The 72,089-nt window shown below is 38.7% G+C and overlaps 3 protein-coding genes and 1 long non-coding RNA gene across 5 annotated transcripts; 3 read left to right on the forward strand and 1 right to left on the reverse strand.

Annotated features, from left to right (window-relative positions):
• Positions 1-2,163: 2,163 nt before the first annotated feature.
• agr1 (anterior gradient 1) lies at positions 2,164-9,616 on the reverse strand. Its single transcript, XM_056243694.1, has 8 exons — positions 9,507-9,616; positions 8,772-8,890; positions 8,595-8,658; positions 8,446-8,498; positions 3,659-3,735; positions 3,497-3,560; positions 3,048-3,131; positions 2,164-2,802 (listed from the first exon to the last, which is right to left on the reverse strand). Exons 1-8 carry the CDS (start codon positions 9,551-9,553, stop codon positions 2,735-2,737), a joined length of 576 nt encoding a protein of 191 aa, XP_056099669.1. The 5' UTR covers positions 9,554-9,616; the 3' UTR covers positions 2,164-2,734.
• A 1,843-nt stretch (positions 9,617-11,459) lies between these two features.
• Positions 11,460-44,277, forward strand: traf3ip1 (TNF receptor-associated factor 3 interacting protein 1). Its single transcript, XM_056243690.1, has 17 exons — positions 11,460-11,734; positions 15,436-15,504; positions 21,146-21,307; positions 22,782-22,910; positions 23,194-23,595; positions 23,975-24,052; positions 24,201-24,221; positions 27,211-27,234; positions 27,419-27,504; positions 27,774-27,796; positions 29,493-29,577; positions 30,123-30,209; positions 32,491-32,623; positions 32,720-32,756; positions 32,888-32,961; positions 42,667-42,890; positions 43,451-44,277. The coding sequence occupies exons 1-17, from the start codon at positions 11,612-11,614 to the stop codon at positions 43,614-43,616; spliced, it is 1,923 nt and encodes a 640-aa protein (XP_056099665.1). The 5' UTR covers positions 11,460-11,611; the 3' UTR covers positions 43,617-44,277.
• A 4,110-nt stretch (positions 44,278-48,387) lies between these two features.
• Positions 48,388-54,982, forward strand: asb1 (ankyrin repeat and SOCS box containing 1). Its single transcript, XM_056243691.1, has 5 exons — positions 48,388-48,554; positions 51,160-51,301; positions 52,350-52,652; positions 53,165-53,547; positions 54,359-54,982. The coding sequence occupies exons 1-5, from the start codon at positions 48,512-48,514 to the stop codon at positions 54,487-54,489; spliced, it is 1,002 nt and encodes a 333-aa protein (XP_056099666.1). The 5' UTR covers positions 48,388-48,511; the 3' UTR covers positions 54,490-54,982.
• A 2,158-nt stretch (positions 54,983-57,140) lies between these two features.
• Positions 57,141-66,750, forward strand: LOC130078173 (uncharacterized). 2 transcript variants are annotated; one of them, XR_008805896.1, is made up of 4 exons: positions 57,141-57,610; positions 57,793-58,024; positions 64,041-64,181; positions 66,209-66,750. It is a non-coding gene; the product is annotated as an uncharacterized LOC130078173 (long non-coding RNA). The 2 variants fall into 2 exon arrangements; XR_008805895.1 differs by having other exon boundaries at positions 57,141-58,024.
• Positions 66,751-72,089: the final 5,339 nt, after the last annotated feature.

Below are 72,089 nucleotides of genomic sequence, written 5' to 3' on the forward strand. Positions count from 1 at the left end.
TATTCTTGTACTTATTCTTTGACTGTTTTGTTTAAAGGAGGGAGGATTGTATTGAGAGCACTGAAGTGTCAGTTGTGACTGTGGCAATGGCAAATGGTTTACATAGCTCACGACATCACAGGTCAGGTAGAGGGCCCTTTAGCAGAATTAGGCTTAGGGCCCGAGGAGGAGGTCAGGATCGGCACTGGGTTTAGCAGTCGATTCTGTTCCCTACCGGTATTCCTGTTCCCTTTACGCAATCATATTACAAATCATGCGTAGTTGCCCAGATTAGCAAAAAGCACAATTTAATGTACGGGAAGCCAAAAGGTTAAAAAGGATTGTATTTTTTCCGAAATCTAAGCGTTTTTTTTTTTTTTTTTATTAGAAGCGAGTTTTTCCCCATCTGTCAATTCAATCCAGATTATTTATTTAAAAAATAATAATAATAATAATAATTAAAAAACAATAAACAATAATATGAGGAACTCTTTTTCTCATGTGTATTTTGGTGACATTTAACATATTGTTAATACATTTTGTATACTGTTTACAAAGTTGTATATCATAAACCTGTCATCTTTGACGTTTGCAATCTTAATAAATAATAATAAGACCATAATATGAGGCATTGCGTCGTTTGGACATAAACACGATCAGATAAGGCAATTTGTATGGGCAAAATTCAACTGAATATATTCCTTCATATAGCCCGTGAGTTTTGGGGGTAGTGCCCTTTTTTCAGGTCAGAGCAACTGCCCCACAAAATTCCTGTGCACGTCCCTGCTGCTCCGCTCCATTACTCTCTGTGACCCTGGGCCGGAGGAGGATTAAAGTCTGTCACAGTGTAGTGTCACCTCCCCTTCATTCAGCACACTCAGCAACTCCTGGCTCATAGTCATAAAGCTGCTTTTTCAAATCCTGTTGATATTTTTTCAGACTTCAGGCCCACCTCTTGCGCAAAATTACCACACTTATCTAACACGACTTGCATTTTATTAATTCATGCATTCACTGATAATCAAACCCATGATCCTGGCATTGCTAACACCATGATATACGGTTTAAGGTGCTAATAAATAGTTACATTTACATACGTATATCCTAACCCTATGTCTCATTGCCAGACTTTTGAACCACCTGTTTGGACACCGTGACCCATGTAAAGTGCCCAACTACAGTTTGTTTGTGCTGTTGACACTGTAAAAACACTTTTTCAAAGTGATTGTGTAGCCTTAAAATTTTAAGTTCAGTCAACTTGAAGAGTGAAGTTGTATTAACTGACAACTTGAATATTTGAGTTATTGCAACACGATAAATCCTGGAAAGTTATTTTAAAGAATTGTTTTAAGCTGTGCTAGCTAACTACAACAATCATTTGTTAGGGTTATTTGTAATAATTAATCAATAAGGAAAAAAAAAGTCATTTATTTTTATTTTCCCCATTGTAGTGATACTTTTTTAGTTACAGACCGAGCTTTGAGGTTAAGTGTTGAAATTCCTTCTCTTGTTCCGGGATCAACAAAAGTGTTGATCCAGGAACATGTTGTACTTGGTGAAATCATGTTGATCATATGGGTGACATTATTTTTCATTTTTATTTACTTTCTTGCTTTTGTTCTTTCTAGCTTTCTTGTTTTTTTTTTTTTAAGTTGTGTTTCATGGAGAGAAGAATCAGTTGCTTTAGTTTAACCTGGAAAAGGCAAATGCCACACAAACGCACATACTCCCACTCCCATAAAGCATTGCGAAGGTCTCTTTCCCCTCTTTTAAACAATTTATATATCTCTATTTGAATATTGTGGCAATGCACTTCAAATGTGGTATCTTATAAAATCATGACTTAAAGTGAATTGCATCATTGTTTATGATTCAGTTGCATTATGCATAATGCTTTTATGAGTATTTTACCTTTGTCTTTTTCTTTCTTATTTATTTAACTGATTGTTTTGCTTTTTTTTATTTGTTTACCTACATATTTATTTATTTACTTACTTATAACATACTTTTTGTGTATCAGTTTTGCTATTTGAATTTTGTCTGTCAAAAAGTGATTATTTCACAAGACCTCAAAAAGCAAAGTGGTGCTTTAGACATCTTTGGATGATCGCTAATAACCCACCACATATGTTTATATGCAAAATTGGACATCGACATGTTTGGCAGTCATTTAATATTCATATGTTAAATCCACCTTTTAATTAATTATAATTAATATTTATGACTAAATTAACACATTGATATTGTATTAGTAATTTACTTAGAGCTTAAGCTTATTTGCTTATAGCATAAAATGAATGATTTTGACACTGGCTTACTTCTGTACTTAGTGTGCTCTGCCATCTAGTGTATACTCTGTGTCATTACATACTGCTAGATGCTTGAATTTATCCTCATTGTGACTCACATGATGACTCTTATTCTGCAAATCACAGACAAGTCATGTCTCTTTATCCTTATATAATGGAGGACGTCTTTGCCTTGCTTACTAGTTAATGGAATTAGTATTTCAACCAACTGTTTATTCCTGGTGATCTTTGTCAAGTAGAGCACTTTGTGTTGGCTAATAGGTCAAGTGAACCCAGAGACTGTTTCTTATATTCCTCCTCTTTAATACATTTACATTATTTATTGCTGTAAAAGGTGAATGAACACAGAAACATTGTTAACACTAACAAACTCAAAGTTGAATATTGCTAGTTGCACAAAGAAACCTGTGTGCAAGTCTTGGAAGAGGTAAGCTGTTATCTATCCATCACAGATCAACATGTCCCTCGTGGTCACTCTTAAGCAGGATCTTGGCTTTCATCATGTTCTCTGCCACTGTGCACAAAGAAAGATATAGGAAGGGGAAAATGATTAATGCATGCTTAAGTAATGACTGGTAAATCAAATATTAACTATCAACATTAGCACATTCCGTAGCATAAAGTAGCAGAGAATGTGTCACGATGGATGAGCGTGAATAAACAAATGAACAGCTCGGTTCTGCTGTTGGGAGCTTCAGAGAGTCTCTGAAGAGCTCCTGCCTCTCAGTGGAGCTCATTAGACAGCAGAAACACACTCACAGAAGTCCATGTCTTCTGACTCGTACGTGTACATCCGGTTGGCGTACTTTCCAGTGATATCAGCTCGCACAGTCATTGAGGGATCTAGGTGGAGGAGAAGAGAAGATGGAAAAGATTGATTCTCATGACAACTTAACCTAAACACCCCAAAATCAAATCCTTTTACATAAAGAAAATGAAAAGGCAGTGAAACAACTACTACTATGTGTAAATACTTTAAAATTTCAATATTAGAAAATAATATAATAAATAATATAATTGCACAATATGTTCCTTATCACAATAATATTAGTTACTTTGTACCAGAGACTGTGCAGTGACCTAATGACACAATATCTGTTGCTTCTCGAAATCCCATTGATGACAGAGTTAAGATTATACAATATTATCAGGTAATCTTACCAGGTAAACTGAATAAGTCACTGTTTAGGAAATGTGTGAAAACTCACCAACAAACATGATCCTGGGGACATAGAAGCCGTCAGGGGCCAAGTTTTTATCGGTGGTTTCATGCTGAAAATCACAATCACTAGGTCAAGAACATTCTTACTGTATTAAATGCATGTCTTACTCCAGTGTCTGTTGAATATTTCACAATATTTGTACTGTACCACTAAATTGAGCATGATGAAATCTGATTTGGCCAGCCTTTGAATAGTTGAATGTTCAGAAAAGGCCTTTTTCAGAGCTAAAAGTGAATAGAGTGGAAGAAGAGATTAATAAATTGATATGCAAAAGCATTTTCTGCATACTGAAAGCAAATACTTATTATTCTCTGATTATCATTTAAAGCAGGGGTTTTCAACCTGGGGTTCGAAAAACGGTATAAAACAAATAAATATAAGATATACTGTAAATAAATAAAATAATAATTTGATTAAAATATAAAAAAATTATTAAATTAGATAATAATACAAATATTCGAATAAATAATAGTGGTGCTATAGCGCAGAAATAAATGTAATAATGTACCATAATACAAATTTTCCAAATAATTTCCACATTCATAATGTTAGTTATTTTCTACATTATAAATTGGGCGAATATAACTATAAAGGGTTCCCATTCAGTCAGTCACGTTTGATTTTACGTCGCCTAGGAGCCCAATTGCCTCCAAGTGGTAACTAAATGAGCCAATGAACATTGGCCAGTGAGATTTGCATGCCGAGTCACACCCACCCGGACATACGGGTATAAATATGACCGGCATTACTCACTTCATTCATATTTTCCATTCACCTTTCAAGAGAAAGAGTACATTTCTGAAACAGCAATTAAAATTGATGTCTGCTCTTTCTAACAAGGAGACCTTCTGCAAAAACAGCCATTTTAATTGCTCTGCTTTGCAGCTCGTCGTGGGATCTCTCTGCTGGGGTGAAGGCGCATCCAGTGGTGTCTCGCATTCAAGTTGCTGTGCACGGAGAGAGTGCAGCGTTTCATTCAGAGCAGTTTCCATAAAAGAGCAAGCACGGGCGGTCAGTGTCTTTTTCAAGATGTCTTTCCGTCTGTGTGTTTCTGGATGCAGTCGTTTCCTGACTTCATTTGACGGCCATGATCGCTGTCTCTCATGCCTAGTCAAACAGCATTCTGAGAGAGCGTATATGGATGGTGCATGCTCTCACTGGGAGAGCATCTCCATGTTGGCATTGCGGTTGTGACTCTCCTTCTTTAATACAGAGGCACAAGTCCCCTCTGCTGCTACACAGCCCCCCGCCGCTTCTCATATTAGAGCCGTGGGTCTGGTTAGCACTTTGGGATATCTAAGTTATACAATGGGAGCTTCTCTGTCGGGCCAGCCCCCACAGCGCGGGTCACCTTTACCCCGTTTCCACCAAAAAAAGAACTGGTTCGGAACTGGTGCTGGTTCAAAGTTGGTTCAACTTGCGAACCTTCTCAGAACCTGTTTGTTTTTCCACTGACTAGAGAGCCCAGCGAACGACGTCATTACGTCACTGTGTATGTCGCCATACGTCTTAGCTTTCCCATTCCCGTCGTGTTGTTGTTCACAGTAACCCGCCCCCAGCCCCCGACGTAAGCATGACGTGGTAAAAGAACGGTTCTAGTACAGCAAAGAATTGGTGCCGCTTTGGAACCAATTTTCCTGGTCGAGAACCGGTTCTTTGGCTGTCGAAACTCAAAGAACTGGTTCGCGAGTAGGCACCGGCTCCGAACCGGCTCTCAAAATGCTTTGGTGGAAAAGGGGCACTTGTTAGGCACCTTGTGTCTCATTCGGCACTCCGGATGAGGATCGAATGTTGATTTGGGGAGTGGGCTTTTGTCCTCTGGAGAGGATGAGGAGGCTGAGCTGCCCCCCCTCCAGATTCAGAGTTGAAGGCCATGCTTTCTTGGGCCACCAAGGGCATCGGGCTCAAGTGGTCCCTCATCTGTGTCCAAATCGCTCGCGGTTGGATGATTGGTTCCTGGGTGCCAGTGTCTTTCTTCCCGGAGTTGCATGATGAGGTTCAGAACTCATGTAAAGCACCTTTTACTGCCCGAAGCCGCTCTTCTGCCTCCTCCACTCTCACTACCTCTACAGAGAGCTCCCTTCAAGCCGCAGGAGTCATTCTTTAAAGACAGTGCTCCTGACTGTGCTCGCTTCTCTTAAGAGGGTGGGGGAACTGCAGACATTTTCGGTCAGCGAATCGTGCCTTGAATTCGGGCCGGCCCTGTCTCACATCATCCTGAGACCCCAGCCCGGATACGTGTCCAAAGTTCCCACCACTCCCTTTAGGAACTAGGTGGTGAACTTGCAAGCGCTGCCCCCGGAGGCGGCAGACCCAGCCCTCGCGTTGCTATGTCCTGTTCGAGCATCGCGTGTGTATGTGGACCGCAGGCAGACCTTTAGAAGCTCACAGCAGCTCTTTGTCTGCTTTGGAGACCAGTAGAAGGGAAAGGCTGTCTCCAAACAGAGGTTGGCCCACTGGATAGTGGATGTCATCGCCTTGGCGTACCAGTCCCCGTTGGCGCACGGTGCCTCTGGCAGACATCTGTAGAGCTGCGGACTGGGCGACACCTAACACATTCGCGAGATTCTACATTCGCGAGATTCTACAATCTCTGAGTGGTGACGTCTCTTCATATGTGTTTGGTACAAACAGGTTATGTTTAAAGGCTGGCTCGGTGTCTCGCTTACAGTGCCATTCCCCCGTAAAGGGGGATACGAGCGCCTGCTTGCTCTTCAGGTGAGTTCCCTGCTTGGCAAACCCTGAATCGAGTTCATCCAGCATCCTTCGGCAGTCAGATGCGGCGGAGGAGTCTGACACCAGGCCCAGTACTTGTGTGCATGCTCTGCCGGTCAGCCCTTGTACTGGACTAGATGATGTGATTACCCCCTCGGTAATCCCATATATGTATTTTCCACGATACGGTTTCCCTGTCGGTAACCCTTGTCTTTCCCTGGACAGTTCTGCTATGCCCATCTCTCCCTGGTTAGGTAGGACCTATACCGCAGAGATCTTCCATATGTAGCACTGCCCCGTGGGTTAAAGGAACAGCAGCTACTATTGCCCACAGAGTAAGTCCTGTCCCTTCCATCCCATTTGGTATGGAGGACTACCCCGCGGGCTTACTTGGGGCGCTGGGTAGGTTATGACATTGTGGGAGCAGTTGCCAAAAGGGCACGCTGTAGCTTGCCATCCAGCATCTGCATCTCCAACACTCGTAACACAGTTCAGTGTCTATGGCATTTTCCATTGGGAACCCATGACGTCAGTCTGACGTAACATTGAACGTGACTGACTGAATGGGAATGTCTAGGTTACTGATGTAACCCCCGTTCCCTGAAGGAGGGAAAGGAGACGTTACGTCCCCCCTGCCACAGCCCTGAACCATCGCTGAATGGCCTGGATACTGTTTTGGCTCCCCAGCAAACATGAATGAAGTGAGTAATGCCGGTCCTATTTATACCCGTATGTCCAGGTCGGTGTAACTCGGCATGCAAATCTCACTGGCCAATGTTCATTGGCTCGTTTAATTACCACTTGGAGGTGATTGGGCTCCCAGGCGAGACCCCATGATGTCAGTCCGACGTAACGTCTCTATTCCCTCCTTCAGGGAATGGGGGTTACATTAGTAACCTAGATGTTCTTTCGGGCGCTTCATATATAGAACCTTTTAAGGGTTCCCATTATGGGATCATTTTATGATTTAGTTTTAATTAATTATTATTGTAATAATTTTTTTTTTTTATTACATTATTAATTAAACAGCTCGTAAACATACTTTACCACTAGATAAAACTGAAATAACCCATTAAACATCCAAGTATTATGTAATCATTTAAGACATTTCTCCTTATGTAGAACCTTTTTGGCATAAAGGGTGCTTTGAATTCGAGTCAATTTCCACTGAACCTTTCTAAGAATGTATATAGCAGCCTTTTAAGTTTTGCATAGGGGTCCCTCGCACAAGCATGATGATATTTGGATGGTTCATGGCAACTAAAAAATGAAAACCCCTGATTTAAAGAAACAGTGCACATTACTTTATTGTAAGAATTTGGAATTTAATTTTTTGGGAGAAATATTCCTTTAAAGGGATAGTTCACCCCAAAATGAAAATTCTGTCAGTAATTACTCACCCTCATGTTGTTCCAACCCCGTAAGACTTTCGTTCATCTTCGGAACACAAATTAAGATATTTTTGATTAAATCTGAGAGCTGGATCATTCCTCCATAGGCTTCTAAAGGGATCGAAACTGGCCGGCTCAGAAAAGTTAAAGACATCGTTAAAATAGTCCAAGTGACTACAGTGGCTCAATCTTAAGTTTATCAAGCGACGAGAATACTTTTTGTGCGCAAAAAAACAAACAAAAATAACGACTTCCATTTCCTTCTCTGTGGGCCGTGAGATTTCACGTAGTTTAACAGTGCAAAGCTTCTGTGTTGCACGTCACATGCATCACACACATGACCAGCGTCGTTTAATAGTGAGCCTGCGTGTGACGTGCAACACAGAAGCTTTGCGCAGTTTCACTACGTGAAATCTCACGGCCCACAGAGAAGGAAATGAAAGTTATTTTTGTTTGTTTTTTTGCGCACAAAAAGTATTCTCGTCGCTTGATAAACTTAAGATTGAGCCACTGTAGTCACTTGGACTATTTTAACGATGTCTTTAACTTTTCTGAGCCGGCCTGTTTCGATCCCTTTAGAAGCCTATGGAGGAGTGATCCAGCTCTCAGATTTAATCAAAAATATCTTAATTTGTGTTCCGAAGATGAACGAAAGTCTTACGGGGTTGGAACAACATGAGGGTGAGTAATTACTGACAGAATTTTCATTTTGGGGTGAACTATCCCTTTAAGCACACTTACATGTATACGGCACAAGGAAATAATCTATGTTTTTTATTTAATTACAGATAATGTAGACAGTTTAAAAAAAGATGCAAATATGCAAACCTTTACTGTACTGACAATCCTCCAAATGATGAATGATCATCAGTGGCTTCTTACTACGGTAAAACAGATTCATTGTGGTTTAAAAATCTGATTATTCATAACATACAAGTGAGAGTGGAGTTTAATGTGATTGCATAATCTTTAGGTACCTCACATGCGCTTTATTCAGTCCCTCCTCATACGTCTGAACCCAGGTGATGTCACCGCCCCAGCCTGAAAGAAACAAACCACTTTGAATTGGATGTTATTTTATGATCGATTTGCCATAGTATAAGAACAAATTTGACTTATTTGGTTCTGTTTGTGAATATGTAATTAATTGATACCTCTTGAAAGAGTTTGGACTGTCTTTTTTTTCCTTTGTGTAGAGACGTCACAGAACACAAAGAATAAAAATAAGACACAGAACATCCAGTGCTGCATGATTATGGTGTGTACTGATGCGCTGAGAGAAGAAAAAGGAAGTCAAAGGTGACTAATGCTCTGAATATTAGTTCGTTTTTAAGGTTGGGCCCACCGACATTGCATGGCATAATGTTAAATAGTCGACAAGAGCTGTTGAACTGGACAAACGTGCTTCTGAAACTTTGTTCTAATGAGAGACACATGTTTACTTGAATATAATACAGCATTTTCATTTAAGAAACTATCAGTTTTATAATTTAACTTGACAATATTCATAAGACCTAATTTATATTTTAAACAACAAATTTGCCCTAAAATATAAAATTTGTAAAAAATAAAATGCTTTTACGAATTGAAAGTAAACTTCTTTTCATAAAGATTTCCCTTGACATTTGAATTGTAACTACAGTTTTGTATTCTCTAAAACAACATGGTTTTAATACTGGCAATTTTGGAGGGAAATAAAACAGAAATTCAAGCATTTCAAATGAGTATTATGTGAAACTAATAAGGTACATAGCAGTGCTCCAACAAACAACCCAGCCTTTATATATGTGGATAATACATTTAGATTAAGCTTAATTCTGTCTTATAGCACACAATAAATAATTTCAAGAAATTAAGAAAATAGTATTTGCAAGTAAAAGAGAACCTACCGGGAGTGAAACAGGTGAACCAGAGCTACTGCCCTTTCTCCAAGCATGTTGCATGTCAAGCATTTTATAGTCTCACTTCGTGCAACCTCCCAAACAGGTTTTTCATACAGGAAAAATACAGGATTCCTCTCATGTTTATTTAGCCAATCACAGAAACTCAATATACATCTTTATATTGTGTAGTATCTGTAAACAGTTCTTTTTCACCCAAAGATCTCTGTGCTTTCTTGTCAATTCATTAGAGAAAATATTCTTTCACTCATTCCTATAATGTTCTTTTCCAGGTATGAGGTTTGAATATAGTTATGCAACAATCTCAGAAACCTGTCAGTTTTAGGTGGAGCCTATGTGCTTAATAATTATCCTGTATTTGTATTGACATGATTTGAGGCCTTTTTTTGATCTCATCTTTCTATCTAAAGATTACCCAGCTGAAAAACACAGCTTAAGATGGTTTCTAGCTGGTCCAGATTGGTCATTTGCTGGTTGATTTTCAAAAACACCACATTCCAAAACATATCCACCAACTTAAGCTGGATTTTTCAATTCACACTGCCCCAACAAATGCCAAAAAACAGTAACATCCAACGGTTGGTCATTTGAACCCTTTCACGCATAGAGGTCATTACAGTGGACAGCTATTCAAAAAGCATTTTCTTGCGAATGAATGGGTTTTGATGGCATTGCACATCGACCTCTATAGTGGACTCTAGTGCATCGTCCTATAAGACCTTATGCACCAGAGAAACAAGGGCGCAGCCAGCTTTAGAATATTGTCTTTGAACTTCCGTTTTCGCGGTCGCTCTGTGCATTGCTGTCCAGGAGTAATTAGCTTTTTAAAGTGGATTTACTTAATGTAAAGTTGACAAAAGATATCATGAGGATTGTAATGTTTAAAGCAGATGTCTTCAACAAATGTCAGTCGACCGGGAAGATTTTAAAACGAGCCGTTCATTCATAAATATGCAAGATCGCTGTGAAAATAGAGACCGGAAGTCAAAAGACAACGAGCGCAGCGCTTAAAAGGGGCGGGGCTACATAAATTCCATATCCACCAAGTGGCAAGCATAGGGTGGCAAGCATAGGCAAGCTGTTATATGTGGGATTTTTTTTTCTTCTCCAAACCAAGGCCAATCAGAAATGCCAAATTGCTCCGGAATATCAATTCATTCCTTCTACCCCAGGAGACTCTTGCAGGTAAAAAAAAAAAGTTGTAGCATTAAGTAACAACTAAGGAGTCATATCATTGTTAAATTATCCGTATTGATTTAATATTGGGAGGGGAAAAATAGGGGGAAAAAATCTTGACTGTGTTTATTATCATAATTCATGCATGAAGGGGTTAAATACCAGCACACTGATCAAATTAAAAATAGCAAGTCAGAAAAGTGTTGATTTTTTAAATTAATGTTTTTGTTTTTAAGTTATTATCATTATTATTCATAAATAATTTAATTGTATTTATTTAAGTTATTTAATTATTATTATTTTTTTTTTCATTAAGTAGATTTACTATTAAATTAATCTTTTTACAGGCTATAATTCATTTGTTTATCTAATGTATTTATAAATAATACATTAGTTAAAAATAACAACATCTGTATATCTGTGTTTATTGTAATTTAGTTAATGAATTATCAGGTATTTATTTATTTTCCATCTGGTCTGTTTGTGACACTTAACCATGCACTTAACACTGATATTTGTTTCAGTTTTGGTCTGGAGCAAGAAGAGAGACCTGCCAAAAAAAATATATAATATAATATAATATAATATAATATAATATAATATAATATAATATAATATAATATAATATAATATAATATAATATAATATAACAATAAATGTGGACAGCTACAGTTACTTGTTACAATAGTAGACAGCTACTGTTGTTTGTTGTTGTCATGGACACCTGTAGCCTTTGACGACTGCCTAGGTTCCGCGCAAGCGCAGGATCAGCACAGTGGAGGATTGTGGGATAGAAAGCTATCGCCACGGCAACAGCAGAGTTTAGCGAGCAGAAATCTGCTGCTAGCAGAACAGTAACGGCGATTAATTACTAAAGAAACCTCGTTCACACAAAAATACTGGTTTAGTTTGTGGCCATGAACGAATCAGTAGCCAAAAAGACCCAGGAGGCTCTGGGAAAAGTGATCAAAAAGCCTCCTCTGACAGAAAAACTGCTCAGCAAACCGCCGTTTCGATACCTGCACGACATCTTCAGTGAGGTGAGTTGCTAAAAACATTATTATTATGACATAAGTGCTGTTTTAGTTCCCTCGCTATCTACATATTCACATTTACACGGTTCAAATCCTGGATATAGATCTCAACGTGCTAGCCTGCTAATGTAGCCTGCGCATAGTCTTCACAGATAAATCATAGTAACGTTAGATCAGAATGAAGGTGTAAACATCTCATATTAGCTTTGATATTTGAACGCCCAGAGCTTTGCATTAGTCTTTATTAGATTATTTTTGTGTTTTGATGGTGGTGAGCAAGCTAATAGATTATTAATACCAATAACTGTTTAAAACAATGTCAGCAATATCATCTTTCTTTTAAAATCAGTTTTGGTTTACTGTTATTACATACTCAGCTCTGGTTGAGCTGATTATCTTGTTACTAGGCATTGCTCTGTCCACATGGTTATGCAAACAAAACTCAAGGGTCCACACAACATCATGAATGCAGATGATCTTGACATATTCATGAGATATCATAACACAGAGATGTACTTCTAAATCTTATGGCAGAATATCTGGAACCAATTGTGGTGATGATTTTGTAATTAGGAGTATATACCACATTTAGTTAATGAAATGATATGCCCCCAATAAATGGCAGCAATTGCCAACAAACACCATCATCCAAAGGTTGTTCATTTGAAGTAAACCAGAGTGCCCTGTTACATGCCATGCACACTGAATTAAAATAGCAAATCAGAAATATGTGCATTTTTAAAATAATTCAATTGTATTTAGAAGTTATTTAATTGTCATGTCATTTTATTTATTCTTGTTTGGTTTAGTTTTATTTAATACATGTACTATTAAATGAATATATTTGAATGTCTATTTATAATAAATAGATGTCACATTTAGTTGATCAAATTATATACAGAAAATATAAGTAAGCTACTTCACCTGTGAGTACAATTGTTTCCTGATGTACCGACAGTGGTACCGACAGGGTATGCGCTTGACGTCACCGTCGGCCGGAGTGACTGCGGTTACACCCACTGAGTGGCAAAAAGACTAAATGGCAGCATTGGTTTTCAGCGTGAATGATGCGAAAAACACACAAAACACATCTAAAACGGGAAAGAGCTTTGAGATTGACTGGATAAATAGATTTGACAAGAAATCAGAGGTATATTTTTACAGACTGCCAAAAGCTACATAACAGAGAAGCAAATGGATCACTGCAATTCATAGAAACAATTCTTGGACAACAGGCAGCGAAACGTGGATTTGCAGTTGTCATTTTGTGTCAATATGCTGAATTGGGTAAAATCATACCCTCTTTATTGTATTGTTATTGTATCGACAACTCAACAATTAAATATTTACCATTGTATATATTTAGCATAATTGGATGTTTTTAAATAAACACTAAGAACAAGTTTTATGGCTGGACGATATGACGATATGCAGTTTATACCACACCCTCTTTAGTATCGCTGAGTGCTGTTCTGTAGAGACACACTAAATTGGTCAAATAAAATGTTGGTCAATCTCTACTGACGCACCTACTTATTTTTATTACAGCTGTTTTTCAATTTTTAGAATGATAGTAAAGTGGTAAACTATAAAATAACATACATTATTTAGTGACCAAAATATGGTAAACAAATCAATCTATCTTATATTTGATCTTCAGCTCTACACACTCTGTTCATTCTATCAAGTAACTTCATGAGGTGCATTCTAGGGCCCTGTTTTCACCTGGTATTAAGATTCGTTTTGGTTGATCGGATCACAAGTAGACGAGGGAGACACATTCCCATTTACACTAGGGGCCCTATCTTGCACTCGGCGCAAATGACTTTGTACACTGACGCATGTATCATTCCTATTTTGCACCCGCGCAAAGCGGGCTTTTCCCTCCACAGACACACGTCGGTTAACTAAGAAATACACTTGCGCTCCCCGGGGCGGTTCAGCGCAAAGAGGAGGCGTGTTCCGGCGCAAACTTTCCCTCATGCTATTTTGCTGTTCTATAAAACAAATGCGCCACTGACCAGAAAAAAACTAGTCTAAAGTCAGTGGCGCGTTGCGCGTTGTTCATTATGCTATTTTAAGGGCGCATGCTTGACCATAATCAATGTAGCATGTGCACAACGCGCATACACTTTGATTCTCTCATCTAAGCAGCAGTTTTCATTTTTGCAAATCATACATTATTACGATAGATAAGATAGATAGACAATTTATTATAAAAGCATACATGTAGCTTACACATTTACCCAAATTATCATACGCCTGTTTAACAGAAGTTAATTTGGGTGGGTTTCTCCATCCCCAATGTCACTTCTCTGTGTTTTACGGCCCTGACGAGAACGTTGCTCTCCTCGGCTGTGAACCGCTCCTGGCGCGCGCCTGGCAAATCCGCCGTTATAATAGGAATCCGCTTTAAAACAAGCGCGCCTGCTCTTAAAGGGAATGTGAGATGACGCTCTGATTGGTTTATTTCACGTTACGCCCAAACCACACCTATGAATAATGAAGCTACTTCAGACCAACCCCTTTTAGATTTGCGCCAGGCGCAAGAGGCATTTATCCCGCCGGGAAAATAGCAACAGCGCCGGGATCCGCCCACAAAGTTACTTGCGCTTTGCGCTTTGACACTTGCGTTTCAGATCGTTAAAATAGGGCCCCTGGTGTTTTAATCCATCTTTTTTGTCCACTTTCAACCCCTTCTGTCCTGATTTCTTCGAGGGGAGGGTCTATGTATGGGCTTTTCAGATCTTTCGATCTAATGGACAAAATAAGCTCATGCAATTTACATATGAACACGACCAGAGAAAACATTTGTTTCTGCTCTGACAGCCGCAAGACCATGCCAAACACGGTGAGTGAGTGTTAGAAACCAGGAATGGTGAGAGAACATTGTACTTGGTACGTTTTTCGTCTTCAAATCAAACTTGGGTCTCCAGCCAACAAAGTTTAAATCCCGTCTGGCTATTGTGCTTTCCATAATGTTTACGCATTAGGTCAGTAGGCGTCGAGTAGGCAGTGTTTTGCGGCTGTTCAATCACATTTGATCACATGAGCGCCGTCTACACTACTAAAGCAATTTGGTCGAATGCGTTTTCGACTACTTCTGGAAGTGGACAAGCGCAAAACGTTTTAAACCCTATTTACACCTGTATCTAGACGGTATTAGGTAAAGGAAGAGGACAGTTAAGGATGAAGTTGGTGTATTTGTAGCCTGTGGGTTGTAAGCTCAGCTAAAATTAGCTATACAGAGAGAATCACCCTAAAGGTCACACCGTCTGTCTACTGTATGCATCAGGGTTGCCAGGTCTGCACAACAAAACCCGCCCAATCACTTCAACCTGCGAACTACAAAACTACCTGTGGCAACAGTGTAAAAGTAGCCCAATTGGTATGCATACTCTCCTCATATGAGTCATGCCATTGCTTGTCATAGTACAATGTATTTGTAAATCGTTTCTCCATCATTATGTTTTCATTAATGTGAACAATTTACAAAGGTAATGATAACTTTCTTCCTAAACCTAGTGAGCTGCCTGTGTAGCGCTTTGAGTTGCTGTCTACGTAGAGTGTTCCAAATCAATGACTTATGAGGTTCTATTTCAGACAGTAGACAATAACAGCAGCTTACTAGGTTTTGAAACAGTGTATGTCTTTAGATTTTTGAATTATGAAGCTGGATTTAATATTTTGTTTACCCATTTGTTTAGGTAATACGTACCACAGGCTTTATGAAAGGACTTTATGGAGAAGCAGAGATGAAGTCAGACAATGTGAAGGTAAAACACCAGTAAGAATGTGTCCACTTTTAAAGGAATGTTTAGGTGCACAGTTTTCGTAAGTTATATTTGGTTGGATCGTCTTTGTCCCAGTGGTGTTGTGTTTGACAGACTACCATTCAAAAGTTTGAGGTGATTTTGTTTTTTGAATGAAATAAATGCTTTTATTCAGCAAGGATGCATTACATTGATCAAAAGTGACTTTTATACAAGACATAATGTTACAGAAGACACAGTGTCACAGTTTCCACAAAAATATTAAGGTGCACAAGCACAACTGTTTTAAACATTGATAATAATAAGATTTTTTTTCTTGAGCATCATATAGGCATATACTATAAAAACAATATAGGCATTAGGGGTGGGAATCTCTAGGCACCTCACGATTCGATTCGATTACGATTCAGAGGGCTGCGATTCGATGCTAAATCGATTATCAGAATCTTTTTTTTGTGTGTGTGTGACTATAAATACTTTGCTTTAAAAGTACAAAGTAATGACCCATAAAGAATTAACGTACAATATATTTTATTAACATTGCAAAGAACCAACAGGAAAATACATGTGTGTCTGAACTAGCAGCAGCATATTTGTAGTAAATTAATAATATAACAACGACCGGTAACGTTACAGCCGAGTGTTTTTCCTCCTCTGGCTGGAAACGTGTCATATGGCTTCTCATAAGTGTCTTGTTTCCGAAATATTTTAGTTTTACTCTACAAAGCTTACAACTAGTGTGGCTCTTGTCCAGCTCCTTTCCCCCTTCAACTTCAGAAGCCAAAATATTTCCACACGTCAGCTTTTAACGAGGAGGGTGTTTGGATTTGGCGCTCAGCCATCGCGTCCGCGTCTGTTATGTGCACGCCACAGACGGTCCGGCCACTGCACTTCCGCGCTTCAGAGTTCCGTCTTTCGCGTTCCGTCAATATTACGTTATTATAAATATATATCTAAATTTTTTTTTTTTTTTTTGAAAATCGATTTTTGACAATTGTGAATCGATTCAGAATCGTCCACATCCGCATCGCGATGCATCTAAGAATCGATTTTTCCCCCCACCCCTAATAGGCATATATGATAATGATTTCTAAAGGTGACACTAAAGACTGGAGTAATGGCTGTTTAAAATTCTGTTTTGTCATCACAGGATTAAATTACATTTTATAATATATTAAAATATATAAATTGTAATAATACTTTACAATATTGTTTCTGTATTTTTGATAAAATAAATGTACCCTTGGTGAGCATAAAATACTCTTAACCAAGATCTTACCAACTTTTTAACAGTAACTTGAATCATATTTGTCAAATCCTAATGTTAAATCCAACACCTTTAAAAGCCAATTCACACCGCATCAAGAGACGGCGACAGACGTACGTCACTTCTCAGACATGCCACGACCCGACAAACAGCGATTGAACATGTCCATTCAGCTAAAACGAGCGTGACAAAAAAACTCCAACAGATGTCGACACACTGATCAGATGACAAAACCCGAGAGTGTCCATTGCTGTCTGTCGGTGCAGTGTGAATTGGCCTTAAGAGGAATTTTAGGCTTTATATGTGTGTGTATGTACGTATATGTGCAAACCAGACACTTATTCTTGCTCATTCCAGTACTTCTTTAAATCATATGATATGACAGTTTTATGTTCCTCGAAGTCGCCAATTAATCCACCTACTCAGCAGTGTTACAACTGACCTGTCTCTCTCTATCTGTCTGATCTCCTGCCTCATTAAGTGTTCTTGGATTCTATAGCCGCAGTATCTCAGACTGTGTTTTTTTTGCTGTTCAGGTGTTGACATTGATCAGATAACTGAGTGTAACTCAAGACTCTCCATTTAATTAGCGTGCCAAAGTTCCACGTCGTGGTGATCCATGAGGTGTGATAAATCTACCTGTTAAAAGCTTTGTGTCTTTACAGGGCTCAACATAAAAAAAAATCCCCACTGGCCCCCAGGGCCAGTAGATCAGAGTTTTGCTGGCCCCTTCTATATTTTTACTGGCCCTGAAAGAAATAGAATGAAAAGCACTTTTACATTAAACTGTATTTATTGTATACATTAGGATTAATTTTTCTTGGCCCCTCACAATGACAGTAAACTAATTATTACATTACATGAGTGATGAGTTACATAGGCTATATTTTCACTTCAAAATGGCGAAATTAGACAAAAGTATATTAGTTTGCCTGATTATTTTTGTCATACGTTTAACATTTATGACCTAAAAAACTGTCAATGAAGAAAAAATGAAGAACGCGCTGAATCTGATTATAACAAGACTGAAGCGAACACAAATTTGTGTATAGCTTACACTTAATCACACATTTTTAGGGCGGCTATAGGCAGAAGTTTAGGGGGGAATTTGATTACACTATTTTTAGATAGCCCGTCAGCACTCGGCAGGCCGGTTATGCATTTTGCATTTTGGTCGGCTTTTGTTGTAAATTTCCGGCAAACGAAACAGTACATGCCCTCATTCGCCTTTCTCCACCCAGGTGTACTGCGTTTTCCATGACACTAGGAATTAGGACTGGGCGATATGGCCAAAAAAATCATATCTCGGTATTTTTTGGTTAAATGGCGATGTACGATATATATCTCGGTACTTTCTACGTTTTTCTATTTGGATAAAGAAAATCTGTATTTATTTAAAAACAAATATTTCACATCCTGCTTAATGATATCCAAACAATGTTGATATTGAAGGATATGGAAACAAATATAGTGAATGTAATGTAGGCTATGCAATATATTACGTGCAAAAAGGTTAAAATCACATTACATTCTAACATTACAATCTAAAAACAAAAATAATGCTTTTGTTTTTAAAATGACTAAGGCTAAACTAAAAATGAAAATAAAAACAAAAGCACAACTAATTATAGCCTGCATTTGATTACCCCGTTATAATGCTCACTTTCATAAAAACATAGGCCTACTTGTAGGTTTACAATTCCACATATGGCACATTTATTGTCTCCAACAACAAATATTTTAGCAAGATGTATATTTTAGTCAGAATTATTGCGCTACTCTTTATTGTGCTCGTCTGTTAGGCGCGCGTGCTCGCGGCGGCGCTCATTCACGGAAGCTTGAATATTAGCGGAGATTCACTTGCAGAAGCTCGTCCTCTCCTGACAGTGAAATGGACATATTTGTTTGACTTTCTAACATTTACAGATGGAGAATATACCTCTAAAATGTAAGTTAAGCACTGAGGAAAGCACCACGTCTCAAACGCATTAAACAGCGCCAGTATTTATCTGTCAGTCAGCAACAGTATCTGTCAGAGCATCTGACAGGGCAAGCTGCTTTAAACTTGTTAACTATATCTTACCAGTTATTTTGAAGTGCTTAATATAAGCTTGTGTCATGTTTAGGACAAATTGTACTATGTTTTTCACTGCAGGAGCTCACACTGCGTAGGCTATACTCCGCTATTTTTCAGATGTGCTCGTATCAAACTACTGTATCGACATCAGTATTGCCTCATTCCATATCGTTTAAAAAAAGTCGATATATTGTACAAACTCGATTTACCACCCAGCCCTATAGGAATGTCCTCTTTCTCGTATCAGACTCGTAGTTCTTTGACATTTTAACACGTTATTACCTGAAGTAACATTGACACTCTTCGCGCCACTGTATATGACGTTTGCTGTTTGTTTTGCTGATGGCCATTCACTGGCCCGCGCGGGCCAGTGACTGGCCAATCAACTAGCCCGACATACTCTTTTACTGGCCCCGGGCCATCGGGCCATTGCTTATGTCGAGCCCTGGTCTTTAACTAGCTTTACTTGATCAGTATCACTGTGACCCTGTTAGAGAGGCAGGTGACTAGCCTACCACATCACTCTGTGTGCAAAGTGAGGAGTTCACGTCTGATCCTTCTCCAAATGCTGGTCAGTCTAAATGACCTTTGATGTCCCAGCATGCATAATAAATGATCTCCCCACACCTGTGTGAAGCAGTCCAGCCCTACGGGATACCATGACATTATAATGTTTTGAGAGCGCCACAGTTTTAACACTTTTCAGGGGAATCTACTGACATATAGCAACTTCTAGCTGTCTATTAACTGGGATAGAAGAAAGCATTTTAACTCGGGGAAAAAATTACACAGAAAATAAAACACATTTTTTCCTTCGCCTTGTGATATTTTCATGACAATTTGTGAATATATATATATATATATATATAAATATATAACATGAACTGAAAAAAATAAATATATAACATGTATGAAATATATATATATATATATATATATATATATATATATAACATGAACTGAAAATATTACAATATATATGTGTGATTTAAATTAAATAAAAAAAATCATTGTATAATGTTAATGAGAAGCAAATAAGTGTCACCATTGAGAATAATGGGAATTCTCAAAATATTCAGTATCTGAACCAAATGAAAATCTGAAGGTAAAACTTGCTTAATGTCATTAGGTTTAATGCCATAATGCACAAAATCTTAATGGTCCTGAAACAGGCTTTGTTTTATGCTAAATATATTTCTTTATTTTGTCTTGAAATGTATATGGCATAACCATGTTTTCATGAAATTCGCCCTGTTCACTGATTAGCCTTGTGAAACATTTTGATCGCATGGATATTGTGTAGCCAGTAGTTGGATATTAAATGCTGCTGAATGTGTAAAATCATAACAGATTACATCAGCATACAGGTTGTTCTGCCGCTGGGGCCTCATTAGAAACTTCATGATGTATGAAATAATTAAATGGCAATACGGACAGTTGCACTTCATCATAACCAGCAAAGCAGAAATACAGTAAAAGAGTGTTTAATGGAGTAGTCGGACGCATTATCAAGCTGTCGGTGATGATGTATGTACTGTTTTGTTTTTAAAGCATCAGAATAACTTTAGGTTATTTGTGTACAGTGCAATTAAGTCTAAGCCTAAAGTAACTAAGCTAAAATTTTCATTTCATTGAATTAGAAAAAAAAGTGTTATTATTTTCTTGACATATTTGCAACATTTAATCAGGGATCCTATACCAATATCTGTCAGAAAGTGTGGCACGCATGTTTTATGAAATGTTTACTGAATGAGACTGACACCACAGATGATTTACATGATAAGATAAAGTTACAGATCAATTTTTGATTTTCAATCTCAAATCTTTCAAAATGGTCTTCTAAATGTTTAAGATTATTTACATTTATTTGAATAAGTTTATATGGTCCAATTATGATCGGCATTAAAGAATGTTTATTAGTGCTATTAATTAATGCTATTAATGAAAGTAAATTATTGTTTTTCTATTGAGTGTCCCTGGATTGGCTAGTTATTTGGCTAGGCTATCTAGTTTCTATAGGTGACCATGGGTCTGTAAAGGCTGAAAACACAACCTCTAAAGATCTGTCCAATGTGTATTCTCTGCACCATTGGTTGCCCCAAACAAATTGCAATCTGTTTGTTGAATTGCCCCAACTGTGCTAGCAATGACAACCTTGGCTTATCTAACCTTACCAGTGGAGTGTGTGTTTTGGAACTACATGTTTAAACAATAGAAGACTGGGGCTGTGTTTAAAAACAGACAAACATTATGCTTGCAGTTCTGTTTCACCTTCTCAGTTCTCTTCATGTACCCTGCAGGACAAAGACTCAAAAATTGCGTTCCTCCAGAAGGCCATCGATGTGGTGATGCTAGTCAGTGGAGAGCCCTTAGCTGCCAAACCTGCTCGGATCGTAGCCGGACATGAACCAGAGAAAACCAACGAGCTGCTGCAGGTCATTGCTAAATGCTGTCTCAACAAGGTCAGTCCTGCGATTAAAGACCACTCAGCTACTGTACTTCTGTCCTGCAGGATTCGCTCAAAGCCATTTAACTAGTGAATGACTCAAGACTAATATGTCCAAGCAGGGGGTAATTTATACATGTATTCATTTAATTGCACCCTAGAGCTTTTCTGAAGGTTAAGGAGCGATGGAACATTGCCATCAGCATTATCAGGGGAACCCACTGATGCCTGCAGGGCGAAGAGTAGGTGTGAACAATGGGCTAAATGACAGTTCTTCTGCTCCACAGCACACTGGCATATTTTATACATGTCTTTGAGCTAAACATTTGACCTCATGTTGCTCCAGGATGATTGTAGGTAACTTTGAATGGAAACTTCAGTTGAAATTGGTGATCATCATTTAGCTACTAATTTCTTTTTTCTGTGGAACCCCAAAGGATGTATTTTGGGTAAAATGTTTATCTATGTAATGACATGGGGCTGACAAGCTCCAAGAGGGGGGGAAAAAAACCCATACAATTATCATATAGTAGTCCTGTGTGTAACTGTGTGCTATATTTAAAGTCTGGGATACTTATTTTAGCTTTCTGTGAGAAACGAACTGAAAGTTATTCTTTCCTTTCCTTTCCTTCTGTCAAGTTTGTGTACATTCAACTTCTTTTATGGCAATTTTGTTTATTAACCCTTAAATATAGGTATCAAACTTCACTGTGTAACTCATACCACATTCTCTGTGCTATGTATGGACATAAATGATACCCAAACTGTGCGGTTTGTTGAGGAGATCTGCTGTTCATTTTCAATTACACAGTTTTTCAGCAGGTGGATAATAAAGTTAAATAATTTCTGCAAAATAAATAATCCCATAGACTTGCGTTGAAGAAGCGACCTGAGGGCTCTTTTGACTTTTCACTATTTAGCATCCAGAATACACTAGTAACCACCTCGCACCTACCCCAAACACCTAAACAACTGTAAATCAACACAATCAGAGCAACATCAGTATATTTATATTGTTTAATTGAAATAAAACTGAAATAAATAAATCAAATCTAAATAGAAATATTTAAAAAATGCATAAAAAAGACAAAATTATTAAAACTAAAATAAAATGAAAGATGAGAATATGAATAAATATAATATTAATATAACACAATGAGTAAATAATACTGTACAACACTTTGATCACCCACAATACTAGTTTTGTAGTAAACACATGTTTCTTAAGAATTGTTTGTCAATTACTCACCCTCATGTTGTTTCAAATATGTATGAGTTTCTTTCTTCTGTTGAACACAAAATAAGTTATTTTAAAGAATGTTGGTAGCCAGTTGACGGTAGCCATTGACTTCCATAGTAGGAAAAAAATACTATGGAAGTCAATGGCTACCGTCAAATGAAATTGGTTTAAGAGCATGCAGAGTGTTGCTTGGGACTTGTGTTCATTATGTCAAGTTGTTGTTAAACAGCGTATCCTGTCCTTGTTCTAGCTCTCCAGTGACGAGGCTGTAAAGCGGGTGTTAGCAGGAGACAAGCTGGATCAGAAGGGGAAGCCCAGCACCTCCAGATCCCAGGACAAGGAGAACAGAGAGGGCAGGGAGCGCCACCGAGACCGAGAGGTGAGACCCGCTTGACGCTTTGACCCAGTGACATTTTCAGCCAAAACAGAATTTTCTGTTGTCTTCAATCACAATTCATTCATCCTCAACTTGGGCGTTTCTGTTATGTCTTTTTCTTTCACTCGTTAATTCTGGAATTATAATAACATTTTGCATTTGGGTCCTGATGAAGCTGTAAGGGTTATTTTAGCATTAATGACCAGTTTCCTATACATTATCCCTTACTTGTTTTGTTTATTGCTATGAAAGTGAAAATCTAATGTTGTCTCTGGCTGTTGTTCAGGAGAGGAATGGCATTAAGGAGAGCAGTAGAAGCAGAGAGCAGAAAGATCCAGATCAACCGAAAGATCCCGAGAGCAAGAGGGACGACAAGGACCGCCGACAAGATGCAGAGAGGTCTGACAAGGGGCGCGAAAGAGACCGGACAAAAGACAGAGACAAGGACAAGAGCCGGGATCGGGAGAAAGACAAGACCAGAGAGAAGGAACGTGAGCGAGAGAAGGAGAAGGACCGCAACAAGGAGAAGGAGAAGGAGCGAGATAAAGAAAGGGATAAGAAAAGAGAACGGGAATCTCACAAAGACAGAGATAGAGAACGAGACAAGGAGAGAGATCGCGAGCGTGAGAAACGAAGGGAGAGAGAAAAAGACAAAGAGGAGAAGCTGAAGGATAGAGCCGATAGAAAGGTTTGCTCACCAGATTTTATGACTCTGTAGCTTTGTTTGTACACCAGCAACAGTGGCAGATGAATGACCAATTTTACCAGCCTTTTTTTTTTTTGTCTAATTCAGATAAAGAAACTCTTGCTCTTAAATTCCCATTTAAACCTAGAAGTGCAGTTTTAGGATTATGAAAATTTTAACAAAGAAAAGTGACGAAATATTTACATCTAATATATATATATATATATATATATATTAGATTTATTTTATTATATTATATATATATTATATATTATTATATTTAAATATTTCTAGACCTCAAAGCAAATTTCTGTGCTTTTACACTTGTGAAGAAGTCTTTCTCTGCTTTTAATACACTATAATAATTTGACTTTTTCCATAGATCAAGGCAGCAGAGATCAGCAAGTCAAAGCCTAACCCAGAGATCGCAAGTAAAACACATGAAGCTGAAGCAGAAGAGGTAAGATTGATCACTGGCTCACAATCCTGTGGTTTACTCTGCTTACGCCCTTTACATTTGTTCTACTAGGAATGGGTCGTCAATGAGGCTTGTTGACGTAATGTTCCTCATAGTTCTTTATTCTTTTCTTTGTTCCTCTGAATTGGAGGCGGAGGGCGGTGAACTAGAGGTACGAGTCTGTTGTGATTTCAGTGCCTGCTTTGCTGCGGAATAATAGGTGTTTTGCATAGTTAGAATTGCACAATGACAGTCTTGGTGGGGCAATGATTTTCTTATCAGGCCTCGGCAATTAGGATTTTTTCTGCTGCCCAGGCTGAGCCATCTCTGGTCTTGAGGCAAAAGTTTGAGGTTGGTAAGATTCTTTAAATGTTTTTGAAAGAAGTCTCTCGTACTCACCAAGGCTGCATAGGCTAATAGTTTTGTGTAATACATTTTCTTTTAACAGTCACAATTCACTTTTGATCAATTTAATGCATTCTTGTTGAATAAAAGTATTGATTTTGTTTAAATCTTACTGATCCCAGTCTTTTAAATGGTAGTGTACTGTATATGAGAAGCAGGTATATTAAAAAATATTAACGTTTCTTTTGAAGATTTTTTTCAGCTCAATAATTTTCTTTAAGGGGTCATATAATGGTACATGCACTTTTACAAGTTGATTGTACTGAAATGTGTGTTGGCAGTGCCTGTCCACAACCATCATATAATGACAAAAATCCATCCAGTGTTTTTGTTTTAATCTCCTTATATGTTTTCCCCTGCCTCAAATTGAGCTGTTCGACCGTGTGACGTCACTAAATCGGACGCCCCTCCCACGATTGTTGATTGACAGCAGCGTTTCAACACAGACCCGCCCTGAGCGAGCTGTCATCATAGTCCGTCATTGTTGATACGCTGGAGCAGAATGGCGTCTAAGCGATTGTGGTGTTCTGTTCTTGGGTGTAATAACGAACACAGTCATTTTGATCTTCCTAAATCCAAACCGCTGAAGACGCAGTGGCTGAGTTTTGTTTTGGAAGGGAATATTCCCCACGATCAACGTCAATGCGTTCATGTTTGCACGAATCATTTCTCACCAGACTGCTTTATAAACGAGGGTCAGTATGAGCTGGTTTTGCTAAGAAGCTGCTCCTGAAAAAAGATTCGGTACCAACTATTTATGTTCCCTCTGCACCTCCAGAAGAAGTGAGTGTAAAATTTTATTAACCTTTATATTAATCTTTGCAAATCGCGAAAAAAGTTTTTTTCATGTCCATTAGTTCTAACTTCAATCTGTCAATGAACTAACGTATACATCAGTAAACACACAGCGTTCGTATCTCACTACTCTACCCTGCCAGTACATACAAAAATAAATCAAAATGACATTACGTTAACCAGCCATTCAGAAACGTCCTGTTCGAGCCTTAATTGTCGAACTTCTTCTGGCCGTCATCTTGTTCCGGGTCCGACTCCGGTTCAAACTGATACGATTGCACAGATGTGTCCTCAGAGACTCCCGCTGCCATTCTCTCTCCAAAATATACCCTCAACTGTTGTCAAGGCAACACTCCACGTGTGTTGTGTCTAAACGCCCGCAGAACAGAGGGGCGGAGTGAGCGAAGCTCATTATCATTTAAAGGCATATGCACTGAAACGGCGTGCTGAAAACAGAGCTGTTTTTGACCAGGTAAAATTAGTGTTTTCTTAAAATACTAATGAGAATTTTTAATTAAAGTATATTACAAAGTTTTCATTTAGACCCTAAACATTCATATTAACTTGTACAAAAATGGCATTATATGACGCCTTTAAGTGTTTATATTTTAATATGACCATTATCAGGCATAAATTCATAAATGTATGGACCCTCCTGCCTTTTATACACAGAAGCCGCATTTAACATGTATAATGGACCAATGTCAAATAGTAATTAATTCAATCAACAAACAATTCGATCACACTTTAGTTTGGCATCCAAATTCTCACTAATAACTAACTATTAACTCTGACTTTTGACTCAATAAACTCCTAATTACTGCTTATTCATAGTTAATAAGGTAGTTGTTAAGTTCAGTTAATGGATAGGATTTAGGATGTATAAAATGGTCATGCAGAATAGGGCATTAATATGTGCTTTATAAGTACTAATAAACAGCCAATATCCTAGTAATACGCAAGCTAAAAAGCAACTAGTTAATAGTGAGAATTGGACCCTAAACTAAAGTGTTACCAAGAATTCAATAGAAAAGTGTTTGAACTGGGGGTTTTTTCTAGTGTGGCAAAATGCAAAATAAATACAAGTACATTTGTATTTACACATAAATTGCTAGAAATAACAAAAATAAACAATGCATCACATGCTTTTAAGTTTGTTTTTAAAGGGATAGATCACCCAAAAAGGAAAATTTGCTGTTATTTTACTCCCCATCAGGCCATCCAAGATGTAGGTGTCTTTTTTTTTTTCTTCAGTAGAAAACTAAAGAAGATTTTTAGCTGAACCCGTAGTCCTTGTTGATTCATATAATGCAAGTCAATGGCTACTGTCACTTTGAGAGTAAATTAAAACAAACATTACAGGCAAAACAAAATGAATACCTGTGGCTCCTGGTGATACATTGAGGTCTTATAAAACGATCGGTTTGTGCAAGAAACTGAACATTATTTACAACATTATTACCTGTAATCAACAGCCTGGGTAAACGGTCCTGAGCACATTCATGGAAGTCTGGAGCACAAGCTCTGTTTGTATACAACAGAGAGGGAGGACACATGTGCCTATCCTGGTTGCTGAAACCTATGTAAAAGTTTTTTTTAAAAGATTACGTTTACTTGCGCAATCTCGATTGGGAAAATTGACTTTTCACAGATACCCAACGTTTGAGCTCACGCGCATACGTCATTATGCAACTGGAAGCTCGGTGCTTGCATTACCAAGGACCACGGTTTCAACTAAAAATCCAAAATGGCCTGAGGGATGAGTAAATTAACCTCAAATTTTGCTCTGTCGCCATGTTGCTCCACGTCTATGTGTCTTTGCAGCTTCTGTAGCTTCTCATTTGGAGTAGTGAGCTTTTTTTGTTTTGGCTAGTGGTGCAGCTGTTTAAAGCAAGTGTACTATAAACGTAAATGTGAAAGTCTTAAGGATCTCTGTTGCGTTGTGTTTTGTCTTCATTCAGCCTACAGATTTCTCTGAAATCCAGGTAATTTCTCTTTGTCCCAAGTGAATCTGTTTCCGCCTATAATAATGTTTCATGTCTGCAACAACAGCCCAGAAGATTTTTTTCTTAGAGGGTTTGTAAAGAAAGAAGGCTCAGGTGTCTTGAGTGATATCAAAACTCCTAGTGATAATACATGAAAATGAATGTCTTTCCTCATTCCTTTCAGGCTGAGAGTCCTTCCCGGATGCCAAGGCCCTCATCGGCTAAAGGACAGAGGCGGTGGCCCAAAACAAGAGGTCAAGGTACTAAACATGTCTTCCTTAACAGACCCTATTAATTATTGATGTGCAGTGCATTGGTGTTTTGGTAATATCCAACTTGATCTGTTTAGTTGTTTCGAGTCTCAACGCATGAAATAAATTTTTTACAAAACCAGTCTAAACAAACTGATTAATGTAAGATTATTAAAACTGTCACAGCCTTAGAATTTTTAACACCATTATAAAAATCACAGCAGCTCATCAGATGTTGTTTTATGTGATTCGTCTTAAATTATAACATAAATTGTGTATCTATGTTACAGATGAGACTGATAGCGAAGGAGGTGAGTGTTGTTTTATTTCGTGAATACCTGTTACCAAGGTTCAAAACTAACTTTTTGCCACACCCAATAATAAATATATAATACGTTTCATTTACGGTATATTGCGCTTTTCCCAAGCTCAAAGAGCTTTACAATCAAAAACAGGACAAATACATGAAACCATACAGTACTGCTCATTCAAATATTTGTATATTTTTCACTCCGAACTATGCATTTGATGTGCATAGAGTAAAAATGAAGTAACCAGATTAGCCTCTCACAGTGCTCGAAGTGGGGCGGTACTCACCGGTATGCAGTACCGGCACTTCTACAATTTACTCTCAAGCGTACCTGCACTTTTTCTTGCGTACCGCTACTTCTCGCATGTAGCCGGTACTCTACTGACAGAAAAAGCGTGACGGCCGTTTAACCCCTTATTTGCACACATCTGCGGCACGTTACGGCTGCGAACCGGCTACCGGAGCTGATCGCGGCCACCGCAAGCGTGAGCAGCGCGTATTTTTTTCGGCTTGCATGTTAATCAATGAGTGCATTCACACCGCGAGGAGGAGCGTCGCGTGAGCAGCAGTGAAGCGGGGGTTCGGCGCCGAGTCTATTGTTGTGCTACTCACGACATTTAAAGTGAAAGCAAAGCACACTTTTGATGGAGAAAATACATATGATTTCACACAAAAAGTGCCCAAAAATGCACAGAATTTGCATGTCTAATGTGTTTTAACAAGAACTGGAGTAGGCTACGTCAGAAAAGAAAATGAAGACTCAAAAATATTTATACAAGATTTAGCCATTTAAACTTGTCTTAATTATTCAGTTTGGGTAAAACTATGTTTTATTAATTAATAAAACGGGCAAACTAGTCAGAATATAAGCTTTCTTTTAGTTTATGTAATAGCCTACACAGACAGGTAGGCTACATCCCCAAATCAAACCCGAGTTTACTTTTTTTAAATGTTTGCTGTCTTGTAAACATATGACTGAAAAGACTATATCAGAGCTGTTTTCTTGGTTGTTTTTGTTGTATGCAATTGTTGTATACCTCCTATCTTAACAAACTTCAAGAATCAAGTTTATTAATGACCAACTTCTAAAAAGAGAATGTTTCTTTGTAAATAAATACACGCACGCACGCACACACACGACTTGTTTAAATACATTTATGTTGTTAATAAATAACAATAAATTGTTGTTGTACCAGCAATATTTCCAAGTTTTGCTTTTCACTGTAGAAATTTCAAATGTCATGATTTTCCAATGCAAGAGAGTACCGGCACCTTTTCCCCCCCACTTCGAGTGAGTACACCAAGCAACCCGCGTCAAACTGCATCTCGAATGCAACAGAGCCCAAACTAGTGCAAACTCTAGGACCGCAAACGGAAACACTCGATGCACGCCACAATCACAAAAAACAATCACGAGAGTTCGTTAGGTTGAAGTCCATTTTATGAGTGTGTGAAACCTTGAGAAACATACTTTATAAACAAGACAAAACAAAAACAAACACACAGCCCCGGTGTGAAGCTGCAGCCAAACTCGTACAGCATACTCACACTGTAAGTCTATAAGTGTGTGTGTGTGTATGTGTTTACACACATATATAAACAAACTTTTATGTTAGATGCGATTAATCTCAATGAATCATTTTGACAGCCCTAATTTTGACCCTTTCTGTAAATTTTCAAAAAAAAAAATCTTCCAGAAGCGGACATCCCTTCACCAGAGAAACCAGTCCCCATTGAGAATGGAGAAGCAACGGATTCTGTGCCACCCCAGACAATACACAGGTTTGTTCTTTCTTTCTTTCTTTCTTTCTTTCTTTCTTTCTTTCTTTCTTTCTTTCTTTCTTTCTTTCTTTCTTTCTTTCTTTCTTTCTTTCTTTCTTTCTTTCTTTCTTAGTGCTTTCTTTCTAGTGCTTTCTTTAAAGTGCTAATGATCACAAAAGTGTATTGATTTAAAAATAAAAAAGGCTAAATTTCCATCCAGTGATAACAAAGTAACCCAGTGAGATAATGTGCTGAGGGGATTGTGGGTGAATGGAGTGTATCATGTATTTTCCCGTGAGAGATTGTCTGGCAGTGGAAGTCACTGATGCAAATCCCTACTTTCACTGCACTGTACCGCAAGATCAAACCACAAGATAGGTATCACTCTCATCCAGATCATTACTCTTGTTCTCAGGACTATTTCTGTAAGCATTTAGCCATATAGGAACTTGCCGTTTACTTAAACTCCCCACGCATAAATTCACATGAGTACCTTACAAAAAGTGCTTGTGTATTTAATGCGAACATATTCATTCTTCTTTTGTTTGCAATGTTTATGTGAGTAGAAGATTACCACGGCCCAGCAGCGCTCGACCGGCAGCCCCCCGCGTCAAGCGACAGGAGAGCTACACTGATGTGACCCCAGCAGAGAGGTGAGAGATCTCGCTCATCAGGCTCTCAGTTTCACACTTTATATTAAAGGGATAGTTCACCCAAAAATGAAAATTCTGTCAGTAATTACTCACCCTCATGTTGTTCCAACCCCGTAAAAAACTTTCGTTCATCTTCGGAACACAAATTAAGATATTTTTGATTAAATCTGAGAGCTGTCTCACTCCTTCATAGGGTGCTCCGTAATCGATATCTGCCGGCCCTGAAAAGTTAGTAAAGACATTGTTAAAATAGTCCAAGTGTCTACAGTGGCTCAACCTTAAGTTTATCAAGCGACGAGAATACTTTTTGTCCGCAAAACCCCCTCAAAATAACGACTTTATTCAACTATTCATTTTCTTAACTGTGGGCCTCTGACGTGAATTCACGAGAGCGCCACGACGCATGCGCAAGAACTTAATTTGTGTTCCGAAGATGAACAAAAGTCTTATGGGGTTGGAACAACATGAGGGTGAGTAATTACTAGTGCTGTCAAACGATTAAAATATTTAATCGCGATTAATCGCATTAATGTCATAGTTAACTCGCGATTAATCGTAATTAATCGCACATTTTTATCTATTCTAAATGTCTCTTGATTTCTTTTTGTCCCATTATTTTTTACTCATTTTAATGCTCTTATCAACATGGAAAAGTGGATCGGCTTTGTGCAAATGTTTTTTTATTGAAAACAACCTTGGCATATACTGTGTTCAATTTCACACTAAGACTCTCACTTGGAGCAAATAATAAATCTCTCACACAATGTAACACTGTCCATCAATAAAAGGGTGAAATAAATACTGACGAGGTCCTGATATTGACGAGGGGGCGGAGAATTCGCATCAGCTGTGTGTGTGTGTGCTTGCCCGTCATCAAGTGGTATTTCAGACTGGACGTGCTGCGACGATGATAGCTCAATTCACAACGACAAAACACACAGATCACTTTGGTCTTGTCAATGGAACCATTTGGCAACTTTTGAAAAGTAAACTTTCCATTCAGAATCTTATTGGCATCCATTTCGGCGTCTCGCGCTCGCCATCCACTCAAAACGTAACGTTAACCAACTATTTGGCCGGCTCGCAAGCCCAAACAAGTGTGTGCCTGTTGTTTTGTTTCCGGCCTAGCTAGATCAGCTTGCGCTTTGGTCAGCGAAGCAACAAAACGTCCTCGCACGGCGCAAGCCATTGAAATGAATGGGTTTCATAGCACAGCGCAGTGCCGCATCCTGTTGCAAAAGCATGTGAAAAGAACTACAAAGTTTGCTAGGCCAAAAAGACCGTTAATCGCGCGATAAAAAAATTGGCGCCGTTAAAATGGGTTTGCGTTAACGCCGTTAATAACGCGTTTAACTGACAGCCCTAGTAATTACTGATAGAATTTTAATTTTTGGGTGAACTAACCCTTAAAGAAGTAAGCCACAAGTAATGATGCACTGATACATACACTGATTTTACCACCAGTAGGGGTTCTTACCTGAAATACCCTCTTAATATTTTGTGATAGGGATATATGCTACCTTTTAAACGTTTTGAGGCGATACCTTTTTTTTTAAGCTCATCAAGGGTGCATTTATTTGATACAGTAAAAACAGTAATATTGTGAAATATTAGTACAATTTAAAATAACGTTCCTATTTTAATATATTTCAAAATGTAATTTATTACTGTGATGGCAAAGATGAATTTTCATCAGCCATTACTCCAGTCTTCAGTATGGAAGATTATTCCAGCCACAGAATAAAAAAGAAAAAATGTAATTGCGAGTGTATATCTTGTCTTGTTTTCTCGCAATTCCGAGTTTGCCTCAAAATTGACTTTTTTAGGTATAAACTCGCAATTGTGTTTGAATTATGAGATGTATTAGAAATTCTGAGTTGTGAGATGAAAGGTCATTATTTTTTTATTCTGAGGAGAAAATAAGCTTCCAGTCTTCAGTGTCACATGGTCCTTCAGATTGCTGATCTGGTGCTCAAGAAACCTCTCTTTTTACTATCAAGGTTGAAAACATTTGTCTTGTTTATTGTTTTTGCTGAAACTGATAAAAAAAAATTATTTAAGGATTCTTTGATAAACGAAGTTTGGAAGAACAGCATTTATTTGTAAATGGAAAAATTGTAAATTTGTTTATGTTCACTTTGCTGCATCCTTGCAAAATAAAGTTATTAGTTTCTTTTAAAAAAAACTGATCCCAAACTTTTGAACAGTAGTGTATGATAAAAAGACATCAGTATTTATTTAAAAAAAGAAGTTGAATTTAAGCATGACTGGGTTTTCTCAGGCTGGGCAGTGGCAAGACCCCCGCAACGGTCATTTTGGATGACAAGAAGCTCTCTGAAGATGAGGATGATGAAGATGGGCATTTTGTAGTGGAGGAGGCAGTTCCACCTCCCCCTGACATATCAGAAATGGAGGTAGTGAAGCCAGGCTCTCTATATGCATGTAGTATTTCAGTAAAAAATCAGCATGATTCAGACTCGATTCACTTTTCTTTTCTTTTTTTATTACAGCGTAATTCACTTGAACTGCAAGGGGATGACAAACATGGTAAGCCATGTCCAATACAAATAAAAAATAAAAATTATGATTGTTGTGAATTAACCCTTTAAAGACACACATGAGGAAAAAATATAGATGCGAAAGTCATAAAAGATTGAATGGTTTTCATTTGTTCATAGGTGGGCTTGTGAAAAAAATCCTGGAGACAAAAAAAGACTATGAATCATCTCCATCCACAAAGTCAAAAGAACAGGTATGACATTGTTTTAAGCTCCTGGTTGTTCCTGTTAATACCACTAGGTGGCGGTGCTGTTCCATCGTACACTGTCCATGTGTTGTTGTTTTTTTACAACAAAATTCCAGTAACATGAGTAAATGCATTTCAAAATCTCTTCATCAAGGGAATAAGCATTTTTTTGTGCTCTAAACAATACTTCAGGGATGTGTCTGTCTCTCTTTTTATTTCCAAAGCCTGACCCAGTGCACTGTCAGTTTACTAAAGAAAGCAACTTTGCAAATGGAGTGGAGAAATGTAATTGCAGTCCCTCAGAGGCATTGAAGTGTTATTCTGTTCCACTGAGCTTAAATAATTAGGGTAAAATAAGCATGATGGCTCCGTGCATGCTGTTTAGATATTTTTGTGGTTAACATTAACAATTGTGGCCTGTTTGTTTGTGAATTTTGTTGGGTTTGGTTACTGCATTACAAATTGAAAATCAGGCTGTGGTGGTGACTTTTTATAAGCTTGCTTGTGATTTTGTTTTAAGGTTAAAACTTTTTGGGGGATTTTATCTGAAGTTTCAGTGTGGTTCAGGCTATGCTGTTTTCTGTTCTAGCCATAACATTTGTGGAAAGATTTTTCAGGACAACTTGAAAATCATTATCAATCTAAAGTGGTACTTCATCAATGTCTTTGCTTGCTTTGGGCTAGAAGTGGTCGATATTGCAAAAATAACATACCACGATTCTTTTTCATCTCGTATTTTAAGACTATTTGTAAGTCACTTAGCAGTGCAGCCAAAATGTTTTGTCTTATACAAATAAAAATTAATGACAGACCATTTAGGCCAAAGTAGGGGTGGGCAATACGATCGACATCTTATTATCATTTTATCTTTGTTATTAAAAATAAGAACAAAGGTGTAAATTACAAATAATAGGACAAATACAATATGAGATTGCTTATTAGGCTACTATAAGACTACTTTAAGACCTAATGCACAGATCTAATAAACTACTGACACGCATCCAAACTGTTTACATTTACTTAAGATATAAATGACTGTGTTTATGTAAACCTTTTGCGAATTTGAGTTTATAGTCCCCCTGTGGTGAAAATCAAGTTTTGAATGTTGTTTATATGTCTATGTGGTGTTTTTAATATGCTTTAAGACAAACCATGTGCAAATTCATAAGTCAACACCATTGTACCACCAAGTATTTTCTCCTTAAAACTGCAGTGAACCAAAGACAGGCTCAAAAATGCAGTTTGAAATTGCTGGTGTTTCTGACGACACAAACTACCTTGTAACCAATCAATCATGTCAACCTGTGATCCTCTGAGCTGGTGTGAGTGGAGGCGGGGCTAATTTGCATAGTCATAGAACCGTGTATGCTAAATGAGGCAAGGGTGTAGTTACATTCAAGCAATTTTAAGGCATGAAGACTTTTTTTTTCAGGGAAAAAAGCATTTAAATGTGTCATTTTGGTGATCAAAGATGAGTTTTAAGGGATAAAATTATTGACTACAGGGGGACTTTAAGTGCAATAAGATGCGGAAGAAAACTTCAGTATTCGCGCGCTGTGTGACAGGCTTTTAGTGTGTGTGCGCTTCGAGTGTGCGAATAAAAAGTTTAACTGGCAAGGCTTTAAAAGGCATGCAAATAATAAACTTTCATGATGGGGAAGAACTGCAATGTCGCGTGAGTGTAACCCTTCCGCTGCCTTACTAAATGTGAATTTGTGTCGCGTTGTACAGTTTGTTGGGACGTTGATGCCAGAACTGCAACTGATTGAATGTGCTTGAATGTGATCTCTCTTCGAAGGCAGATCGTGGAGACATTAATCATTCACAATCTAAAATCGTGATATCGCACACCCCTTCTTTGGGCGGTTTGTGAGCCAGGGAAGATGGGAACAATGTGAATTGAGTGTTGAAGTCATCCTGTCCGTGCCCTGGTGGAAAGGGTGGTCTGTCCTGGGTGGTCCACACTTGCCGGAATGTACGCTACGGTCTATCTGTCCGTCACTGGCTGTAGGCCTGATGGATGCAACGTTTGGTGATGGCCTTCATGCAGAACCCTCACCCCTTCACCCTGACTTCCCACCTTAGTCACATGTGAGTTGGCAGTAGGAACAAATAGAGATGTTGGGAATTGTAAGGAATTGTGGCTCTGTTGCAGATTTCATGCAACAGTTCTGGTTCTTTAATAATTCTTTAATTGAATGATTCTTTTAGAGGACGAAAGAATACAAACTTTATTTCATACTTTTCTCAGCTAGAACCTAAATAGCTATAATAAAACCTTTTTTTAATTTCTTTTTCAGCTTACATTCATTGTCATTCAAAAGTTTGCCTACAGTTTTTTTTTTTTTCTAAAAGAAATTAACACTTCTATTCAGCAATGGTGCATACAATCGATTAAAAGGGACAGTAAAGAGATTTATAATGTTACAAAAGATTTCTATTTCAAATGAGCGCTGTTCTTTTGAACTTTCTATTCACTTTAAATTCAATTTTTGTTTCCACAAAAATATTAAGCAGCACAACTGTTTTCAACATTGATAATCTGTTTCTTGAGCAGCAAAATGGCACGTCAGAATGATCTCTGAAGGATCATGTGAAACTAATGATGCTGAAAAATTCAGCTCTGCCATCAATGGAACACATAACATTTATATACACTCACCGGCCACTTTATTAGGTACCCCATGCTAGTAACGGGTTGGACCCCCTTTTGCCTTCAGAACTGCCTCAATTCTTCGTGGCATAGATTCAACAAGGTGCTGGAAGCATTCCTCAGGGAGTTTGGTCCATATTGACATGATGGCATCACACAGTTGCCGCAGATTTGTCGGCTGCACATCCATGATGCGAATCTCCCGTTCCACCACATCCCAAAGATGCTCTATTGGGTTGAGATCTGGTGACTGTGGAGGCCATTTTAGTACAGGGAACTCATTGTCATGTTCAAGAAACCAATTTGAAATGATTAGAGCTTTGTGACATGGTGGAAGTAGCCATCAGAGGATGGGTACATGGTGGCCATAAAGGGATGGACATGGTCAGAAACAATGCTCAGGTAGGCCGTGGCATTTAAACGATGCCCAATTGGCACTAAGGGGCCTAAAGTGTGCCAGGAAAACATCCCCCACACCATTACACCACCACCACCAGCCTGCACAGTGGTAACAAGGCATGATGGTTCCATGTTCTCATTCTGTTTACGCCAAATTCTGACTCTAACATCTGAATGTCTCAACAGAAATCGAGACTCATCAGACCAGGCAACATTTTTCCAGTCTTCAACTGTTCAATCTTGGTGAGCTCTTGCAAATTGTAGCCTCTTTTTCCTATTTGTAGTGGAGATGAGTGGTACCCGGTGGAGTCTTCTGCTGTTGTAGCCCATCCGCCTCAAGGTTGTGCGTGTTGTGGCTTCACAAATGCTTTGCTGCATACCTCGGTTGTAACGAGTGGTTATTTCAGTCACTGTTGCCCTTCTATCAGCTCGAACCAGTCTGGCCATTCTCCTCTGACCTCTGGCATCAACAAGGCATTTCCGCCCACAGAACTGCCGCTCACTGGATGTTTTTTCTTTTTCGGACCATTCTCTGTAAACCCTAGAGATGGTTGTGCGTGAAAATCCCAGTAGATTAGCAGTTTCTGAAATACTCAGACCAGCCCTTCTGGCACCAACAATCATACCACGTTCAAAGTCACTCAAATCACCTTTCTTCCCCATACTGATGCTCGGTTTGAACTGCAGGAGATTGTCTTGACCATGTCTACATGCCTAAATGCACTGAGTTGCCACCATGTGATTGGCTGCTTAGAAATTAAGTGTTAACGAGCAGTTGGACAGGTGTACCTAATAAAGTGGCCGGTGAGTGTATAACACTATATATAATTTTTTTAATATAAATTGTTTAAAATTGCAATAATATTTCACAATATTACTGTTTTTACTGTATTTTGTATCAAATAAATGTAGCTTTGGTGAGCATAAGATGTTCCTTTGAGAAACATTATAAATTCTTACTGAGCCCAAACTTTTCAACAGTAGTGTGTGCTATTTTTATAACCTCATATTAATTCAAAAGCTACATTGAAATTCATATATTTAAAACTGTTTTTGTTGTTTCTTCTCCATGTAATGTACTGTATGTAAATTAAGACTTTGATGTCAAACCTGAACTGGAGTTCCGATTACCTTTCCTTGCGTGAAAAAGAGTGGTCAATACATTCTTCAACTTTTACAGATTTGGAAAGACATGAGGGTAAGTAAATTATCGCAAAAGTTTCATTTAATTCATTTGGTTACAGTCCTCAATGAACAGACGTGAGCTCTCGGCGAGATCTCGTTTGGTGTTCAAACTCAACCGCACACAGTAAGCTGCTCCCAGCTGGCCCTTACAGCGAGCGCTTCTCCCTCCTGTGTTCTTGATTTCAAAACAATCAGACTGGATTTCCTTTCAATCCCAAATAATCAAATTAGATTTCCCCCCATCAGACGCAGGCCAACTCCGGGCTGGAACCTGAGCGCTGCATGGCGCGCTCCCCTAATTGACTTAATTTAGCCTCATCAGCTTTCTAAATTCTTTGTCTTAATTGCGGGGCATGAAATGGACGTGCGTTTTTGAGGTAGTACATGTTAACTGGGACTCCGCACCTCTCCTGTCTAGTCAGCTGTATGAAAAAGAATCCTGTAATGACTTCCTTCCTGACTTGAAAGGGGGGTGAAGGTCAACGCAATAAAGCGGCTGCTCTCCTGTAATCACGGTGTAGCATCCAGGGTTAAAAATGTAAATATTGAGCTTCCTTATCCTCCTCAACAGGTTTGGAGTTCCAGCACTCATAAATCACTTCACAAATATGAGCTTTCGCTCTCAGATCTCTCCAGGATTTTGAGTTTACGGTGATCCCCACATCAAGTACGGATGACTTAATCTCTTCGGAATGACCACAGAATTTTGAGTTTTGACTATTAGTAATTCCGAAGGTGAAACCGAGCCAATGACTCATTCCGTGGCTTTATTAGCTTGAGCTTTCCGTCGTTCCGCTTCGTAAGTGAAGATTTACCTCGCCAGGGTCGACAGAACTTCATTTATCAAGATCTGCTAGACGTTATACTTTTCATTTGACTGAAACAACAGGCCGGATGCAATATTATGATGGGCCATTTCCTATCTCGGTGCGTTTTGCTGAAGAATTTGCCGTACATTTTGCAGCTGACCTCTGTTGTGACCTTCCAGATCACGTGTATATTATTGTAAGATACTTCTTGTAGGGCGTCTTTTTTGTTTTGAGAGTATTGGCCCCTGACAGCAGCTGCGTTTTCATAAGCATTTTTTTTTCCCCTCTTCCCTTTCCCCTCTTTTGCGCAATCAAATTAGCCTGATGAAGGTTTGCAATGTATAAATAAACCCCATGGCACACAAATGGATGGCTGTTGAGTGAACACCACACCAGCTTGTGCTCTGCCGAACGGGCAAGAAAATAAATAGTCATCCCTTCAGGCCTGTGTCTTTGTAAACATCTACCTTTTTTGTTGGATATGTAAGGGAAATGACTCTTGTGGCATTCCTCAACGTTTTGCCCTCATCGAGAGACGATTGACATCCCTGTGGAATGATCCAAAGGTTACGTTGAAATACCACGATTCAAGTCTCTGACGTCTGATAGCTTAATTGGTTGCATTTTAACCTATCATTTCAGTCTTACCACTCTCTGGTTCTCATAAGTTGAACTGTCATACGCTGTGGTTCTGTGGTGATCTGCTTAGCACGCAAGTGCAGGATGGTGATCTCAGCGGTGACCCCCACGGGGCTGAACTGACCCCTCCATCCTGTGTATACCACTCCGCCTCTCTGCACTTCACTTCATCCCAGCTATTTTTATGATGTTGCTGGACGGGGCCCATGTTTTCCCCAAGGAGGAAACCCCTAAACATTGCTAAACAATTAATCTTTCCCCTTTGGACCCACCATGGAGCAATATAGCAAGCTGTCTAAAAAGGACTTTGCCATTGAAGCCACTGTCCATGTTAAATTCTTTCACCATGTAGTTTAAATAAAATCCTCTGTAAAGAATAATGCATTTTGGTCATTTTGGTCATCAAAAGAAATGCAACAGCATCTCACTGTTTTAAATGTTTTAAGTAAGCAAATTAAAGTAGTACTGATCTATAAGTGGAATATGTTTACCAATCAAAAAGTAGCACTTTTTTTTTTATCGATCTTACCTGATCATACCTCCCCTCCTGAAAACTAATCTGAAAACGTTCTCAATGCAAACTAGGGGTGAGCGTTATACAGGGTAAAATGAGAAACTGGTAGAAATATGTTAACCTGTTTACATATTTTGTGTATCGCATCGTATCTATTGCAGTTATGTCAGTGATGACTCGGCACCAGTATAAAAAATCATGTTTACCAGATAAGTGAATGTAATTTTGCAGTCTGAATATGTAGTGATAAAGACTGTGCACGTCTTTCTATTAAGTTGTCCTGTCCTCACAAGCTGCACATAAAAACAAACAAAATGCCAGTGTAGTCCGATTCACAGACAAATGACTTTTTTTAATGATTATTTTCACTCAAGTTACTGTTTTGAATCAGTCTGACAAATAACTCACTGAATTCATCAGAGCCGTTACGCAAACATCTGACTCTCACCGAACTGCTAGGTATCCTTACTTTCACTGATGTCCTTTTCAAAATGAAGCAATTTTTGTGTACTTGTGAAAATGTACTTATTTTGTGACTGGTTGTGTGGAACTGATCCTCCACTGAGTTTGGCTCTCATGTTTACACGTAGCATACCTGTCTGTGCCTGTACTGTCTTTAAGTACTTTAACTAAAGAAAATGCTCCTCACACTAAACTTCATGACTATAAAAAAAAAAAAAAGTCTAAATCTATAATTTTTTGAAAGGTTTAAAATATATCTATATATATATACAGCATATATATACAGCAGTTTTGGGGACGGAACTGCATGTCTGTCCAAACAGTGATAGACGAGGGGAGTGTTTGCCATTTTTTTCCCCATTTCTGTTTGATGCTGCTAGTGATGAATAAATTACTTGCTTCATATTTAAAGTTTGTCATACTTGTCCTAAAAGAAAAAAAAAACTGTTCTCATTTATAAGCCCAGTTTATCTCATTAATCGCGTTTGAACTCAAGTTTCAGATCCACAGAACCATGACAAATGGCAAAGTGAATGCTTCTCAAGTTTATCATTCTCAGGAGGATTGCGATTCCGTGATTTTCTTTGCCAGAGCTCTCATTGGAAGAGTGCTGGTCTGCTTTATTTTGTAGTTTTTCATTAGCACTCTATTAATCATGCATTTTGCATGCATTGCTTCATTAAGCAAATTGGGCTTGCAGCTGAAGGCTTAGATCCACATAGCGGGGTAATGAGGCATCCCGGTGCAAGAGGCTTCGGCCCAATGCATCAGCGTCTCTGGAAGCCACCTGCCCCCGGCACACCGACTCCACATCCCGCTTGTGTCACTGTTCGAGATAATGGGAAAACCTGTCCTCAGCTGCCTCGCGCAAAACAAATATTTTTCTTGGGTCCGACTGAAGAGGGGAAAATGAGAGCCCCTATAAACGATTGATTTATGTCCTCTGAGACAGAAAGCCTGAGTTTTTCTTTTCTTTTCGACTGAGGGGTGAGGTGCAGGAGGACGGCAAACAGAGCGAATCTGGCCTGGCCTTCTCGCTCCACGAACAGTGAGCCGAATGTGCTCGCCGGTGTTTGTGTAGAGGGGGTGTTTAAGGGCCAGAGAAACCACCCACATTGCAGACAACTATTAGACATTTCAATCTGAACGCACTTGTAAACCACAGAGAGAGGGAGGGGGGGGAGGGGGGTGAATTTAGTCTTTCTTCTCAGTTGTTTGTTTCGAGTCCTAGAGAAAAGCAACATAGTTAACCTTTGAAGTGTTTGCAATATAGTTACCGGACTCTGTAACGTTTTAACAATAAACTTTCAGTTTCAAAACATGGATGATTAGAGACCGGCTCTTTATGAAAATATTTTCAGATTTCAAATCTTAATAGCGTTTGACCCACTGTTTATCTATCTAGTACTATGTGATAATTTTATTTATATTACATTGGTCTATATTAATTATTTGAAATATATACAATAATAATTTTAAACCAAATTGTGCATGCGTGCGTGTGTGTGTGACAACATAGATTATATATTGATTATAGGGTTATGAATTGATCCATTGAATTGCATGAAACTTACCAACACTAACACCATTTTGGCTTCTGAAGTTTAAGTCACAGATGTTATTAAACCACCTGTCTTAACACTCTCATACTCACAAATTGAGAGAGAGGGATTGTGAAACTGGTGTAATGATGCTTAATTGCCAGATAAAAAGCTAGTTAAAATCAGCAAGATATTTACAATATTGCTTAGTTGTATATTGCCAGAAAAATCATTGCAAAAATATTGTAAATATCTCACCTTTTGAAGAGTTCATGTAATGCTCTTGTCTATTTTGATAAGGAAGTTTCTGGTAATTGAATTGTCATGTAGCTCAGCTTTGACATGTTCTCTCTTAGAAAGGAAGATGTTAGTGTTTGTGGCCGTAATGACATGAATTGCTTGAGCAGTTCAGCTTGAAACAAGGTAAATGTGAAGTAGTTGTTACCAAATACTGTTGTAAAATAACTTCGCTGCCATTGCCTGTTACTAAAATAAACAAAGTCATGTCTTGCATGAGGGTGTGTGTGTGTGTGTCTGAGTGGGACGGAGGCAGTAAGAGTAAAGCCTGCTTGGCCTAGTGCCACACACAGCCTGTGGCCCCAGCTGAGTAAATAGACACGGGCCCTGTGTGCCAGGGGGGCCTTCTTGTGCTTGGCTGAAGGGTGACTGGGGCACACCAGGACCCCCCAACCACACCGCATACAGAGCAGGCCTTCAGTAACCACTCACTCACATTATGGATCCCATGTCTCTTTCGTTTTGATCTTTATATACATTGCAAGGTTTGTATAATTCCTGCCTTGAAATTCTAAACATTTGTAGCCTTGACATTGAAAACCCACTAAATGCAGACTTCTCCCTGGTGCTTTTTCCCCCCCAAAAGTATATTGTTGGTAGGTATAGATTTCCTCTAACCTCATTCATCTATAGCATACATCTGAAGTGCTCCCTCATGGGAGTGACTTCCCACTAGTCATTTTTCAGTTGTAAGCTTAATTTACACAGTCGCTTGAGAATCAGAGGAAGCGAGTGGCCATTAACAGCCCAGACGACTCGACTCTTAAAGGCACAGTTCACCCACAAATGAACATTTCGTCATCATTTACTCACCCTCATGTTATTCCAAACCCGTATTTCATTTGTGGAACGTAAACGAATATTTTGAAGAACATTTCGACTGTTTCTGTCCGTACAATGAAGGTCAATGGGGTCCAAAACATTGGACATATTTTTAAATATCTTATTTTGTGTTCTATAGAAGAAAAAAGGTCATACAGGTTTGGAATGACATGAGGGCAAGTATATGATGCTCATCCAAACGCAAAGCCATGTATACAAAACTTGTGTTATCCTACAAATGCATGTCACCCCTTTTCTATTCATAATCAGTGAACTCTGCCATACCTCTGACAGAAGAGGTTGAGATTTCAGCAAAAAGTCAGGAGATGTGACATTGTTTTGAGACGGCTATTGTTGATCTGTATTCTGTGGTTCCGTCTCTCTCTGCAGGATCGGACGCTGGTGTCGGAGGTGTCTCGTAAGAAAGAACGAGAACTGGTGGCGAAGGAGATTGAGCGCTTGCGTTCGTCCATACAGACGGTGTGCCGTAGCGCTCTGCCCCTGGGCAAAATCATGGACTACATTCAGGAGGATATGGACTCCATGCAGAATGAATTGCAGACTTGGCGCAAAGAGAACAAGGAGAACGCACAGGCTCTGTTACAGGAACAAAGGTGCACATTCATATTAGCTCAGTGAACTGCCTTGTTGTCTACTGCCTACATAAGCAGCATCCTAAATAAAGTGATTGATTTGGAACGCTCTGCATAAGTCAAATTGATTTCAAGTTGAGCTAAAAGCCAGTGTTTTAATAAGCATAAAAATACTTAGCTTTCAAAAATTAAGTAGTCCATTTTGACTTTGATTGTATTTATTAAACAATTTTGTTCAATAAATGTTTTGTTTTTTACTTGGTTGGATGAGGCCAATTTTAGCATATTTTTTATTTATTATTTTTTTTAAACTTTTTTAAAATTATTTTATTCTTTGTTTTATTCAGTTTTTTTTTTAAAAAAATGTTAACTATTACATTATTATTGTTTTTTGTTTGTTTGTTTTGTTGCAAAATTGGCCACCCTATTGGTTACCGGCCATTACGTACAAATAACTACCATCAGGATCAGCTATAATAACTCTCAACCGATGCATCTCAATCTTTATCATGATTGAGATATCCAAACGCTTTGATAGTCTCGTTCTTCTGTGTTAAACGGTTTCTCTGTCTATGTCTCAGAATCACGGACACCGTTGTGGAACCTCTGAAGTCCGAGCTCGCTGAACTGGAGCAGTTAATCAAAGACCAACAGGACAAGATCTGCGCAGTCAAGTCCAACATCCTGAGGAACGAGGAGAAGATCCAGAAGATGGTATCCAGCATCAGCTTCTCCTCACAAACATGAATATCAACACATCCCAAATGATAGCTGAAGCACTGAGCAGTGGTGAGAGCTCCTGTTACTAGACCTGATGTCTTTGAGCCGGCACTGGAGAGACTTGAGGAGGCCAGGAATCACCCTCCTCAAACCCCCTTCAAGTAAGGTGCCTTCTGTAAGACCCAGGATCTGTTCGCGGTGGTCCACACTCGCACGTCTGCAGTAGATTTGCACTTGTCACTTACTTGAGAGATAAATGTGTGGTCACCATATTGATGTGTCCTGTATTTTTTTTTAAAATGATCTCCATATTCTCTTGGGAAAACAGACTGACTGGATAATTTTATTTTTATTTTGTTTTTCCATTCAGACTGACAGCCTTTTTTTTGTCTCACAAGAGAACCTTGGCAATGATAATATAGGATTATAATTGGCAATGATATATGATTATATATGTGTATGTATACCGTATGTGTGCATAGACACAGCACACACATATATATAATTTAGTAAGCAATAAAGATGCCCTTTAGAATTGCCAAAAATTGGAGACACTACACACGCACCTCTGCACTTTGACCAATGAGACCGTCATACAGCACATCATTTACTTGTACACATTAAAAACCTCTCAAGTTGCTTAATGTAAGTTTTAAGAAATGAGATGAGATGGCATGAATGTGTTTTAAGTCAAGAAATGTACCCTGATCAAATGTACTTGTGTATGTTTCAAATTCATATAAATAATGGAAAATGTTCAACTGATATTTCATTTTTTTTTTTTAAACTTAACTTGCTAAAAACACTTTTTAGAGGGCTGTTGAGAGTTTTCTACTGCAATCTGAGATCCATGAAGCAATTATTACATTGAAGATGTATATTTTAATAAGGTTGAAATGTTTGCAAAACTGTGTTAGATGAAGCAATAACAGGTCCGATCTGTGGAAGTTGATCAGCTGGTCAAGCACAACATTTTGAAAATCTTCAACATGTATAACCAGTCACACTTTATGGATACTGTGGTGACCATACAACGGCAAACTTTAATATACAGATTATACACTACGTCAGTATTATCAGCTGAACACTATGTCACAAAATACTGTTTGCTATTTATTAATATCAACTTAAACGTCAATAAATTATCATTTACTTTGTAAAAGAGCCGACCATATACACTGTAAACGGTTTTTACCACATCCATACCTTTTACTGTACATTTTGTGTATATGTTGTTTTGTATCATAGTTCACAAATGAATATTAATTTTGTAGTGAAGTCTAATAAACAGTTACATTTCTATTAAAAGTGTGAATTGTGACAGATTTACAGTGCATACAGTTTGGAAAGTGTCATGTTTGTGCTATGTTGGTGCCAAACAGGAGGACCTAACATTGGCTTAACCAGTTTAGGGTGGGATTACCTGATTGACAAACAGTACAAGTCAAGTGTGAGTTTTTGCAGTGTCAATCTTTGGTTGATCGGAAAGGAATGCAGCACAGCATGTTATGTTAAACAGAACACACTGTGCAATGAGAAAGTTTCAAATATCATGAGATTGCATGTTTTTATTCAGAATAAAAGCATATATTTTTTATTTAAATCCAATTTTATATACATACCACCATTTCAAAAGTTGGGGTCGGTAAGAATTTAAAATGTGATTAAAAGAAGTCTATTATGCTGCATTTATTTGACCAAAAATACAGTAAAAACGGTTATATTGTGAAAAATTATTACAATTTCAAATAGCTATTTTCTATTTGAATATATTTTAAAATGTCATTTATTCCTGTGATGCAAAGCTGAATTTTCAGCATCATTACTCCAATATTTAGTGTCACATGATCCTTTAGAAATCATTCTAATATAATGATTAGATGCTCAAGAAAAAAATATTGAAAACAATTCTGCTTAATATTATTGTTGAAACTGTAATACATTTGTTTCAGGGTTCTTTGATGAACAACATTTATTTTGACATAGAAAACTTTTGGAACATTACAAATGTCTTTACTGTCAGTTTTGATCAATCTAATTGATTAAAATTGCTGAATAAATTGTATTCATCACATTGGAAAGGTCACTCAAACGCATTGCATTGTGGGAAGCAATGCTCGTAGTATACATCGATGTTCTGCAATTATAGTTGTGTTCTATTCTGGACTGTCATTATTTTTCCAATTCTGTTTGATGGTGCCAGTGACACAAGAATTACACACGTCATCTTTAAGTAAACATTGCAACATTTTAATGACCGTTTTCAATTGCATTTCAGAGCTGCGATAAACATGCCAAGTGAATGTTTTTGACGAGTTCACAAAAAGGCCTGGACGTGTTTAACGTGTCACACACCACGCTTTGGAAAGCTGACCCGGTGGGACATAGCGAAAACACTGAATAACATTTTAAAAGCCTGTATCAGCACATCAGTTTTGACTTTTATTCTGGCGGAGCTTGAAACAGCTGCACCGCAGGCTCACACGCACATACAGCGCGAGCACTCGATCGTCTATTGAGTAACAGTTGGCTGGGGTGTTTAAGATCAGGATTTGGAGGCCCTTGAAAACCTGGGCACCTGCCTGAGATCCCTGAGCGAACGTTTGGATTAGGTCAGAGAGTGAACAGGCCGCGTGCCCTGCAGGGCTCTTTTGTGCGAGTGTTCTCCTGCTGTGGGCCCTGGAGAAAACACCAGCCGGAGGGTCCTTGGGACTGTCAGAAATGATTGTGCTGCTAGAAGACCGGTGAACAGGTGGAACTTGTGTTCTTCGGTTACCTTCATTAAATGCTCTATAGAAATAAGTCCTTTTTTATATTACTTTTGGTCAGAAGTAGCTCAATGCACCATAACCAGCAAAGAAAATGCTTTAGTGTATGACCTCCAGGAAGAGCCGGTCCGTCATTAAAATGCTATTAACAAAGATCTTTTTTTTTTCTAAGAAAGTAAACCTCAATACATTATTACGATTGCTCATATTTAGGGTTAGGGATTCAAACAAAGCCACTAACCATAATATTAAACTTCACCATGTAACTCGTCCTGCACAGTTTATGCCACAGAGAGACATGATTCCTCACATTGATTGTTCGCTGTGTTAAGAGGTGATGTTACTTTTCTAAGTGATTACTCAAATGTTTTGACTTGGCGGACCATAAAACAGATAAAAAACTGAGCCTGATCTAAAACCCCCCTAATAACCACCCAGAACATTTTAACAAAGTGTAACGAAGGTCAGCTAGTAAGAACTGTGCATGTAAACCTCACTCCCCTGGCCTCAAGAGGTGCGCTAGCAACTGATGCTAGAGACTGTGGTCTTTAGCATCCTTGTTAGCGCTCAGCCTACCATGGCAGAATCCCGCTCAGAACGGTGCAAGTAGAACCGGAGGGGTTACATTGGTGCCGTGACCTGGATGGGAGAGAGGTTTAGGGGGTGAGTGTAACAGAAGCCAGCTATTAAGAGCTGTAAAGGTAACCCTCACTCCCCTGGCCTCAAGAGGCGAACTAATTGTCACTGATGCTAGAGACTAGCCTGTTAGCCTTGTTAGCGCGTCCGACTCCCATGCCAGAAACTCAGAACCGGAGGTGTTACACAAGCAACCACATAGCAATCCTAAAAAAAACACTAAGAACACCTTAGCTACATAGCTTCATGCTGAAAATTACCCAAAAGCCCTAGCAATGGTAAAGCAACATGGTAAAACCACCCAGAACACATTGGCAACCCCATAGCAATCCAATGGCTAGTTATTGTGTAGCAAATTTTGCACATGCAAGGTTCACATTTTAGTAAAAAAAAAAAAAAACAATTAAAATGTGTCAAAGCTGTTGTATTAATAGGCATATTTCAGCCCAAATCTGTTGTATAATTATGAGATTTCAACAGTGTGAGCTGAACGAGAAAGCCCTCTGACTGATGTCTCCTATTTTCCTGCACAGAGTAGCTTGTGTTTAGAAAGTTGTGCGTTGTAGGTCCCTACGGTCCAGTTCTCTTCAGAGACACATGGGGCCATCAGGCTCGCTGTTTATTTTTAAAGCCCGTAGGCCAGCGTACATGCTTCAGCTGTCGTCAGGCAGCAATACGGCATGCGTCTGCGGCTCTTCAGAATAAACTTCCAACAATGACCGGCTCAAGTCACCTACCACAGTTACAGAGATTCAAGCTTTGGTCCACACCGCACTGGACTGAACTCTCCTCGGGTCTCTGAGTCAACGAGCAGAAGGTCAGTGAGTGTATGTGTGAATCTCAGGAAAACTGTCAAAAACATGTTCAGGTTCAGAAAGCTAGATTAATGTTAATGCTCATTATTCACATGGTATATGTGGTACTGCCTTTAATTAAAGCTGATTTAAATGTAGCAGTACTACTTTAATGTAATACAAGGGGGGGCTACTGACGACTACAGTAATGACAATCCCCATATAAAATAATGGAAATTGCAAATATCCTCAATATAAAATATATGGCTATATTACAGTAAAGACATCTTGGTGGAAAATAATAAATAAAATAATTAAGACCTCTGTTACTAGCATTTACTCTAATGGAAATGGCATAGTGTTTATATGCTTTAACTGCCATTTTATAATGCTTGTAATTCATATTTTTGGTAGCATACTTGCGTATATTGGTGTCTCTGGGATAATAAATTGATTTTGGTTGTCTAATTATCAATTTTAAGTCACACTTTGTATTAAAGCATTAGATAAGTAGGCTATTTAAAGATCCTCATGTATCAGTCCACCTTAAGACCAGATGAGCCTGAGCCAGACAACTGCGAGTCAGCCAATCAGAGAAGCTCTTACAGTGATGCAGTTATGAGTCCATGCTGCTGCTAAAAACAACATCAAGAGAAAGACGTTCACGATAGTTTTAGTCATTGGTTGTGGTTTATGACATTATTTTGAAGTAGACTGACAGGACATGATGGCTGATAGAGAGAATGTTGAGCGCCCAAACACAGCTGGTATGTGATTGTAAGTTACCTCTGATCCGAATGACTGACTTATTCTAAACATTTATATAAGAATGAACATAAGTTTTTCAGCTGTTTAATACTCCATTATGTTCAATGCAGATCTATGGACTGTGTAAGCCATAATTGTTGAAAAGCCTCTTACACACCCAAGTGAAAGATATTCACGTATATTGCTGAAACTACGGTCAATGTACCCATTTGACCATAACCATTGGAAAACGTTTCTGGTTATTACGTCTAATTCAAAAGTGCTGTTTACTTCGTGTGCGATAAAGCAAACATCGCGAGAGGCATGGCTGATGTCGAACGTGGAGTGACGAGCATGGTGACGAGCGTGTCCACTGACAGGAGCAGAGCGGCCGTTTTCAATTTATTCCGGAAGATTGAGGGGTTGTTTGACAGATATAGTAATGCAAGACATTTTCAAATATCTGGATGAAAGCCATTTTTATGGAAGCTTGTTTCCACCACAGAATTTAAAAAAAAAAAGAAGATAATTGTGACTTTTATCTCAAAATTCGGACTTTTTGTTCTTGCAATTGAGTTACATCTCGCAATTCCTTTTATCTCAGAATTGCGTGATTAAAAACTTGCAATTGCGAATTATAAACTGCAGAATTGCGTGATATAGTCAGATTTGCGTGTTATAATGTCAGAATTGCGTGATTTAAAGTCACAGTTGCGAGCTATAAAGTCACAATTGCATGAGATAAAGTTGCAATTGTGTGTTATGGAGTCAGAATTGGCTTTATGCACAGCTTCACTACTTCCTGAACTTCAGCCAGCCCTTTGTTTCCTGTCTGTCATTATTGGACAAACTGATTAATCCAGGTGTGCCTGATTATTGTTACTGAGGCCAGGCACACCTGGATTAATCAGTTTGTCCAATAGAGGGAATGCATTAACGTCACTTCCCCGCCTGAACACGCCCCCCTCAGCGGGACTGACTAAGTGGCAGAAGAGCTGCTGCGTGACTGGAGTTAATAGGGGAAACTGCGTTAACGCGAGTAAAACAAACTATTATCAGTTTAAACTAAAAGTTGGACTCGATATAGTGTTCCTTACAACTTATCAAAGATCCAGTGATCCATGGATATTGACATGCAGCCAGGAATCGTGTTTCCTGACATTTATATGTGCCTGATTTCGACGCCGGGGAAATAAATGAAGACAATTTGCCTGTAAACGTTTTATATAAATACAATATAGATAGGTCTAAATCCGAGTGATCACTTACATTAATGTTATACTGTATATCATCATATCGTCCAGCCCTAAAACTTGTATAGTTTTTTGTCAGTGTTTATTTAAAAACATCCAATTATGCAGAATATAGTCTGTTCTGTAGCTTTTTGCAGTCTGTAAAAATATACAGTACCTCAGATTTCTGGTCAAATCTAGTTGTACAGTCAATCGCAAAGCTCTTTCCCGTTTTAGATGTGTTTTGTGTGATTTTCACGGCATTCACGCTGAAAACAAATGCTGCCGCTCAGTCTTTTTGCCACTTGTGGGCGTGACCGCATTCACTCCGGCCGACGGTGACGTCATGCGCATACCCTCTAGTCTATAATGACAGACAGGAAACAAAGGGCTGGCTGAAGTTCAGGAAGTAGTGAAGCTGTGCATAAAGCCTATTGTGAGATAAAAAGTTAGGCTAGAAATCTAGACTCACCCTAGCGGCAGCGAAAATTATTTCGCAGCCAGTGTGGTCTAGCAACTCTCCATAGGCTTTTGAGCTGGAAAAACCAAAAACTGGTCGGGCCAATCACATCGTGTATAGAGTCGGCGGGCGGGCTTAACACAATGACGGCACAGTTCATGACGTTCCGCGTGATTTCCATAGGTGATTTCCCTGCTACTTGAAAACAATGAAGATGCAGCGGTCTTTCGAATCGGCTTTGGCCGCGACTCTGGAGGACTTGGAGTTAAGAGAACGTCACTTAAGTCATTCTTAAAAAAGGAAGATGTGTTCGGAGTTTTGCCGACCTGATACGGCAAAAGTTTAATATATCAATTAGCTCCGCTGGTGGAAAAATGCATGGGACTCACTCATCCACAACCGTTCGTTGCTCTGGTTGGTTGTAGCGCTATCCTATTGCGTGCAGAGGGATTTTGAAAGGTAACCGTTTATCCCGCCCCTCGGATTGAGGCATGTCATTGGAGAGTTCCCAGACCTAACATCTTGATGTAGGTCTGGCATGCCAGGCTAATAAAAAGTCGCAATTGTGACAAGAATGTTTTCCTCCAAATTGGACTTTATATCTCACAATTCTGGGAAAAGAAGTCAGAATTGCGAGATATAAACTCGCACTTGTGAGATAAAAAGTTCCAATTATCTTTTCAAATGTTTTATTCTGTGGCGGAAACGAGCTTTCATTTATTTCAGTATTGATAAACAATCTTATAATTACTCTGTATGAGTTAAATGTGAGGCACTTAGGCTACAGATACAAATGTGAGAATTTACTTTAAAGGAATCTGTCCATAGGGTGAGCTTAAAATATCTTCATAGTGTTTCTAAGAAGCTTTTCAACAACTACACATACGCCTATCATACAGATCTATCTTCATTTATTGATCTGGTCTCTGCTAGGTCGTAACCTGAGGGAATGGCTCCAGGAGCAATTCGGCGACAGGCCTCTGGAACCGAGTGAGGACATGCGTCTACACAATGCTGCCCATTTGGGAGATCTAGACACTCTCAAGACCCTACTACAAGAAGACAGCTTCAAACAGTGAAATTTCATTCATTCAGTCAGTCAGTCAGTCAGTCAGTCAGTCAGTCAGTCATGACGAAACAGCGAAATGGAAGTAGTATTAGATCTTTTCTTCTGTAAAAAGAAAACCTACACAATGGTTTGCTTTAATTAGGGCCCACATACAATGGCGACTTAACTCTTTACCAAAGCTCCGTGTAGCGTACAAAAATAAACAAATTTGAAAAAAAAAATCTAACATAAAAATGTATTCTGAGTTTATTATATTTATTGAGAGATAATTTACGCACGAAAAAATATTTTGCGATATTTCATTATTTCTTATTGTTGCAGCGACTTTTATTATTGTTCTTCGACATTGAGATACTTTGGCTATATTTAAATATATTTGGCAATTTTTCACAAAAAAAAATTAACTAACAAACAAAATAAAAAAATAAGAGACATTCTGTCACTTCTAACATTCTCTCTGTTCTCTCGTTATCGTTTTACATGTAAATATAGCTGAAATCACAACACAGCCATTTTCTTTAACTCGCAGTATATGTATGGTGATTTTGCCAGATGATGTCGCAATTTTAAATCAGGATTTTAGCATTGCAGATAGGCAGAAAGTGATTGCATATAGTCTATTTCATACTCATTCCATTGTCTGACAGCAGAAACAGAAAAATATGTACATATGAACAGCTTTATTGGGCTTTATTTGGCTATATTAATATACTGTGTGTGAGCATAGAGTGCAAGAGAGAAGGGAACAAAAGTAAAATGCTGACATTAGGCAGAATGCAAATACTAAGTGATGACGTATTAGATCAACGTAATGAATATGCTAATTAGCACATGTCGTCATCTAGCGACATTTAAAAGACTTTTCTAGCAGGCGTTAAATGCTTTCCATTAAGAGTAGTTTGCAGCACTGCTCACAAACCATCGCTTTGGATTAAAGCTTCTGCCAAATGCATGTTCTTGTCCAATTCAAATGGTGATCTGGGTTGCTTAATTATGTTAACACAAAATATTAGATTGTGTTAGCTGAAATGTGTAACACTGAATTCCTTTTTAGGCGAATCAACGAGAAGTTGATTTGGTCATGTGGTTTGGTACCCTGCACTCCCCTGCGTATTGCTGCCATGATGGGTCACAGCACATGCGTGGAGTTCCTGATCTCTCACGGAGCTGGAGTGGACCTGGTGGATGTGAAGGGTCAGACTCCTATGTTCGTGGCTGTGGTTAATGGACACCTGGACTGTGTGAAGATCCTTCTGAGAGCTGGTGCTGATCCGAACGGCAGCAGGCATCACCGAAGCACACCTATATACAACGCTGCACAAGTGGGCCGAGTGGACATCCTAAGAGAGCTGATCAGGTAGGATCGCTTAACAAATGATATATCTTGCAAACTCTGCCATTACTGAGTGACTAATTTGAATGTGCAGTCGTGGCCTAATGGCTAGAGAGTCAGACTGGTAACCCAAAGGTTGCGCTTTCGATTCTCAATACTGGCAGGAAATGACTGGCGTGCCCATTATAATATATATTTGGGCAATTTTTGGGGCATTTAACAAACAAACAAAACAATGATGTCGCCTCGGACGTTCTCTCTGTTCTCTTGTTATCATTTTACTTGTAAATATAGTTATGTAAATACAAATATGTCTGAAATCACAGACATTGTCTTTAACTTGCAGTATGTCCATGGTGATTTTGTCAGACGACGTTGCAATTATAAATCAAAATGTTAGCAGTGCCAAGCAGCAGTTTGGAATATGACTGCACTCGTTCAACAAAACAAATATGTAAATGAGAACAGCTTTATTGGGAGTTTAGTTCTGACTGAATGTAGTTCATTAGTCTGTATGTGGCCTGTAATACACACAGGTTCAATGCTGATGTTGACATTGACCATCGACTGGAACAGAGGGCTATGTACGGCACCCACACTTTGGCAACTCTGGCAGTCTGTCCACTGTTCATCAGCGCTGTTTACCACCACTTCCCCTGCTTCCAGATGCTTCTGAATGCCGGGGCCAACCCAAACTACAACTACAATGGCCCCGTGAACAGGGAAGCGCTGGTCAGGGGCCGGGCCTCCTGTATGCTGGATGCAGTTCTGAAACTCGGATGCGAACCCGCCTTTGTTTGCTTGCTGTTGGACCATGGCGCTGACCCGTATCTGGTCCCCTGGTACAAGCTCGATCCTGACAGCATGGTTCGCTTAAAGGTCAACGCTGAAGCCCTTCAAATCTTCCAGGAGGCCAAAAGTAAGTTGTGTAGATGATGTCATGTTATTGATGGGTCACACTAAAAACACTATAGAGCAAAGCCTCGGTAGGCAGTTTTTGTAATCAATTCAATTTCTTTTAATTAGTTACTTTTCTTTTTATAATATGCAAAAATGTAAAGGCACATAATACTTCATCATTAAAGTATAAAGTACTCATATTGTAGTCAGCTCTGGGTTTCTTGTCCTCAGCTCTGGTCTTCTAGGCGTCAGTATGACGTATCAGTATCCTAAGAGGCGAGCGATCAACTCTTCAGTCTTTTATACTTCTGTTGTGTGCCACTGAAGTTAGGTACTAATCTTCTTGATTGTTGAAGTTGTAAGTTTCCCAAAGTTTCCAAGAACCTTCTCAAGGCCTCGCAGGTGTAAACTGTCCACATTTGCATGTCCTTGAACACCAGAAAACTCAACCAAGATGGCTGATTTCCTTTTAAAGTTCTGGGGGATGAACCACAGTAGAACCACAGTCTTTTGTGTCATTGAGCACACACATAAACACACACACTTCTGCTCCTCCCTCTCATGGGTAGGCGCACACACATTCATAACTAACATTTACTGTTGACTCTGCCAATACAGTATAAGGCATTTCTTAGAAAGAAAAATAAATAACATTGTAAGCGATGCATTATTTTCAATACATTGGATAAATATGTGTAACAAAAAGGCATCTACAATAAACAAATAAGCAGGGTAATTGCATTTCCTTGATATTATACAACAAGTTTTATATTTAAAGTGCACTGAGCACTGCTATTACCTGTGCTCACTAATATTGCTTTCTAACACAGGAAACCCGAGGAGATTGATGGACCTGTGCCGCATTAGAATCCGGAAGATCATGGGCAAGGAGCGTCTGCCATGTATCTCTTTCCTTCAGCTGCCAGAAATCGTCGAAAGGTTTATGTTTCACAAGGATTGATGTGGCTCTGCTTCTCCATGTAGATGGTCGATTAATTTGAGGGCCAGTAGGTAAGTGGCCACTCGCTCCCCAACATTACTTACACTCGAAACCAATGTCTTCCAAGGTAATGGCATTTTTCTGTGTTGGTTCTGGGGGAAAATCTGTGGAATAAAGCTGAGAATACTACAATCTTATTGTGAGTATAATGCATAAACACATTAGCTAAAATATTTAATAAACACTCTGTTGCTGCCATTTCAGAGAGTTTTAGATACTCGGCTTGCCAAAGAAAAATCACTGTAGTACCAGTAGTAAAATCACTGTAACACACTACGTTTTATGGCTTATTGCTTTAATGAAGGACAATATTGAACACCACTGATGAGAGAAAATCATATTAAGATTAGTCTTATATTTGTTATTTTAGCTAGTGAGACAGCATTAAAGTAATGACTCTGGTGCTTTTTTATGTTTTTATATCGCCAACATGTGAATATAATGCTGAAAATGTTTTCTTACATAGCCCCTGTATTTTTTCAATTTCCAGTAGTGTGAAGTACTGAAGTGTACATCTGTACTTTATTGAAGTTGCTTCTACTTTCCTTGAATATTTTAATTTGTTGCAACTTTTGTTTTCCTCACTTTTTTTTCAATCCAGATAAATATCTGTATATTTTCAATCCAGATAAATATCGTATGTAAAAATATATTTTTACTCCGATACATTCTGATTGTCTTGTTATTCATTACCCTCATTAAAATGTAGGAAGCGCAAAGAAAAGTCTAAACATCCTGCCCGATAAGCGTCTTTGCCGTTATTTCCAGAATATACAGTAGTGTCAACAATAGCACTTGAATACTTACCATGGCTGCATTTATTTGATCAAAACAGTAATATTAGGATATATTATTATAATTTAAAATAACTTAATTATATTTTGGTATATTTTAAAATGTAATGTATTCATATTACAGCAAAGCTGAATTTTCATCAGTCATTACTCCTGTCTTCAGTGTAACATGAGACTTCAGAAATAATTTCTGCAGAAAAGATTTCACGACTTTTTATGGTTGCTGTACGATGTAGTAATGCACACGATGAAAAGAGTAGAAAACAAAATATGGTATTTATTAAATCCACAACGGAAAACTTAGGAAGATCATAGGAGTATATAAAACGAAGATCATAGGAGTAAACACAAGCACTTTTAATACCCGGTACACATTGTACACTTTTGGGCTGTCCCAGAGGAAAGACGACCAATCGAGGTGATTTCTGTGGTCGTGGCTCCTAAACAGTGGTCCTACGTCAAAGATGGCCGCTGTCACGGTCTTGCGACCAAAGATAACCTGTGATAATTTTCTAACAGTGACAGTGAAATTTAGCATGATCATCTCATAGTGCGTTTGCTGCTACAACCTACGTCTACTGACTAGCCAATAAAAGTGCAACATGAAATGGCGTATTGATCAACGCGACATGGTGCTAAAATATAAAACTACTTACCTCAAGCTCCATGTGCAAAATTGGCACGCTAAGTTAGCCTCTTTTCCCTAGCCATAACGGCCTCCATGTTTTTCTCTTTCGCTTACTACTCTTTTTTTTTTTTTCAGCGCTCATTAAAATCACATTTGCCAAAGTGATTCAACTTGCTCTATTTTGTTTACCACTAGCGCATGCTTATGACGTCTTTTTCTTCTATGCTAACTTGTGTAGTATGATTCAATAGATGTCATCATCGTACAGTCTACATACATGTCATACTCAAATTTATTATATCCATGTCAAATACCACAATAACAAAACAGAACATACACATTACAAAACTATTATCAAGAAACTGATTATCATAATATTTCTGTGTAAACAGTGAAACTTTTTTTCAGAATTCTTTGATGAATAGAATGTTCAAAAGAACTGCATTTTTTAGAATTCTTCTGTAACATTAGAAATGTCTTTACTGTCACTTTTGATTAATTGAATGCATCCTTGCTGAATAAAAGCAAGAAAATATATATTTTTCTTTTTCTTTTCCATTAAAATACCACTTTTTGATGTGGTATCTGTACTTTTACTTAGTTATGAAACTTGAGTATCACTGTTCATTTCAATACTGCTATGTAAAACCTATTGCACACAGCTCCATGCTCCCATGAGCTTTGTTTTCTTCGTGTTTGTATTTAGCTGGCTGTGTGTGTGTGTGTGTGTGTGTGTGTGTGTGTGTGTGTGTGTGTGTGTGTGTGTGTGTGTGTGTGTGTGTGTGTGTGTGTGTGTGTGTGTGTGTGTGTGTGTGTGTGTTGTGTGTTGTGTGTTGTGTGTTGTGTGTGTGTGTGTGTGTGTACTTGTACGACTATCTTTCTGAGGACCAGTTTGAGTTTTAGACCATTGGAGTGAGGACAAAGAGAGTAAAGTGAGGACATTTTGGCCGGTCCTCACTTTCTGAGACCCCTTTAAAGGCCTGTTTGAGGGTCAAGACTTGGTTTTAGGGATAAGGTTATAATTAGGTTAAGGGTAGGTTTAGGGTAAGGGTTCGGGTTAAGCACTTAGTTCTGATGAGTAAGGTTAGGGTAAGGGGCTAGAGATTGCATTGTGTCAATGAATGTCCTCATAAAGATAGATGTACAAGAGAGGGTGTGTGTGTGTGTGTGTGTGTGTGTGTGTGGTTTTTTTTTTTTAACCCCAGGGGATCATTATTGTTTTTCTCTCTCAGCATGTAAATTATTCCTAAAGCTCATGATTGAAAAACATAATTACCATTCAGCACAGGAAGTAATTTATACTTCCTGTATGATGGATCCTGTCTTTACAGAAGCCCTGCCCACAAGTTTCTCCGGGGTCTTAGCAGATATCATATTGAACTATCATATAATGGCCTCTGATGTGCTCTGATTCCACTAAGGTTTTCAACCATATCGCAGATTTCCCAAGCTTCATCCATCAGGATCACTCTCTGGGTACAACTGCCTTTTTTCCTTGTCAGACTATAACTTTAGTGTGCTGTGACATTAAAACCACATCTTGCTGAAAACCACAAACAGTGGAAAGCAAAGCATGGGAAAGCCTGGACTCTGCCAATGAATCACCAGTGGACTCATAGAACTGCAGTCCCTTTATCTGCGTCTGCCCAATGGGGGAAAGGTGGGTTCACAGACTACTAAGTGCACTCTCGTCCGCGAGTACCCTGTAATAATCTTCCCTCTGTGCATTTTTGCTGTTATGCTGCCATCGAACACTTGATTTTTCAAAGCTCCCTGTTTAATGTCAATATGTCAACAGCAGATCTTGAGTGACTGTCATCTTTCTCCGATTGTTTTCAACAGCGGATCTGGAAAGAGGCCACTTAGAAACCCCAAAACTCTAAGAGCAGGATGCATGTTCAGATGGGTGGGCCCTGAATCCCTAAAGTCATCCCAAAATTCTCATCTGTGATTGGCCATTTCCCAAGTCAGGGATAGGATGTTCAATAAAATCTCCTTGATTTGAACTGGGGCGGGAAGCATGTGTTAAAAAAAATACAGATTCAATTGGACTTCGGCCATCCAAAATAAATATGTAAGTACACTTTATAATATAACCTAATACATGTTGGCCTTAAAGACACCCTGTGGTGAAAATCAAGCTTTTAATGTTGTTTATATGTCTATGTGGTGTTTTTAATATGCTTTAAGACAAACCATGTGCAAATTATTGAGTATTAAGTATTTTCTCCTTAAAACTGCAGTTTACCAAAGACAGTCTAAAAAACGCGGTTTGAAATCGCCAGTGTTTCTTACGTCACAAACTACCATGTAACCGATCGCGTCAATGTGCAGGCGAGTTTTAACCAGCCCGATCTCATGAAAGTGCGTATCTATAGCACGAATATAATTTTTTCGTACCATTTATATGCCAAAAATATTTTTTGCGTGCATATGATACGCAGTGTACGCGTGCATATGATACGCACTTTATGGCGTGTAATACACATGCACTCCACACCCCTAATCCTACCCAAGGGGTTTACAGTGCGTATATTTGCACGCAAAAAATATTTTTGGCGTATAAATGGCACGAGAAATAAAATTCGTGCTATAGATACGCACTTTCATGAGATCGTGTTGGCTTTAGCATATCATAAACTATGCTGTGAAGCTGGGGAGTCTCAAGAGAAGCCAGGTTATCTTTTACTGTTGATATGAAAAATCGGGTACATTTACGTTCTGTGATGCTCAAAGCGTTTCTAAGGATACTGATTGTTAGAAGGTAGCTGTCTGACTCTGAGTTGGCGAACGGGAACATGGTTTTTGTAACATTAGCAAGTGACAACATAGTCACAGGCTCTGTAAACAGAAAACAAAGGTAAGGAGAAAGGCATGTGGTTATTTAATAATTCAGTGGTATATACATGACAATACATGACAACCAAGGCACTCATGTACGGAGCCCCTAAGGGGACACGGTGAAGGTAAAAAAAAAAAAAATTATTTTGTGTTCTCTTACAAATGTTTGGTGTTCCAAGAACCTTTGCCTTCGCTTGCAAAGAACACAAAAGTTTTGTGAAAAGTTTCGAGAGAAAGCAAAAGCATTATTTTTCCTCCCATCTCATATTTCTTTCCAACACCATGTCCCTTTAAGGGCTCCGTACTCATGGCCAAGCTGCATCCCAGCAACAAGTGACCTTTATCCACCTTATTTTGCAATGCCGTTTTGGTCAAGTGGCATCTCTTTCACGCAATAAAACCAAGTAATATCTATTATAAACAATCTGTAGTACTATATGGTGTATTGGGATGTTAAATCAAGACTTTATTATTCAGTCAAGACTATATTGCACTGTATGATGATGGTTTGTGCATTTAACTTTGTCCAAGACATGATCTCTGCTCTTTGTTATGGCAGTAGTACACTATAAGACATTTCATGTTAGTTTAACTTAGAAATGCAAGTTCAGCTGCTGCCTTGAAAATCGAAGTTCACTCAACTTGAATACTGCCTTTGTTTCAGGTCAAGTGATGATTATGTTAAAACACAACCAATACCATCAGATCACCTTTTCTCTTTGTTTATCTGGCTGTTCACCACTCAGTTTCAGCAGCCAAATAAATCTAAAGTCATAAATGTAAGGGTCAAGAGCCCAACTAAAGCTAACACTGATCTCCATAATGGTGACTTAAAAAGTTATTTTCTCCTTCAGTGATTCTGCTTGTTAACATCAGGTGTCCTCAATAATGATCAATCATCACTCAATGAATCACTTAATTAGCTCATTAAATCAAGTTGAAACAAAGGCAGTCTTCAAGTTGAGTGAACTTTGATTTTCAAGGCAGCAGGTGAACTTGCATTTCCAAGTTAAACTAACATGAAATGTCTTACAGTGTAGTCTCAGTTTAATGGGTGTATATTGACTCAGTGCTCTAGATGGCACTATCTTCATGTGAAGCCTCACATGCCTTCTTTCTCTCCACAGGGACCAAAAATAATTTATAACAAGCATTTTCTCTTGGGCATTGTTATGTATGCATGCATGTATGTGCAGTATGCATTTAACCATACATTTTGGCATTTTATGGGTCATCAGGGTTTCTTTTTTGTCTTTATCAATACCTCTGCACTCTTCTGCATTCAACATTTCAAAATGTAGGTTTCTTTTCTGATATAACAAACATTTATATTTTTGGTTTGTAAGTTTTGTACATTAGCAGCATTCAGATTCCCAGAAGAGTGATTCTGATTCTGTCTGATATTTTGACTATTGTTGAAAGATAAAGCAACGTTTCATTAATTTTTCCTCTGTTGTATTTAATTGGTTTTCCATAAACCAGCTGTAGTTGTAGTTTATCAATTGTTTTATGATGCCACTAACTGCATTCTTGTCTTATAAATGTATTGGAAAAAAAAAAAAATTTTCATTGAAAAAGTTTTCAATGAAACAATGAGACAATTTCCTCATGCATTTAATTTTGGTTTTAACGGAAATGCAATTAACTACAGCTTAAGATTTTATATAGGCTTATAAAAGTGCATGTGTGCTTGTGTCTGTAAAAAAATAACTTTTTTTCGATTTGTTAAAATTGAGGAACAGCTGCATGTTGTTTAGTTCATTTTCATCTCGTATCTCACCTTCTATCAGAGTAATTTGCACTTGCGTTCGTATTTTATTTTCCTTCTATAATTGCAGCACATTGTTTTTTTGGAACAGTGATCTCATACCTTTGACTAGCTCGATCTTTTTGTTGTTCAGTTTTTCCCCCCTCCTCATCCTGCTGGATAGTTCACATTAAAAAAAAGAAAGATTTTTTTTTTCCCAGTTTGCATGTGATTTAGATCGGGTATTATTAAAGATGTGCTGTTCCTGCCAAAAAAAATAATAAAAAAATTCCTAGAATTCTAGAAATTAAACACTTGATATGCAGTCCAAGTACAACACTATTTTTGCTTGTTTTGTGTCAGGTCAATATAACAGGAAGGGTAGCGATTAAATAAATATTGGTAATTTTTCATTTCTGTGTCATACACATGCAAAATCAATTACAATAGTATTTCCGGTTCAGTTCTCCTCTCAAACAGCCGTTTGCGTGTCAGATCTCAGACAGTAAAGGAAGGCGACGCTTAAATCTGTGGCTTGGTTTAAGACAGGAAATATTGAATGGAGAAAATTTACCAATAAATCTGTGTTAATTAGGAAACCAAAATTGCTTAATGCCTCTTAATTTGACTTATTTCCAGCAGCACCGGCAGTTGTGAATTGCGGCAGCGGAATGAATGTTCCAGACTCTCAGCTCTTGCCTCCTGAAAGTGTACAGATCTGAAACTAAAAAAAGCAATCTAAACAAACAAGTAACATCTTTGAGATCTTGCAAGAGCATTTGCCAACTCATATTGCAGGTCAACAGCCTTTTAGCATTGGGTTTGTGTTCATTAACCTAGTTCGATTTAGAGATCATGCACATTAGCTGTAGATTGTTGTTTTATTACTAAACATTAATCTTTCTTAAACCACACAAAACTGCTCAAAATAATCTCGCAGAATGTTTTACGTTTTCCCTCATGCGAAATACCACACAGTCCCAGAGTTTTTCCAGCTCTTTAAGTACAGAGGCTTTGTAATTGATAGTATTCATTAAGCCAAACTACCCATGGTTAATTGCTTCTGTGAAGCTTTGGCTCTGGGGAGCAGCTCCACAGCTGAGCTGAACCGTTTGCTCTTGGCCAAGGAACAAAGCTATCAGCAGACATGTTTGAGGGCATTCGGGCTTCCTCTTGAAATTAAGCAGGAATTGTCACTCGGCTGACAAACCGCCATCAGACAACAGCATCAGCAGGAACCCTGGAAAAGAAGAGGACAATAACAATTCCACAACCACTATGGGAATGCAGTAAAATGTGTTTTCCTACAGCCTGGAATCCCAGACTTAAACATGCAGGCAGTGGAAAGCGGCCTGTGAACGCCATGCATGCCGGTTCACAGCAAGAACGGGTAGAGTCACGGGATTGCATCATCGTGTGTCACGAAACCCCCTACCACCAAATCCAAATCCACCACATATACTCCTGAATCATGCTATTACGTAACTCTGAGCACATTCGCAGACTGTGTCGCTTTCTGCGATTCGGATCAAGTGACCCTGAAGTGGAACCGTGAACAGCGTAGGAGGATATGGGGTGTCTCATTTGGATGGAGGCCCTGCAGCGATTCCCTCGGCACTTCCTACTAGTACGACCCTTCTGACAGAGGGTGGGAAAGGATCCAAGCCCACGGCCCAACGCCACATCAAATCAACCATTTCCTCCCCTGATAAGACGGCACAGACGAGCTTCCCAGATCTCCAATAAGAAGGAAAAGAGATGTTTAGAGGATCAGTCCTGGTGGAGGATGATTTTGGCTGTCTTTGTTCCTTCCCACCAAAGCCTCTCACGTTTCTTCTTCAGCGTCGAGAGATGCTCAACTCAATCTCACATTGTTTTGAATAAAGGTATACTGCATAAACACACAAGACAAGTAAAAGCCAAGGAGTTATTACGCATGTACCTTATAGACCTGAGAAACAAGCGCGCCGTCATCTTTAGAATATTGTCTTTGAACTTCCGTTTTTGCGGTCACTCTGTATATTTCTATGGCATCTCTGTCGAGGAGTAATTAGCTGAAGTGGATTTACTTATTGTAGAGTTAACGAAAGTTATCATTAGCATTGTAATGTTTATCATAAGCATTGTAAAGCAGATGTCTTAACAAATGTCGACCGGGAATTTTTTTACAAGCCGTTCATTTATACCTATGCAAGATCGCTGTGAAAATACAGACCGGAAGTCAAAAGACAACGAGCGCAGCGCTGAAAAGGGGCGGGGCTACATAAGGTCTATATCCTAGAATAAAAATGTGAAAAGATCTTGAGCTTGTGTTCACCAGACCTTATTTCAGGCATTTAACCAAACAGCCATTCAAAAAAACACAATGGGTCTCATTCATGAAACACGAGCAGAACGAATTTTTGTGTAAATCGTGTGTAAAGTGGTTCTGGCGTAAAATTTCGGATTCATTAAAATGTTCGTATTTTCCAAAATGTTAGTTGGTACATAAGAAATCTACACCTGCTCCCAGCCACGCGTAAATAGTGCGCTTAACACCCGAACGTTTTGCTCATTAATAAGGCTGCATTTTAATTCACCTTAATCGGGTAGGCCTACATATTTACACAGCATTTTGAAAAAATATTATATATAGTAATTACATACGGTTTTTCTTATTATGAGAGCCAGTAATAGCATCTGCGATGGTGGTCCTTGTTTGAATACTATTTTTCCGAAGTGAACTAATTCGTTTTTTGCTCTCAAGCTTAATGTCGAACCATTTTCTTCTCACTTCTGGGAATGTTCGATTAACAGATGAAACTCCATTAACTGCATCTGTAATATGCTGCCAAGCTTCCTTTTTTTTAGGACCCGATACGTCACTATGTAGGCTACGCTTGAAAATAAAATGTGGCGTTTTGAATGAACTTCTGATTATAAAACTTCAATTTCTGCATCTGAGAATTTTTTTTTTTTCATTCGCATTCATGTCATAATATGATGTCCATATATAGTTGTCAGTCGGATTTAATGGGCGGGATTTATGGTAATTGAGAATGAACGTGCACGCGCATCCCATTTACGACTGATTGGAATTCATTAACACACACACACACACATTTCACTATCACATCTGACGTTTACGAAGTATTTGTGAATCAGGAGAAGAGTTTTCGGGGAGGTCTCTTTACGCGCAAATCACTCGCATATTTACTCGTATATGAGACCCAAAAAAATGAGACCCAATGACTTCAGGACGATGGAACCGGAAGTGCTAAAATGCAACTCGTTTCCGGGTTTAAATTGGACATAAAAAAATTGCCTTCATCATTCCCGCAGCACTCTATTGCACAGCATTTAATGCAGATTGCAAATACAAATTCATAAAAACATTATTTCTTTTGATTTGGCACTTACGATTTAACAGTAGCGGTCAAAAAAAATCATGTCAATTTGAATGTGGGTTTTGGACTGCTTTTAACCCAAATGCAATGTATCTCATGCTTGCTTGCCTTTTCAGCCAATGCACTCGCCTAGCGCTCTTTGCAAAGATGCAAATGGATTCAACCTGAGACCCAGGAGCCTGTAAGGAAGCCCAGGTGGATTGGATCGATGGCCGTGACGAGGCTATAATGTGAAGAGTCAGCACATGAATAGGAAGGTACACACAACTCGACTTAGCTGACCCATGTGGCAGAACCTGATACTCCCCGAGTGGAGCGGAGGCCCGGTTAGCTGTGCTCCTTTACCTCAGCTTGATCTCTAAAGGGCTCTGACTGCCTCTTCTCTTTAGGTTCCTGTCAGGAACATGCATTTCCTGTCTACTTGGTTTTTTTTCTGACATTAAGTTGGAGAGACAGGTGTGTTCTTGATGCTACCTTAACCTGACACCCAAATAGTATGTTCAGTTTTTTGGCTAACTGCGTCCAGTTTAATCAAGAGATACCTGACATTCCTGTTTTGAAACAGTGCAGGGTATATTTATCTTGGGTGGTTGTGCTAAAATACGAAGTGCAGAGCCGGTGATGATTGAATGTAATAGTTGCATGAATTTCCACATGGAATGTTTATTTGGAGCAATGATTGCTGGGTACTCTGAGGTGTGTTAAGAAAGCTCGCAATCTCTCGCTGGATCTCGTCAGCATTGCGTGACAGTGGAGTGAGGATCCGGTCCTTGGTGAATTCCATCGTGAAGTATATTGCTCTTGTGGTTTCGGACGGTTTCTGAAGTCACGGCGAGGCTTGTTGATTTATAATCTCAGATGTCATCCTTCACAATGACTCTCCTCTGAGACAGACCCTGCGTTCCAAGCTCATTCGACAAGAATGCTTCCTGTAGAAATGGGCGCATTCAGTCTTCAACCAAAGCTTTGGGTTGGCTTTAGTTAGGCACGTGCTGTACTGCCTAACTTTCCTCAAGTTAAACACTGGACTGTAAATGTACTCTTAAAATCACAGCAGACTTTTGACAAGCATGCTTGGCTCTTTAGAAGAGCCCTAAGTGGCGAGGGAAACTCCGTAACGTATGATTAATGAAGAGCCGACTCACCCTGATTGGTTGTGGATGTGTATCACGTCGTATGCCCTAGGCAATTGTACATGGAGACACAAATAACCACTTTTTTATGACTCGGTTGCTCCAAACCTCCAATGTTTCATCCCTGATACACGCCTCCCTTTTGTCAAAAACTCATACGCTCATTAGTATCCACATCCTCTGTAATTTACTCATCAAGAGGGCAGCATCCTCAGTTTACTGAGCTGATTTTGTTTGTCGTCTTCTGGCTCATATTTTATTGGCAATGAGCATAAACTCCATAAACCTTCAGGAAATAAAAATAAAAGCTGTCAGGTGTCAAGATGGCCCAAAAATGACCTCTAACTCATTCACATTCATTGGAGTCATCCCAATTCAAACATTCAAAGTGGATTTTGAATGCAACTTCCAAAAACTATTTTTATCCTTGCAATAATTGCAATAAGTTGTAATATTATGGCCAGTTCAGCTGAGTTGTGCCTTCTGCAAATCATTTACTTAGCTGAAGATTCTGTCATCATCTAACCACTATCATGAATCTTAAAACCAGCATTCCCTTCTTTTCTTTGAATCCAAAATATGCAATTTTTTATATGAATTATATTATTAAAATTTGAAATAATATTTGTATTTATTTTATGTATACATGTATATGTGTGACCCTGGACCACAAAACCATTCACAAGTCGCACGGGTATATTTGTGGCAATAGCCAACATTGGGTCAATATTTAGATTTTTATTTTATGCCAAAAATCATTGTTCCATGAAGATATTCTATAAATTTCCTACCGTAAAAATATCAAATTTATTTTTGTGAGTTGATGCAGCAACATCGAGGACTTCATTTGGACCACTTTCTCAATATTTCGATTTTTTTTTGCACCCTCAGATTCCAGATCTTCATCTCTTGTCTATGGCAGCAAGTAAAAAATAATTGTACATGACAGTACTGAAAATAGTGCTCAACAACAGTAATTGTTTTAGACCATGAATTTGTCACTGAGTGCCAGGAGGATGTCAGCAGCGCACAGCAAATGACAGAACTTCCTCTGATTACCCCTCAAGAGGATGTGATATTAGATGTGTTTGTTTGCTTGCTTTTAACTCAGCCTTGCTAAAGCTGTGTACCGTCTGCTCGCTGCATTACAGGCTGCAGCAGGAAGCGAAGGACAGTTCTTCAGGAACTGGAGAAACAGCTGGTCACTGGCCTGGACTGTGCGTGTTCCCCAGGCCTGTGATCTCATTCGCACGATGGACGTCCCTTGACGTGGCGAAACAGCATCTGACTTTTCGTTCATCACTAAATCAAGCTGATGATCAGGAGCAAGTCCAACCAGCTCACATCATGCAGACATTTTATAAAGTTGTATCCACTCAAGCTTGACTTTATGTGTTTTTGTGTATTTGCAGAACTGTTTTATGGGGTATAATGAGAGCGGAGAGTCATTCAGTGGACAGACCAACATTAACTCATATACAGAAGAGAACATAAACTGAGGTACTGTGTCTCAAAATGGGCTCTGCAAGGGTAAAGGAACATGTCAAAATCTACATATTTTATATTATTATGGTTTCACTCTGCTCTGGACGGATTGGTCGAACATCGTAGATTAATCACAAAACATTTTCATTCTATTGTCAATTTCTTTTTAGTTTTATACATCTAAACAGTATTCAAATGGTCCTTCATAATTATAAAAAACTAAAACTATTTAAAAAACACCTATTTTATTATTTCTGCCAATGAATCATTTCTCATTTTGATTTAGTTTAACTTGATATCCTTAAAATAACTACAACTGAAATAATAATTAATAAAAGCTATACAGATATTTTTTTTTTAAATAAAATTGAAAATGACAAAAGCAAAACAAAATTACTGAACTAACTAAAATGAAAATGGAAAATGTAAAAATAAAAACTAAGTCAAAATATTAAGAAAAACTATATTAGTATCTCAATATCAAATAACACTGGTGGGGAAGGAAAAAAGATACAATGTCAACTTAATAGAGGTATCTTGCAAATGTTTATAATATGTATTTTTTATTTAAATGTATTCATTTATTTTATATTTATTTTTAACCTTCTGTATCCCACGATACACTGTGCCTGACCTGACCATCCATTTCCAGTCAGATGAATGAATACTGGTCATTTGATCAGACTGCCAAGAATAAATGAACAAAAGGATAAAAAATGTATTTCTGAGATAATAACTAGATGCCGAATGAATCATGCAGCGTGATGAGGACCCATACGTTATGGAGACAAAAGATGGCAATGTCCCAAATCCTTGTCCTTGTTGGGGACATTTTTTTGGTCCCCATGATGAAAACATCTTACAAATCATCCTAAGTAATGTGTGAATGCAGAAAGTTTTCTGTGATGGCTAGGTTTAGGGTTAAGGGATAGAATATACAGTTTTGTACAGTATAAAAATCCTTGTCTATATGGAACGTTCCCATAAAACATGAAAACCTAACATGTGTGTATTTTTCATTTATTTTTTGACAGTATGGTGAAGCGTTAGCTGTGGATTGGCCCAGCTAAACTAGCCAAACTCTGTGCATAAACATTTCAACCCCTGATGCTGTGTTATTTATCGCAGCGCACTTCCACATCCTCCGCGAACGGGCGGCATGTTGCTTTGATAAAAGCGAGTCGGCGAGGAAGAGGGCCGGGGTGGAGGTGGGGTGTGCTTTGCATGCAACAGGCCACTCCACACTGTTATTCTTCTCTCGGTGTTTGATGGATGGGAGGTTTGCCAGAGAGCTCGTGTGTGTGTTTATAGTGTCAAATGCGTACCACATGTAGGCTCAGGTCTGGTTCTGCACCGTCTCTCTCTCTCGGAGAGCATCCTGATGGCAGACAGCAGTAATCATCCCGTCTTACTCCTCCTCGGCATGCGCTGCACCTGCTTATGGTGCTCAAGTACTTTTACAGACCATTTCCAACCGGCTTTCATTCATTAGTTCAGAATGGATTTATTCTGATATACAAAGGCTAAATGGACAGCTCTGTGCCAGAGAGCTAATGGAGTAGAGTGGATCCCAGTGTGATTTATACAGACAAGCTGTAGGGAAGTTCATACTGTACATCATCCGTTTGTTTGGTGGAAGTGGGTTTTTTTTTTTTTTTTTTTTTGTGTACAGCATATACTGTACCCTATCTAAAAACAAAATAATATTATTTACAAAAGTTAAAAAGTTAATTTAGTCAATCGGTCAAAACGATTATTATAATATAACAAACAATAATTTGTAAAGTATACTATTTTTATTTTTTATGTAATAATTTTTAACATTTTTAAAATATATTTACATTCATTTATCAGCTACTTGAATGCAGAAGTGATTCATCCTAAAGAGACGTTTTAATGTTTTAAAAATCCCCCAAAAGTCAGATATATTTTAAAGAAATTAATACTTTTATTCAACAATGATGCATTAAATTGGAAAAAAAGGGACACTCAAAACATTTATAATGTTACAAAATGATTTATATTACAAATAAATGCTGTTCTCTTGAATCAAAGATTCCTGAAAAAAATATATCAAGGTTTCCACCAAAAATATTAAGCGGCACAACTGAAGAAGAAAAAGAAGAAATGTTTCTTGAAGGATCATGTGACACTGAAGACTGAGTAATGATGCTGAAAATTCAGCTTTGCATCACAGGAATAAATGACTTTTTGAAATATATTCAAATAAATTGTAAATAATATATCTGTTTTACTGCATTTTTGATCAAATAAATGTAGCTTTGGTGAGCATAAGAGACTTCTTTCAAAAACAATAAATAATCTTATCAACAGTAGTGAATTGTATGGTGATAATAGCTCATTTTAGGGTTTTGAAGCCAAGAATAGGCCGCTCTGCTCTGAAGTTGACTAGAATTTGTTAAGTTTTAAATTATCTCAGAATTTACACAGACATTCCATTTTAAGAGCTCGTCATTTGACCTTAATGGAACAATTGCGGCTGTTCTTCAAATAGAATGTTTCAGGATGTAGATGGTTAAGGTTATAGTTGACTTGTTTACAGTTACCTGGTGAAATGATCAGGAAAAAATAAAAATGCATTTCATTTAGATGCATGGTATTGTAAAATTCAATTATACTATTTGAACTTGCCATACTTTGGCTTTATTGAGCTGACGTCGCTGCTTATGTACCTCTGAGCGTAGAACCGCAATGTCTGTGCCACTCGGGATAATAGTACCTACTTAAGCTTTTATTTACGCCCTGCAAAAAGCACTGAAGTGCTTTACCTCCAGCGGGACAGCAGTTTTAAAACTCTTCCATTTTAGTCACTGGAGATTGTGACATACTGACAGTGTCATAAAGCACAGCTTCATCAAAGCCTGGACGCTCAGCAGGCCATGATAAAAGCATCATCTCATGGCATTTAGTCTTTTTCTGACTTCATAGCTCTCCTGATGGAAACCGAAGACGAGCGATCGAGGCTTTGGCTCGCTCCCAGACGCAACATGCTCACATTTACCCTTCTCCAACGGTCTGGACGCCAGCCGGAGACAAAGGGCAGATGTTGTGATGCGGTGCGTTTCTTCTACAAGGTTTATTTTCTCGGCCTGTGTATACATGCAATTTGTTTATTTACTTCTTTAGTCTGTACAGTATCCACCAGAGGCTCACTTCCGCTGAGAAATGATTTTGTTTACAGGGCAATTTTCACATATGCACAGGCATACACGCTGCTCTCTGTGATGGCAAACCACTTCCTAAGATGGGACCGATCACAAACAGGCCTGACACGTGTCAAACAGGGGCATGAACTGAACAAGCTAGGGTTTTTTTTAATGAAGTGTTCTTATGTACGCCCCCAGATCTAGCGGGATGGCTCAAGTGCTCCTTCACTCACAACAAACCTGAAACGTGTTCCTTTTGAACTTTCCTTAAAAAGGAAGAGTGTTAAAAAAAAACAATTTATTAAGTTTTTATTTCTGTTTAATGTGGTTTAATAAACCAAAATCTGAATTTATCCAAGTACGTCCTGGCGTGTGCATACTGTCGGTTGGTCAAAACTGTTTTATTGAACAGAGGACAGATCCGTGATCACCAAACACTGTAAATCAAATGAATAATGAAGCTATTATCGGTTCAGACATAGTTGTATGACAGTCTGCACCATGTTCACTCTTTAAAATAAAGGTTCCAAAAGTGGGTTTTCACTGCGATGCTATAGAAGAACCATTTTTGGTTACCCTGTTTCAGTGAACAGTTTAAAAGAACCATTTTTTTATACGTGAGAATAACATTTTTAATAATCTGAAGAACCTTTTTCAACCACGAAGTATCTTTAGTATAATGGAATCTATACATATATAAAGACGCTTGAAGAAACCTTCCCGCAAAGCTACTGTACATTGAAAAGTTTTAGGCACTTGTGTAAAAAGTGAGGATGCTTTAAAAAAAAGAGTCATAAATAGATTTTATTTATCAATTACCTTCTATTAACTAAATCAAATCAATATTTGGTGTGACCACCCTTTGCGTTTAAAACAGCTTTTGTCCTAGGTACACATACACCAGCTTTGCAGGAAGGTTTCTTCAAGCATGGAGACGTTACTGTAGTTCTTCTGGATATTGTCTGTCTCAGTTTTTTCTGTTTCTTCATCTAATCCCAGTCAGACTCGATGATGGTGAGATCAGATCTCCGTGTGGATCATAGCGGCTGTTGTCAGACTCCTTGTTAATATAAAAATCTCACTGGGTTATTACAATTAATGGCGAAATGAATGTTTGGGAATGTAAACTAATATATCCCACTGACACACTACTGTAAAATATAGAAATAAAAATACTAATGTGCCTAAGACTTTTGCCAAGAACTGTATATATAGGTGAAAGTGACATGTGAAGGCCAAGTATGGTTGGCCATACTCGGAAATTGTCATCTGAATTTAACCCATCCAAGTTAATGCACACATATAGTGATTAGTGAACACACACATTGCAAACCGTGAACACACACACCCGAAGCAGTGAGCAGTAGCGCCCGGGTTAGGTGCCTTGCTCACCTCAGTCATTTCCTGCCAGTGTTGAGACTCGAACCCGCAAACTTCGGCTTACCAGTCTCACTTTCTAACCATCAGGCCACGGTTGCCCTCATATATACAGTATATATATGGTTTACCAGTGTAGCGTGGTGATCAGTTGCACCCCGGCCCACCACATTGCCTCCTGCGGCGGAGTGAGAATCCTGCACGCCCTGCTTCCCCCAACTCCTAATTCAAAGCACATTTCACCAAGTGCGGCTTAGAGAGGGGATGTGGCTAAAACAAATAAAAGAATCATAAAGGAGGGATCAAAGCAGGCCTGCAAATCCATTCCTTCTGGGTAAAGAGCCTTTCATAAAAAAAAGAGAGAAAAAAAATGAAAAGAAATCCCACATCCCGACTACATATCTCATGGAACGGATCACTGGCAAACGCGTGCCTGCGCCGGATTGATGGAGCGGACACTGTTGGCAGGGCTCGACTCGCGCCTCCACTCTCTTCCCTTCAGAGCGAGTGCGCATGGGGCCGTTTTCATAACTCGCTGTTATCAAGCCTTTGGGGAAATACGTATGTGTGTGTTTATGTATGCATAGATGGGGGTCTCGAAGACAGATGTTGGCACGGACGTATAAACGATTATAAAGTGCAGGCCACCAGGAAGTCGGTAATGCTCTCAAGGCGTCGCTGGCTGGGCAGGAACATTTGGTGACCATTGTGAAGATATCCCTCAACACAGCTGCAAAAGAGCGCGAGGGACTGACATAACCTGCTTCATTTAGCCTCACAGCTGAGTAGACAGGCATTATCCTACTGAAGGGTGAGGTCTTTTCCATCACACAGACATCCGCCACGCGTAGTTAGAGGATTCTGGGTAAATCTAGACCGGAGCTACACTTCGCACGCAGTGCATACTTGCAGAGTGATGCGTCTGTGCTCGTAATTTGCCAACGCTGTCGTTTCACACTCGATTGACAGAGTTTCGCAACAGATCGTTTTTTAAAGGAAGAAA

The sequence above is a fragment of the Rhinichthys klamathensis genome, unplaced genomic scaffold (genome assembly GCF_029890125.1).
Source record: "Rhinichthys klamathensis goyatoka isolate OS25496 unplaced genomic scaffold, OSU_Roscu_1.1 h1tg000827l_1, whole genome shotgun sequence".
Taxonomy (NCBI): domain Eukaryota; kingdom Metazoa; phylum Chordata; class Actinopteri; order Cypriniformes; family Leuciscidae; genus Rhinichthys; species Rhinichthys klamathensis.

Bases quoted from the DNA above. Each gene is read 5' to 3' on its own strand.
- agr1 (XM_056243694.1), bottom strand. From the start codon at position 9,553: ATGCTTGGAGAAAGGGCAGTAGCTCTGGTTCACCTGTTTCACTCCCG. The intron at 8,499-8,594 runs GTACCTAAAGAT...GTTTTACCGTAG, and splicing joins CTGAATAAAGCGCATGTGAG to TAAGAAGCCACTGATGATCA. The intron at 2,803-3,047 runs GTGAGTGTGTTT...CTTTGTGCACAG, and splicing joins GTCAGAAGACATGGACTTCT to TGGCAGAGAACATGATGAAA.
- traf3ip1 (XM_056243690.1), top strand. From the start codon at position 11,612: ATGAACGAATCAGTAGCCAAAAAGACCCAGGAGGCTCTGGGAAAAGTG. The intron at 24,222-27,210 runs GTACGAGTCTGT...GTCTTCATTCAG, and splicing joins CGGAGGGCGGTGAACTAGAG to CCTACAGATTTCTCTGAAAT. The intron at 32,624-32,719 runs GTAGTGAAGCCA...TTTTTATTACAG, and splicing joins CTGACATATCAGAAATGGAG to CGTAATTCACTTGAACTGCA.
- asb1 (XM_056243691.1), top strand. From the start codon at position 48,512: ATGATGGCTGATAGAGAGAATGTTGAGCGCCCAAACACAGCTG. The intron at 48,555-51,159 runs GTATGTGATTGT...GGTCTCTGCTAG, and splicing joins TGAGCGCCCAAACACAGCTG to GTCGTAACCTGAGGGAATGG. The intron at 52,653-53,164 runs GTAGGATCGCTT...TAATACACACAG, and splicing joins ATCCTAAGAGAGCTGATCAG to GTTCAATGCTGATGTTGACA.